The 71,412-nt window shown below is 36.7% G+C and overlaps 7 protein-coding genes across 7 annotated transcripts; 3 read left to right on the forward strand and 4 right to left on the reverse strand.

The window, feature by feature from the left end:
• Positions 1-2,042: 2,042 nt before the first annotated feature.
• Positions 2,043-3,830, reverse strand: LOC116199650 (probable calcium-binding protein CML25). Its single transcript, XM_031530105.1, has 2 exons — positions 3,457-3,830; positions 2,043-2,659 (listed from the first exon to the last, which is right to left on the reverse strand). Exons 1-2 carry the CDS (start codon positions 3,620-3,622, stop codon positions 2,241-2,243), a joined length of 585 nt encoding a protein of 194 aa, XP_031385965.1. The 5' UTR covers positions 3,623-3,830; the 3' UTR covers positions 2,043-2,240.
• Positions 3,831-6,352: 2,522 nt separating this feature from the next.
• On the forward strand, positions 6,353-11,187 carry LOC116201456 (actin-histidine N-methyltransferase). Its single transcript, XM_031532703.1, has 5 exons — positions 6,353-6,771; positions 7,924-8,090; positions 8,729-9,031; positions 9,828-10,091; positions 10,453-11,187. The coding sequence occupies exons 1-5, from the start codon at positions 6,432-6,434 to the stop codon at positions 10,822-10,824; spliced, it is 1,446 nt and encodes a 481-aa protein (XP_031388563.1). The 5' UTR covers positions 6,353-6,431; the 3' UTR covers positions 10,825-11,187.
• A 2,666-nt stretch (positions 11,188-13,853) lies between these two features.
• LOC116198470 (zinc finger protein VAR3, chloroplastic-like) lies at positions 13,854-17,176 on the forward strand. The gene is made up of 6 exons (XM_031528623.1): positions 13,854-14,318; positions 15,201-15,318; positions 15,473-15,807; positions 15,896-16,027; positions 16,373-16,471; positions 16,565-17,176. Exons 1-6 carry the CDS (start codon positions 13,942-13,944, stop codon positions 17,055-17,057), a joined length of 1,554 nt encoding a protein of 517 aa, XP_031384483.1. The 5' UTR covers positions 13,854-13,941; the 3' UTR covers positions 17,058-17,176.
• Positions 17,177-29,243: 12,067 nt separating this feature from the next.
• On the reverse strand, positions 29,244-29,756 carry LOC116200480 (secreted RxLR effector protein 161-like). Its single transcript, XM_031531330.1, has one exon. The coding sequence runs from the start codon at positions 29,754-29,756 to the stop codon at positions 29,244-29,246; it is 513 nt and encodes a 170-aa protein (XP_031387190.1).
• A 4,745-nt stretch (positions 29,757-34,501) lies between these two features.
• On the reverse strand, positions 34,502-40,075 carry LOC116201350 (1-aminocyclopropane-1-carboxylate oxidase homolog 4-like). Its single transcript, XM_031532563.1, has 3 exons — positions 39,499-40,075; positions 38,380-38,767; positions 34,502-34,900 (listed from the first exon to the last, which is right to left on the reverse strand). Exons 1-3 carry the CDS (start codon positions 39,936-39,938, stop codon positions 34,652-34,654), a joined length of 1,077 nt encoding a protein of 358 aa, XP_031388423.1. The 5' UTR covers positions 39,939-40,075; the 3' UTR covers positions 34,502-34,651.
• Positions 40,076-60,083: 20,008 nt separating this feature from the next.
• Positions 60,084-62,255, forward strand: LOC116198685 (WRKY transcription factor WRKY24-like). The gene is made up of 5 exons (XM_031528909.1): positions 60,084-60,358; positions 60,459-60,617; positions 60,700-61,277; positions 61,375-61,536; positions 61,653-62,255. The coding sequence occupies exons 1-5, from the start codon at positions 60,182-60,184 to the stop codon at positions 62,014-62,016; spliced, it is 1,440 nt and encodes a 479-aa protein (XP_031384769.1). The 5' UTR covers positions 60,084-60,181; the 3' UTR covers positions 62,017-62,255.
• Positions 62,256-62,970: 715 nt separating this feature from the next.
• LOC116198686 (CASP-like protein 4B1) lies at positions 62,971-69,693 on the reverse strand. Its single transcript, XM_031528910.1, has 3 exons — positions 69,309-69,693; positions 69,024-69,159; positions 62,971-63,201 (listed from the first exon to the last, which is right to left on the reverse strand). Exons 1-3 carry the CDS (start codon positions 69,587-69,589, stop codon positions 63,010-63,012), a joined length of 609 nt encoding a protein of 202 aa, XP_031384770.1. The 5' UTR covers positions 69,590-69,693; the 3' UTR covers positions 62,971-63,009.
• Positions 69,694-71,412: the final 1,719 nt, after the last annotated feature.

The following is a 71,412-nucleotide window of genomic DNA, read 5'->3' on the forward strand; positions in this document are numbered from 1 at the left end:
TAGGGACACTATCAAGCATTTTGAATTCGAAATACTCCATCATTAAAAATTTATCGGTACCTTGTTGCTCGGTGTTGTATTTCTCCTCAAGAGCTTTCTATATCTCCATCGAGGACTGCATCGACATGTAAAGATCGTACAGTCGATCGGACAAAGTGTTGAGGATGTGTCAACGACATGTGAATTTGTCTTCCTCGTGCTTCTTCTTGAGTTCGGCCACCTTTGCGATTTCCTCGGGGGTTGCATCAGGGGTGGGATCCTTCAAGGGTTGCAGGTTCGAGTCCAGAACGTACGCCACATTTAAGACGGTAAGGAGGAACAATATCTTGTCCTTCCAACGGTTGAAGTTTGTGCCGTCAAATCAATCGAGTTTCACGAACTCTTGGTTCATCACTTTGAACGTGGTGGTAGCCTCCGTCGCCATCTCAAAATAGTTCTCTTTGATTGTTGCGGATATGGGTGGAGACGATTGATCTAGAGGCGATGTGGGGTTAACACGATAGGATTCGAGGCGCGAATGACGCTTTCCAAAGAGAACTATTTGCCCCCACACCAAGTTGCCAGAGGGTTAAGGCAAAGGTCCTCCCGGGATACAACGAAGCCTTATGAATTCCTTCAACTAGCAAAATCGAGGAATTCCCTAACTCTCATTCTGATTTCTGGAATTTTCTTAATCTCATTTGAGCACTATAGCGTCTCTATTTATATGCACTCAATGGACACTATCGAAGAGTCAGAACCCTTCGTATTGGACGTAACTCTTAGATGGAACATCACCCATGGATAAGCAATTAATGATCTTACATGAACACTTAGTTAATGTAGACACTTCCATATACATTACTTGTCTTACACTCAAATGTATCCATTAAATGAATGAACCTTCACTTCGCAACCCGAATTCGTCCAAGTACTCATGTATCACACTAAGTGACCTATTAATAAAATTCAATGAATTTGCAATCTATAATTTCCAACATCTTGTCCTATATTGATTGTATAGACAATTGATATGGGGTTTATAGACTAAATGGGCTCTCCCGCCTAATAGACTAGTCTTTTGGATCGGAGTCTCTCATTTAATCTATAACAATTGGTATTAGAGCTGAACCTCGGAATGGTGGCCCAGGTGTGCTGTAGTTAACGTAGCCGTGACCAACATTTCTGTGGCCAACAAGGACGTTGGTCCGTATGAGGGGCGATTGTTATGGGCTGAACTAATTGAAGGTATGAGACTTGTCCCATATTGATTGTATATGCAATTGATGTGGGGTTTAAGATTAAATGGGCTCTTCGACCTAATACACCAGTCTTTTGGGTCGGGCTGTTGACTTTAGTCTTTTGCAGAGGCTGGCATTCTGGTCTCTCCCCAAGTGCGACAATAGGATTCTGATAACCGTATACTAATTGCCTTCATTATACTTGAGTTAATATGAGCAGCTATATTACAAGTATATACTCCGGGTGTTGTGCACCTTATCATGGAATATTTGTATTAGCTTATCAATCTTGGGAAGGGCTAGGCTTGGGTAGCCTCGATACACGGTTCCCTAGGTACCCGTACGGGTATCAAACTCTGTGCCTGTGACATCTTTTTAATGAATACCGTGAAACATATATATGAGATAATAGAGTTATCCAATTTTGGGATATAAGAAAGGTTTATGAGCCTAGTAAATATAGAATAAGGGGAAATAAAGAGAGATGGATTTGTTGCAATACTATTTGTCATCGACCTGGAATTAAGAGATTTTTTGGTTCAATTCTCATAAGTAAAATTTTTCATTCCCTTTCCTTTCCGATTTTTCTGTTCTTGACCTTTCTTCGTAACCGAAGAAAGAGTGTATAAATCCCTGTCGGTTGAAACCAGACGTTCAAATCTAGTATGTGGGCTAATATATTTGAATTCCACTTTTCTGTTTACTTATTCCTCCCAGTTATGCAGCAAGACGAAATACAATATGTATATATACACAATCAACTGCTATTCCTCCATTGAACATAAAATCAGAATCCATATTAAAGAAAAATATCACCCCCAACAAACAACGATGTATGTATAAATGTAGGAAATGCACTGATAATCTTTAGGTTAGTCCCGTCGGACGAATCGAGTCTAGAAAGCGTACAGATTTTCACCAAATAAGACATACTTCGCGCCTCATGAAAAAGAGAGGCAACGAGTGAGACACTAAGAAGATAATAATCAGAAAGTGAACGAGTAGTTTCACTGAAGCTGGTCAATTAGTCGGGGATAGTGCTTCAGCGGCGCCAATGAACGAGCGAGAGCCCACCATCATCATGACCTTAAACTCGTCAAAGCTGATCATGCCATCACCATCACTGTCGACGCCGCTGATCATCTTGCGGCATTCCCCAATGGAGCACTCCTCGCCGAGGCTCTGCAGAACCTCCTGTAGCTCCTCCGCTGTTATCGAGCCGTTCCCATCGATATCATAGACTGAGAAGGCCTCCCTCAAGTTCTCCATAATCTCGTCTGAGTCCACCCCTTTGGTGTTCAGCTCCACAAATTCATTGAAGTCAATGTGTCCATCCCCGTCCGCATCCACTTCCCGGATCATCTTCTCGAGCTCCTCCTCAGTCTCCGAGTGCCCTAGAGAGCTCAAGATCGCCCCTAGTTCCGAAGCTGAGATCTTACCTAATGGTATTTAAATGAGAAGGTTTTAGTATATACTAGACAACTGACATTATATCATGGTGACTCTTAGAATTCTGGTTCAATTTTAATCTCCCTCCCGTGTACTTCCGATCTTAGCATTCCATGAATGTCCCACATATTGCTCAATTGAATTCCTCGCATGAAAGACTTTTCAATTGCTCATGAAATGCAGCAAGAACAGCCAAAGAAAAACAAAAAAGCGAAAATGAGAAGAAAATTAAGATAGAGAGACAACCGAACTATTGGATATCTAGGGTTAGCTAGTTCCAAGTTTAGCTTAATGCCGGAAATCTGTATATAACGCGTATTGATGAGATTATGAATGAATTAGCATGTCTAGACCTCAATAACGCCACTCTGAAGCGGGCTTATGCACCGTTTAATCTAGATTTATGCTTGCAACCCAGTCCCAGGATTGGCCACTAATATGCAATGGCTTCCTACATCAATATAGGACAAGTAATGACAATATTAGGGCTGGGTTGAGCTGCACTTTCCTTCTTTGTTCCAATTCCATGATCATATAAACTAGGGTTTTTCTATGGTCCCAAGACGGGTCTGGTACCCATTTTAGGATCTGGAACGTAGCATTTTCCTAGATATATATTGCTACAGGAAATTTTGATGGTGAGACCAATGGCCGATCTAGATTTGGTGTATATCAAACAATTTGAGTAATCACCACCATAAACTCAGGGTAGAGGACTAAAATTGAATCTAAATTCTATATTAACGAAGTGCTTAGAAAGATATTAGGGTTGCTCTTATGACATTACCATCTCCATTGGCGTCGAATCTCTTGAAGACTTGCTCAAGCTCTTCGATTTGGTACGCTTTGCTGATCGAGGAAGACCTTGATCCAAAGGGTGTTGCCAATCTTGAAGCCGCTGCGCTTGATGTTGAGGTGGGTTTCTTCTTCTTGAAAAAGGATTCGAAGCCCATGTTCTGAATTTGAATATCAGCCCAATGGTCAGGTTGAGACGAGATGAAATCAGAACTCGCGAAATCGAACCAAGACCAGTGATGAAAATCTGGGATCGATCAAGAATGAACAGCCAATTTGGCTTAGATATTAAGAAGATAATTGAGGGGTTAATCTCTGCAATTAATGTTTCAACATTTTTTTTCCCGTATAATTTATCGCTTTTCTGTTGAGTAACAGAATATGAGGAAGGTTACGAAGATTAAGAATCCCATGTGGAGTGGAAGCTTTTCGTTAGGGTCCTCAAAAATACTATTTTTGGATCGTTGGATACTGTTGGTGGTTAATTACGCTAACAGATTAGAGAGGTGTTTTCCTTTATTCTTGAAAATTTCAATTGTACATTTAACGCAATCGCACTTCGGCCCCTATTTCACCCCAAGGAAAAAAGAAAAAAGAATTCAATTGTACCAACAGTGAATACCTCTGCATATTATGAGAAAGGGGCGTAATACAGTAGGGTATAATGCAATAGCACAGTCAATATCTCTACAGATTATAAGTCTTAGTTTCGATTCTCGTCAATGGGACTAAATTTATTGTTTTATTTAGATTTCATTTTCATTTTCTTATACTAGAATTATAGACATATTTTGTAACTGAAAAAAGAATATATCTCTATCCTATTATAAAATTTGAAAACCTACTTTCCTCTCAAGTTCACGTTCCCAAAATATCCATGCTATCCATAACCTATCTATCATATAGTAAAAATCACTTGCAATAGAAGTACTTCAAGTAATTCAATTAATTTTTTTTTTAAAAAGTAAAGGTTATTTTTCAAAATTATAAAAACAATATAATATGAAAACAATAAAACATTATTTGAAAAGTAAAATATAATTTTAATCAGAACTAAGAAAATAAAACATCATCCCATTTTTTAGACATATATAGTCATCCGAGAATCCAATTACAAAGAGCAACACATGATGATCGATAGATTATTAAATATAATTGTATAATTGTCTTAAAACAAATTGCTTTTTCAAAAGATTACAAACTTTTTAAATAATTTACGGAAATTTTGAAATTCCATGTGTTAATAATAAGTACATCTAGAAATTATTAAAAGTAATTTTATGTTTATGCGGGGATTAATAAAAGTATCGCTAGGAAAATAATGGTTTTGAAAATATTTTATACTTATATATATTATATATATATATCGATATAAGATATACCGCCTTTTAATTAGAATCTTGGAGCAAAGTAATAAATATCAATAGAAATTAAAAAGAAATATCTTAAAGCAAAGTAAATAATTTTTGAAAAATTAAAATATTGGATTGTAACTAAATTCTTCGATTGAACTTCTAAATAGTAGGTAGTGCACAATGAAAAGAGCATAACAAGTAAATTAAGTTTGATTAATCTTGAAATTAATTCTACGAGTATATCCTGTCAATTCTTGCTGAAGAAGAATTTATTTCACGAGTCTAAACTACATATAAAATATGATTTACACAAATACATTAATTAAAATTTTAAATGATTAATATACTATCAATAACTTATAAGTTTTTCACTAATTAATCAAAGCTATTTTGAAGAAAAACTTTTACTTAAAGAAAATTGAGTAAAAATATTAGCAAATGAAAAAAAGATAAAAATATTGCGAAAGAATTTATAAATAAAAATATAAATGGAGGTTTCAAAACAAAATGTATTAATGAAAATATTAAGTAATCGTGCAGTACATGAGATAAATTTATATTAATAATTTATATTAATTACCTTAATTTTGAATTTGAAATTATTTTATTCATTTGATTTTACTAATCTTATGAATAAAGTATTATTTTTATGTAAATAAAGTATTTAATGCAACTAATTCTCAACACGATGTGTTTAATTTCTTTTATCCATCATCAGCTTGAAAATTATTAGAGACTTAAATATACAATCATAAGTTAATTAATATTAATCCAATCAGATACTAGAATATATAAATTTCTGTTTTGAATAATAATGCATGCACCCCACGGGTGGAATAGCTAGTTTATAAAATTGATTTAATTAAGTGCAGGGTCTTTAGGTCTTTTTGGCATCTAGAAATAACAGGATAAGAAGACATTCCTACTAGGGGTGTGCATGGGTACCGGGTATACCCGGAACCGGTTGGAACCTACCCTAACGGGTAGGGTCCGGGTAGCTTGTATTGAAAATAGGGTAGGTTCCGGGTATTAAAATTAGGAACCTGTGAAAATCGGTTCTGGTTCCGGTTCCTGCCTACAAGGTACTCGGAACCGGTTATTTAAAAAAAAAAAGGAAAGAGTAAAGTTACTATCTCTTCTAATGAATCAGAACATAGACACTTTGTCTTGTGAGATCGTATTATGGATGTTCAATTTTGTCGATGGATTGATGAGACATATTATTATTTCATTGCTGTGGATTAATCTAAATTTTGTTGATATTCTATTTGGCGTAATTACTGATTATGTATATGATATTTTCGATTTTATTTAGCGAGAAAAAAAATTTACAGGTTCCAATAGGGTACCCGGAACCTGTGGTATAATACAGGTTCCAGATAGGTTTAAGTTCCAAAATCTTGGAACCTATCCCTTATAAGGTAAGATTCGGGTATTATAAAAAATATAGGGTACCCGAAACCGATCACCCCTAATTCCTACCACTTTTCCCATTTCCATTGGTAAATCATACAAGAACACGTTTAGACTATGCCCGCAATCAGTCCAAAAGTTCCCAAAAGTCCAAAACCTCCTCAAACTGGAACTGAGAAGTTCTACCGAAGCTGTGGCCATGGCGGCCTCCAAGATTGTAATGGCTTCTCTGACCCATTACCGACCGCTAACATGCAGCGCCTCCGCTGCCTCCTCGGCCTCCGGCTCAGCTCGTCTGGTCTCGCACGCGCCTTACTTGATCAAGTGGGTGCGAAGAGAGGGCGGGTTCGTTCACCCCGCGGTGAAGCTGTCACTGGATCCATTCTACGGTCTAGGGTTGGCGGCGTCTGAGAGGATTCCCAAAGGGTCGGACTTAATTGCTTTGCCCCATCACTTGCCGCTGAGGTTCGAGTCCGGTGTCGGAGACGAGGCTGCTGCAGCAGACCCTGTTCTAGTCAAATTGGCCGACCAAGTTCCAGGTACCATTCTAGTTCTTCCTCCTTGTTCAGTTGAGCTGATCAAATGAAACTGAAATGCTTCTTGTTATGATATTGAGCTTATGTATTGGTGAGTTCCTTCACATATTGAGTTCATGAAGATCATTCCTTCTCAATTTGGAGCACTCAATGCCATCACAGTTTCATGACTCTCCTCCCCACTTGCACTGCATTGGCCGCTGGTACTAATATTTCACGTTAAATGTCTTCAGAATATGTCAGAATCCAACACTGGTAAAAATTGAATAGAGCTAAGTATAAATCAGATCCCGAATGGGACCTCTCGTTCATGCATTGTTCGTTTCATAGCCACTTTAATTGGATGGTCTCTGTGAGTAAGGGAAAATTTTATGGACTGAACCGGTTGCAAGGTACTGGAGTTGTCCCAGGTTGATTACATTGGCAATTGGTGTGGGGTTTATAGACTTAGTGGGCTCTCCGACCTGATGGGCTAGTTGGGCCCTCCTGTTTAGTCTGAAACAATTGGCATTAGACCAATGTCGGAGTAGTGGCCCACGGAGTGGTGGCTTGAAGTGTCTAGCGTAACCGACATGGACATTGGTCCTTGTGTGAGACTTGTCCCATATTGGTTATGTCCGTAACTAGTGTCTTTTGGGCTGGGCGCTCTTGTTCGGTCTGTAAGAGAGAGGGTGAAATGCCATGAGCTTGCAGTGTGAGCGTTGCCTGTCATAAGCTGTGTTATTTTTCTTTTGTTATACAGTCTTTTTGTGATGAGTGTTAGTATGTATTTCTATAGAGACTGGAAGCTAATCTTTAAGGGACTGCACTTTCTTGGGTACTAGCTCTGGTGCATCATTATCCATGTTATTGTCTTTTTCAAGACCATATTATCCAAGTATTTTTCCAGTCGAGATGACTGAGCTTTGGTTTAACAGTGCCCTGATTTGGAGTTTGATGTACTGGGTGTTCATTCTATAAGCATTGCTGGATTGTTTTTACTCTTAACGCATTGAAATAGAAAATGTTATGGATGAGAAGTTAGCATTTCCCACTTCTGTGATCTTGCTCTTAGGTGATCTCGCTCTTAGGTTCTCTTTCTCAGCATAGACTGGTAACAAGTACTTTTTGAAAGTAGGCTGTACTGAGTTTCGACATTGTGGGAGCATTTGGCAGAGGAACTGTGGGCAATGAAGTTGGGTTTAAAGCTTCTTCAAGAAAGAGCAAAGGTCGGGTCTTTCTGGTGGCCATACATCAGCAACCTCCCTGAAACTTACAGCGTACCGATCTTTTTCCAGGGAGAGGACATTAAGAACTTGCAGTATGCTCCACTTTTGTATCAGGTATAATTCCATACACAACCAGTAAAGTGCAGAAGGCCAGAGCATGCTGTGGAACCGCAGTAGGCTTATATCCATGTCGAATGTAAAATAGGATGATATATTTGTCCATTGAATATGGAGCATGCACTAAATTGGTGCATTGCTAGATGATCAAAAGGTAACCAGCTCAGAACCATATATTACTGCTTCTTTTCCCCTTTTCGGCGAATCAAAAGTTGTATTTGACTGAAGAGCTGAAAATGAAAAGGTTGATGATGGAGATGGACACAGGATAGATACGTGTTGAGGGATGTTGAGTGACCAATTAGGTCATAAAGCGCTTAATGTCTGCTTGGTAGTTTGAGCGCATTTTGGCTTTACTGATTCAATCAATTGCATGTCTGACCCTCTCCTACTTCTTCCCTAACTTAATTTATGTCATATTCTTTTAGGTTTTATTTTACTTCCAAGACCTATGCTAGATTGTCGATTATTGTTTTGCTGTCCTTAGTTTTATCAGATAAAAGAAAAGGTTGATCTAATAGTTTTAAGAGAAAGACCACATCAAAATAGTGGTTTTTCTTTTCAAGTTTGAATGACCTAGAGAGCCCCTTATTATTGGCAATATATGTTGGAATGATGGTCATTATCCTTTCCAGGTAAACAAGAGGTGCCGATTCCTTCTTGATTTCGAGCAGGAAGTCAAGCAAACCTTGAAAGATGTTAGTTTGAAAGATCACCCTTTTAAAGGCCTAGATGTGGATGCATCTTCTCTTGGCTGGGCCATGTCAGCAGTGTCTTCTCGGGCCTTTCGGTCACACGGCAAGAATAAGTTCCCAGATGGGTCATCATCTTATGTCCCTATGATGCTCCCTTTGGTTGATATGTGCAATCACAGCTTCGAGCCCAATGCTCAAATTGTTCAGGAGCAAGAGGAACAGCCTCAGAAAATGCTACTCAAGGCATGCTTTCTCCTTGAAATCTAATGTTCCTATTTGGCCATTTAAAGTGAATCATTTCCAGAGAAATCTTGCTATCGTTTTTTTCTTTCAGATTTTTTCAGCCAAAAAAAAAATGCTAGTTCAATTAAAATCACTTGCTGTCAGCTAGGAAAACCCAATTTAATGTTCATTATTGTAGTCCTTTTCCAGAGATCTTGACCTGCAGGGCTCAACTCAGGCTTATTCAGCCTGGGTAAATTGATCATATGTATAGAATCAACTGGGGCATTGGTCAAGGTCTAAAAGATGTATTAGAGGCTTATAAAGGTCCATGTACAGGCCAGGGCCATAAAGGCCCATACGAGATCCTAATAATGTCATGGCATGCTCAATTATCTCTTAACCTAGCTATGTTAGGCTCTTTAACCATTGTTGTAGCTCACCATATGTATTCCATGCCCCCTTATCCATATCTAGCTGCTGACTATGGTACCCAACTGTCATGTGGATTGGTGGATTTCTCATAGTTGGTGCTAGTGTGCAATTTTCAATGTGGCAGCTGTGGCCAAGGCTGTCCTGCTGGGTGGGATGGTCATAGACTTGAATTTAAGAAAGATTTCTTCATTAGTATCAATCTGAATATATCTATCTGCTAATACAAATATTCACCAAATCATGAAAAGAGAACCCATTTTCTGATAAATTATTTTGCTCGAAATGTATTTGCCTCAGCAGAAATTTGTTTTCATGTCAAATGAGCGCTTCTTTTTCCCTTTTGACCAATTGTATTATTCTGACTCCACTAAAAAATAATCAGGTTACTGCAGAAAGAGAAATCAATCAAAATGATCCCTTGCTTCTGAACTACGGTTGTCTGAGCAATGATCTGTTTCTCCTTGACTACGGCTTTGTGATACCGTCCAACCGATATGACTGTATTGAGTTGAAGTATGATGGAGCTCTTCTAGATGCTGCAAGCATGGCCGCTGGAGTCTCTTCACCAAACTTCTCTTCTCCAACTCCTTGGCAGAAAGAGATCTTATCCCAATTAAATCTAGATGGAGAGGCTTCTCTTCTGAAGGTTTTCTTCCTCCTTTTTGTTTCTAACACATCTCATTACTATGAATTGAATGATTAAAACTTTTCCGATTTTTCTGATACATGTGCTGTAAATTGTGGAAAGTTCTTGCTGTTTCTCCTCAGTTCTATACCATATTTTAGCTCGCCATGGCTTCCCCTTTATGAATTTTACATTAAGACAGATATCTGATATTCTTTAATTAAAATTTGCTTAAATGAAGATAATGGTGATAATTTTTTTTCCTTCTATTGATGGACCTGCTTAAATGAAACAATTTGACTGAAGAAAGAAGAAATAAAGGCTTAGAACAAATTGTGTGCTGATCCTTTTTTCTTCTTCTATACTTTTTATTCTCAAGTAGGTTACTATTGGAGGTCCGGAGTTGGTTGAGGGCCGCTTACTCGCTGCCCTGAGGGTACTTCTCACGAGCGACAAGGATGCCGTGCTGAAACATGATCTGAACATGCTCAAGTCTCTGCCAGTGGAAGCCCCCTGTGGTATTGCCAATGAGGTGGCAGCTTTTCGGACTGTTATAGCCCTCTGTGCAATCGCACTGGAACACTTCCCGACAAAAGTAATGGAGGATGAATCACTTCTAGAGAACGGTGTTTCTGCTGCTTCTGAGCTAGCCATCCGTTTCAGAATCCAAAAGAAATTGCTGATTGTAGATGTGATGAGGGAGCTCTCGAGGAGGGTAAAGCAATTGTCGTCTAAGGAAACAGTTGGTTATTGAGGATTCGTGTAATGTGAGAATCTCTTTATTTCTCGGGTTTTGATCCAATTTTTTTGAAAAAGTTCGCTTTGGTCCTTTAGTCACTTGCTCCATTAGTTCGAAGCTGAAGCGGTCTCCTTGATGGGAATATATAGCCAATGGGCTGATGTACGTGGTTACTGACCATCCCAAAAGCTAAATTAGAAGTTGTTCCAGACAATTTAAGTTGTATGGTGAAATTCACCGAGCACTGTGAATTGATTTTGTTCTCTGTAATTTAGTCATTTCAATTCCGCTGAGGCAATTTTCTTAGGAGGCATGAACAATAGTTGAAATTGTATTCCTTCTTTCACTGAAAGAACAAAAGTCCCCCTTCTTGTTTTTCGCTTTCTTTTCTTTCTTCGGTTTTGTGCAATGCCCTATATTCTTTAAAATTTTTCTATACGTTCGGATTCTGTAACAGAAAAGAAAGACTTCGAATAGCACAAAGCAACTGTGCGGGGAAGTCCTACGGATCTTGATTGAGACGGGAGTGGCTTCGTAGAAAGCTCCGAAGAAAGCAACTGCGCTAGAGAGCAACTGCGCCAGGTAAAAAATGCAAAATTATTATTATTATTATTATTATTATTAAAAAATGAAAGCATGTCCATCCAGCCCACAATGAGAGTCGGGTGGGTTTTCCCACCAGCGGCGACCCACCCTGCCCTTTTTTTCCTTATATTTTTTAATATTTTTTAATTCATAATTTAATTATGTAAGTTCTTTTTTTTTTTCGTGTACATCACCTAATATTTGGAAGTTTAATGAACCTGATTAATTTATGTTCGGGTTAAGTTGGCCTAGCTTATCATATGATATTTGGAATTTAACGAGTTCAATTAATCTATACTTGAGTGATGTCAGCCTACTAAGGAATAAATTTCTCTCGATCGTGGATTTTCTTCGAAGCCCACTAAAGATAAAACTTTCCCGGTGGTGAATTTTCTTCGAAACCGGTGGACCTCCACCTTCATTTTAATTTTTTTTTCAAAAACATTCTTAATATTTTTTTAAGTTTTAATTTAACTATATAAGCTGTTTTTTTAATGTTCGTCGTCTGATATTCGAAAGTTCAACCGGTACGACTAAAATAGGTTCGAGCAAGGTCAGCCCCCCAAAAATAAAGCTCTCTCGATTCTGAATTTTCTTCAATCACGAGACTCGCACTCAAGATTTTATATTAGAGGAACAATCATTGAATAATCTAAAACAAATTCACGTTGATAAGAGGTCAAATTTATCGACTTAAATAGTATTTTTTATTTGTGACGTTAAAAGTGTCTTTACTTTTCGATGCAACTCAAGGTTACACTAGTATGTTGATTGAAGTTAATTCTTGACTGGGTATTAACTTCGTTGTCACTTTGAGATGTTAAAATACTGCAAGTAAATTTCGTCCACTCAAAATTAGCATGTCACTTATCACAATTCTCTAATTATTAGAAAGGTTGATAATTTAAGTTAAAATTAGCATGGTATATGTTAACTTTTATACTGTATGAAATATTGATTGGTACAGTCATTTGAAAATTTGAATCATTTACTATCAATCTTTTTTTTAGGTCATTTACTATCAATCAAGAGTTCATAAGTTTTGCATATAAATAGTTTTATTATTACTTTCAATTATATTCTATATTAGTTATTTCACAAATTACTATGGTAAACCAATAAATTGATGAAATTTTTTTTCAACTATATTTAAACTATAGTACTATTAATGAAGGCAGGATTTGGTATCCGCAGTCGTAAAAATTTACCATCACACCTTAATAAAAATAAGTTAAAGAATATCAAAGAGGGTGTAGCATAATCTTCACTTGGTAATCAAGAGGTTCCAAGTTCGATATTATTGGGACCATTCATATTCTTTTATTAACTATTAAGAGTTATCTTTTATTATACCAGGTGTTTAGGTCTCTTTATTTTACTGAAAAAAATAGTCATAGATTGATTAAGGATGAAAATAATGTATATTTTTAAATCTATCCTCTCACTTGCGAAACCTCTGGCTCTTTTCCACTCACTTTTGCTGCCACCTTCTGCACTTTTTCACTTCTCTCTCTATCTCCAACCGTTTCTTTTCCTTTTCATTTCCTTTAAAACTAATTTCCTTATAAAAATTACTCCATTCATTACTCTGAGCGTAGGGCAGATGCAACACTATCTAGTCTATGAAAGCTAAAAGAGCTAATTTCCTCCCAAGGTGCATTTGTTTTTTTTTTTTTAAATAATATAGTACAGTATTTTGCACCTTCCTAATCACATTTAATTGTGTGTGCACCATTCCACACCTAAAATTCCAATAGGCTCCGATTAGTCCAAATTTGAGCCGGACAAGATTAGAGTATAAAACTCTTTAAATCGTAAGTTCTTTCTATTCATAAGATTTAAATTCAAAATTTTATCTAAGAAGAAAATGTACTAAACTACCTGAACAACTCATGTTAATCCCCTTTAATCACTTCGCCCACTAGCTATCTACCACTATTATAAAGCAAGAGATCTCTTATGGTCTCACATTTTCCTTCCAAAAACCACAATGATTTTTTTCACAAATTATAAAAGGCGCAGAATTAAGAATCCTACGGTAAATTTGATATAAAATAATTACCCACCCACGCACTCTACTTTTTTTTTTTTTTTTTTTCTTTTCCCCTTTATTCTCCATCTTCCTCATGCAAATTGGCAGTTTAATTTGGCCCCTCTCTTTCTCTATTTCCTCAATTTCGTCATAAATTTTTATTTTATTCAATTTACACCCTTTTTTATAGTGTTATTTTTTTCGGATGTGTATCATGATTTCCAAAAGTTTAACGAGCCCCGACTAATCTCTTCAAGTATGGTCGATCCATAGGGGCAAAGCTCTCCCAATCAATTTACACTTTCTTTAATTTACGCTTTATTCGTTTCATATTTTAATAATCTCTAATCTCCCGCGTATATGCACATTAAAAATTAATAATTATGGTTGCAATTGCAATTTGCAGCCATGTAAATATAATAAATTCATTTGTAGCGGTCGACTAATACCAAAGAGTCCCGCCAATAGTTGACAAATCAAATGCAGGAAGGGGAAAACGGTCACGAACTCCTCCGATGCTCAGACGTTTCCCCGCCAGACATGCCCATCTTCTGCTAGCAAGAGACGTCCCCTTTCTCTTACCTGTCTCCCTTCTCCACAACCACACCAGAGTCTTTGTCCCCACAAATCCCCCCAAACCTGCAGATGAGCTCGAGGAGCTTCCATGTTCGAAGCCCACCACCAATACAGCACCTGCATCATCATCGACCGCGAAGGTCTCGCATCCGTGGCCCGAGTGGGTGAATTTGATGGATGTTCTGTCGAGGGAAGGCTACTTCGATGGAGATGGAGACCCTTTTCATGTTAACGGTGGAGCGTTGGGTCCCAAGGAGTCCAACTCTATTAGGACCGCCTGCCTCAATTTTGCCCGTGACCGGAATCATATTATGGGGTAAAGTCGTCTGCTTTTCCTTTCTGGTAGTTGTTGTGACTTGCAAGTGATGAAATCGCCATTAGGAGGCTGGGTAATTGTTGCGTGGAATATTAGGGAGTGCAGGCAACCTATTTGATGTTTTGATTACGAGGGAAAGATGGCTTATCTGTTTGTTCTTGAGTGCCTTACCAGCGAAATTCCTTGATCCATTCTTTCTCATGTAGTCATTATTAGGTGCAATCTTTCGGATGGTAAAGGACGGACATCGTCGTCGATATATTCATCTATAATGTAAAAGAATATGGATTCACTCTGTATATAAGGAACGACCAAGAATTAATTTGTGAATTTTGTTGGAAACTCCTAATTTGTATGCTAGGAAGGGCTTGGATTGAAGTCGGACGTACTTGAATTTGGCTTTAGGCTCTCATGCACGACACTGGTCATATATTCTGCTCCCTTATCTGCTTGTTGTGATGTCCTGACTTCTTGTTTTTCTCTGTCCTTTTGTAATAGCACCACTCCATTCTCTTAAGTTGTTATCGATGAATGCTGGAATAAATCCGTTATTCTAACATAGAGTGTTGAAATTTTTGGATTTGTTTGTCTTATATTTTGCAGTGAAAGGAACTGCTAGTCCCTGCAACATTCTAGTACTTCTAGAACACGTTATCTGGCACTTTGTGCCGATCATTGTAGTTTAGGTGTGACCAGTGTGGCCTCACATGTTTCTTGGAATGCGATAGATTGCGAGCGTTAATTGCTCGTAGAGTACGCGATGGTTTTCTTATAGAGGAGTCACGCATAAGTACAAATTTTATTTGTTAGTGCCTTTTGGAACTCCGATACGAGGAGGCGTATGTGATTTACCGCTCAAATTTCTATGCCATTTGGTGACAGGTGTTTGTCAAGTAAACACATCCGAGTCATTGTAGAATGTGGTTGCCCAAGCACGGATAGAAAAGTCGTCAACTCCAGCAAACGCCTGAGGGCGTATCTTGGCCTTGATGAAAGCAATGTATGTGGTCCTCTTCATCGTTCTTTCTCTTTTGATTACTGAGTAGAGCCTCTCTTTAGTCCTTTTTTTCTGTATCTGATCATTACAGTTTATCTTGCCAATCACTTTTCTTTTAGTTGTTTATTGTAGTTAATAGAAACATCAATTATCTTAGGTTTGCAGCTCCTGCAACCTGCGAGGAAACTGTGAGAGGGCATTTGTGGAGGCACAGGAAGGTGAATGTGGGAGAACCGTCGATGTAATGCGTATCTTGTTGACCTACGGTCTTGATCCCGTTTTCAGCACTGTTGAGAACAAACCTTGTCTCAACATAACAGTTAAAGAATCAGTGAGAAACCTGCTGAAGCAAATGGTGGAGTATAGTACCAATTTACCAATATCTCACTCTTTAAAGCCAACAAGAGTAGAAGATCCATCAACCAATCCAAACTCACAAGGGAAAGACCATACTGACAATCCTCTGAGGCAAGGGGATTGGCATTGCCCCAAGTAATTTCACAACGGGAGATTACGATATTTTATTTTATATTATTTCTCAGGAGAATGGTGTTTGTTTACTGTTTTTGATTTTGTGTAGGTGCAACTTTATGAATTTCTCTAGGAATATCAAGTGCTTGCGCTGTGATGAAGTTAATGAAGAGAAATTGAGGCAAATACGAGAAGAGCAGGAGCATCTTCCATTAAAGAGAGGAGACTGGATTTGTGACAAGTAATCTTCCTGTATTACTTCTCTAAATCAAGCTTTCTTGGACGGCTTTTTGAACTGGGTTGGCTGACTGGGTGTCAAACCTAATTAAGTTGGATCACTAATGAAACAATTGAGTTGGCAGGTTCTCTCCACCAATGGTTAATGCCAATTATTTGCTTTGATTTGAGCTGGCCATTGGGTCCATTGCGTTGATGACATCTTCAAAGGATTTTCAGTATTATTTTATAAATATGGCTGAATCTGTGAAGCTGTATCCTGTCGGTTCAATGTTCGTCAGTTTCATACAACTGTGATTTTTTGGGATGGCTCCAGTTTTATTAATCTTTGTGTTGTTATCTGTTACAGATGTAGTTTCTTGAATTTTGCAAAGAACACGAGATGTTTTCAGTGCAAGGCAAAGCCTCCTAAAAGGCAGCTCAATCCTGGGGAGTGGGAATGTGAATCGTGAGTCTTTATTGCCATTCTCTCTTTACAATTCAAGAGTTAGGTGATGTATGGTAGTTGCAAACAATGACCTGCCTTGCTGTATTATGTCAGGTGCAACTACTTAAACTTTAGAAGAAATGCAATTTGCTTGAAATGTGACCATAGACGTCCAAAGGCTTTAAATGTTTCAAACATTTCCTTGCGACCTGGAGATGGGAAAGAGAGAAAGTACGAGGCAGGGGATGGTGCTAATTCTCCACCCTCTTTGAGAAGACAGGGGCTGCATAGAGGTGCAAATGATTGGAGATTCGTGGATGGGGAAGAAGAAAATGAAGGTCGTGAGCAGTTAAACTCAGTGGATGAATTATCAAGATTTATAGATTTCCCAATTGCTGGGGGTAAGAGCGATTTGTCTCGTGATCCCCAGAAAAGGGAAGAGTGGAAGTCAAAGATGGTGGAGAGGAAGGAAATAGGTGCTGGAGGAGAAACAAAGAGCAGGGATGTATTGCAGGCTTGTAGGATTCCTGCAAGGCCGGAAAGATCCGAATGTGTTCGCGAGGAAGATGATATGGTTGATTGGTTTGGCATACGTGATAAACTGTGAAACTCGGCGTCAGTTCATCCTGTTTGCTGGTGACTATGCTCTATTATACTCATTTAATTTGAATTAAATTATCCTTTGGGAATGAAGTTAAATTAAATGATTTTATTTATTTCTGATCATCTTGGACTCCTATAAATGCGAAAAGAAATGATCATCTTACAATTAAAGCTATCAATGATCAAATCTATTTGAAAAGGACATACCTGATCAGTTTCCATGAGCATTTGAAAGGGGTCCTAAGCTACTCCTTTCGAAGTAGTTGAGGGCTTCTTGCATTGTTCTCCTTCCTCTCAGGGGAAATGTGTGGAGGGGGCTGTTGAACATGTAAAAAAGGGTCAATTCCTCGATTGCCACATTAAAACTAAATATAAGTCAACTAAATAAATACATGCAGTAGGTTCTTCAGAAACCTCAACCTCTCTAACAGCACCCAAGGGGTGAGTCATGAACAGGTTCCTCATGGGCATACTCTAGCTTAGGAATAACGCCTCCTTTAGGTTTTGAGTGCTGAAGGTCTGAGGGCATTGGCCTTGACTCTACATCAGTAGATTCAGTCTCTATGAGAGCAACCTCTTACCCAAAATCAGACCTTTTTGCAGGTCTATTTTGATCATTCGAGCTTTGAGGGGTCGAGGAGTTACTATTAGAGTCAATTGGTGAGTTACCACCAGTAGTAGCCTTGCCTACAAATAAAGTAGAAGGTTAAGATTCTGCATGTAAAAGGGACCATGAAGATCATATCAAAAGCCTTTATTACTTGAGTCACGAGGCAGATAAAAGTCTTCTCCTTTTCAGAGGAGTCTCTTCCTCCTCTTTACTTCTTCTCCTTCATCTTTTGAGATGACCAATTTTCTCATAGTATTCCTAGAGGGACCCCCATCTGACTTCTTTCTTCCCTTAGAAAATGGCCTCTTAGCAGCCTTCCCATTCTCTGAAGCTTCAGGGACGTTTTTAGAAGTCTGTGGGGACCTCTCTGAAGATTCTCCTAGATTGATGAACATTTTTCAGCGATAGCTGGCTCTGGTACAATCAAGCTTACTCCAATATAAGGAATACCATTATGAGAATCGTTTGCAAGCTCGAGCTGCGTAAAGCCCTGCTGAAAAGAACTCTATGGGCTCTCCAATGGAAGTGGCCTTGGCTGTACATTGATGCAGGACATTCAAAGTCAGTTCAACTTTCTTCGACCAATAGCTGTTGTCAATATGAACGAAGAGGATTGGAAAGCCCTACAACATCCCAAATTGTCTGGCAAACAATTGGGCAGGTATTGTTCCACCCTCTTAGAAGGGAGCCAAACAGGTAAATCTTGGAAAGCCAAGATCCTACGCCAGTACTTGTAGGAACTCTCCTCACTCCATAAAGCTTCATTCTGAAACTACTTAGGCCCATAATTCCTATCCTTGAATGGGGTCCAAAATTCAGAAGGCTTGGGGCTGAGCAGAGCCTTTAAACACTTTAAGAAATCCTTTGGCTTGGGATTCTTTCCCCCAGACTTTTGATGCCATAGATAATCACCATGGCTGGTGTAACTCTTTGATAAAGAAGTAGAAATGACATCCATACTCAAGTGGGGAAAGTATAAATGAGTCCAAAGCTGTACCAACCAAAGGGGTCCACCTATCTTATAGTAAAAAGGGTACCTTTCCCTCTTCTAGGTCAGATTGCCCTGACAATGGTATACAAATCCCAGTAGTAGTGGGCCTATTGCAAGAGGACTGTTAGCTCTGTACCATTGCTCTTCCATAACACCAAAATGTGTTTGAATCTGGATAGAGTGGTCGCAGATCAAGAACTTGTTGATGAATAACATGTAGAAATCAATTTCCTTATGAACCCAATCCTCGTCCTCTTTAAGGTGTTAGGCAAACTTCCCATAACCTACAAGCTTGGAGAAGGGATGCTAGTACGTCCCACAACGAGAGGCCTCAGCCTTAGAAACATTTCCATCTAGGTCCAACTTGACCCCCATCTCATTGGCATCTTAGCTGAGAGGCGAATATTTGGGGATACATACTTGTAATTGGACACTAGAGTGGCCTCTTTTCCGTACGAGAAGTATTTTACTAAAGCTCCTAAATCATCCATTGTGATTCACATAATCCACTGGGAAGTAAAAATGAGTTTAAGGTCACATCTCAAAAGCTCACTAATGTTGTCATTAAAGAGTTATCGAAATGAAATCTCTTTGAGGCTACACTAATAAGCTTATAAATCCCTAGAATGTGCTATTTTTTTTGCTATTTCTGGCCTTGCCAGTAGGGAACGCAACACTTCTTCATAGTAGGAGTAAAGGGAAGATCAAACATGTATTGGGAATCTGTTGGTGCTACCCCATCTCTGAAACCTTTGAATTCTTGTTAGGTCAGGGAAGATTGGCCTATTCGAGTTTCTTGGAAACCTCGAAGTCAACTCCTTGATGTAACCTAACTGTTGATTTATCAAATTAGTCGGCATTTCAGCGGGAGATGGATGCAAGGTCCTATCATTTTCACTTTATAGCCCTCTTCGTCATTCGAAACAAGGGTTCTGAATTGGGGATGCCAGTCTACTAGGTGATCGTCAATGAACTGCTGGTCCTCTGACATTGTTCTAGAACTCTTTTAAGCCTTCTTCTGCTAACAACGAGACATTGCTGCTACTTATTTGGAGATTATCCCTCCTGAAAAAACGGAGTGCAGTAGGAAGGTCGTGGAATCGTGGGCTTAGTGGTTTGAGAGTAAAGAAAGAAATGGTGGTAAAGTGTCCCATATCTCTGCGTGAAAATGCTTTGATTTTCCCGCTTGTGGGGGGCATCTGTTACGAGAATAAAATAATTTTCAGAGACTCGCCTTGTGGCCCAATTAGGTCATTAGAAGTGTCGGGGGCATTTCTATAAATTATAAAAGTCTAGGGGTATCAGCATAATATTAGTAGAACGCAAGAAGAACGACGTTGCTTTTGACACAATAATTAAACTCATATTCTGAGCTTGTGAATAGACAGACTCCGGACATAACTATGCATTGCGCTACATGATTCAGATTCTATGACTGACTAGTTTCTACAATTTGGACAGTGACGACGTCGTATCTAAATCATAGCTGTCTCAGAATTTGAGTAGTTACGACATCGTCTCTGAATCACAATTACTAGGTAGTTACAAATCGAGAAGATAAATCTTATCCGAGGTGGACTCGGTCAAAGTTTTGGATAATTGTCACGTGGGGATAAGACGAGCTTTTATTCTTAGGAGTATGAGTAATTTATATATCCCGAGCTTGTAGCGGTATGCTGATCCCATCAATGATTCAAGTTTACAATTTTGTGGTGGCAGGATCATATCCTCAACGACACAGCTACGACTCTATCGACTTGTTGACAAAAGGTTTCGCCCTCATCCCACAGCCATTCGCTCAGAGCGTCTCAATGTGGTTGCATTCCTTCTACTTCGTCTACAGGTGACCTCACACTTGAGTTCAGAGCCTAAACTACCTGCATCGATGGAAAACAGAGTAGGCCATCTTCTCTAAATTTGGTTTGAGTTGCTATATCTCTTTCTCTTTGATTTGTAATTCTATCATTGTATGTATCTTCTTTGTTTAATGAAGTATCTTTCCTCATTGATTATCTGTTTCATTGAGTGAATCTCTTTAATACACATAGTCCTTCTACGGAAGGCATTATCAAAAGAATCCACTTAGGATTTGAAAGGAAAAGATGTTATCTAGTTTTCTCTCCTTACAGAAGGATTGAAACCGCCTTACTCCCTTTACCAAAATCCGACAACAACTATCAAGTTGTAATTAGTATTTTTGAATTATATTTTGCATGACATTGTTATTTTGTAATTTAGTTTATAGTCTTTTTTTTTTAGCCTAAACAAGCCCGAACTCAAGCCTCTGATCGAGCCGAGCTCGAGCTCGAGCCTGACTTTTCTACTGAACTTGGTCCATTGGTCGAGCTTAAACCAGCTGAGCCCGAGCTTTTGATTTGTCTGACGAGCCAAGCTTAAGTTTGGGCTTTCAAGCTTGATCAAGCTCAAGCCCAAGCTCGAGCCTAGAAGAAGATTGATGAGTCCAAGCTTGAACCTTGTATATTCGGGTTCGGCTCAGCTCATTTACACCCCTAAAGTGGTTTAGATTATATTTCCATGAGCTTAATTAGGGTTAGACTTGCCAGGGTTTAATTTTATTAGCTTGTCTAGGTCTTGGGGTTCCTAGGTTCGAATGTGAAATTTGCTTAAAAATGGTCAATTAGCTTTCGGGTCTTTAGAAATTTGGCTCGAAATTGATGAACAACAGTTCCATTCGGCTAGAAGTGAAAAATCCCGTTCTGTGATGTTGATTAGGTCTCGGCCACTTAGGATTAGAAGCCTAATTTGATCAATTCAAGGCAAATTGACTAAGAAATGAAATGCACGAGTCTGTGAACGTGTATATATATGCATGTATGGCCGAGTAGGACTTTTGTGTTTTAACATCAATTTCATGTTTAATTGGTCAATTGGAGTCCGAGTTGGTTAATTCACTTACGCTTGACTGTTAATTCACGGGATTGGGGTTAATCGACACATTTAGCTAAGTGTCCTAGGTTAATCAATAAGGTTCATGAAACCTTGAGGGTTTAGGACTCTTCGAGTCGGGGATCAACTCATCGCTTGATTAAAATTGAAATTGATTGATTGTGTGTCTAAGTTGTGTAAAAATGGTTTAATTCATTCCAAAATCGGTTGAGCATGTAAACTCGACACTCAATTTCATGGTTCTGGGAATAATCCACTAACTTAATAGTCCTAGGAATAAATTGAATAAGATCCTTATGGTGTTGAGGGACTTAGGACATTTTTTTAGATTTTTGGAATTAAAGAATTAATCACTTAAATTTGGGCTTGATAAAATTGATAAGAATCATGAAAGGTATAGATGTCGTGAATAAAATACGTAGACTTAGGAAATTGAGTCTAGATTTTCCTAAGATGGCCTTATACCAATTTTTATTGTTTTTGGGCCCTAAGTTCAATTTCTAGGCCCATTTGGCCCAACTGAAATTTCTTGGGCCTGACAAGGCCCATGATGAATGAAACTGATGTATATGCACACTGATGGTGGAATGAATGTGTGTATGTATCTAATGGATGGATGCATGGGTACGTGTGTGGCGTACATGTTGTAATTGTAATCTATATCTTGTATATATACACGAATAAGACCCTTGACTCATAGGATAAAACAATTTGACGGAAATTAAAACAAGTGTGTTAGGTAGAGAAACCGAGAAGATACTATTTCGTGTAGTGCCCTCGCTTGCAGGCATTGGTGTTGTAATAGAACCCCTGAGTCTAGATTTTTGGTTTGAAGATTGAGTCAAAATAAAAGTTCACAGGTGATTAGTATCTTGACCCAATTAGAGGCTTAGGTGGCTTATCGGCAAATTATAAAAAGGTATAGTGACAACTCCAAACCATTCCAAGGCTCCACAGAGTAATTTAACTTTCTTGAGTTGTTAGAGCAGCTAGAAAGTGCCTATCGACATGGTAGATATTATGTATACCAAAGACAAGAGGGCTTAACTATATTACTTCAATAGGTTCTCGGGAAGGAGTGAGAGGATGTGACTTGCTTTGGAGAGAGGGCTTAATTATATCACTTCTTGGAGGACGTGTTTTACTGTCCATAATATAAAATATTATGTTTTTTTTCCTAATAATAGCGTTTTATTGAAAGTAGCAAACATAATTTACATTAGGTTTTCGAATAGAATATTGGCTAGTACAGCAAGATGATGATTAAAGAGGCATTTTGTATTGAATGAAACAACAAAACAAGTCACCACAGTATACCCAGTCCATGACCACACTTTCCATTCCCTTTTCCCTGCTGTCCTAACCCAATCCGAGAGCACATCCTTATCAGCCATCCCCACTGACCTTGAAATCCAAAAGACCGTTTATGCTCTGGGGGCCCTCAAATCCCCGGGCCCAGATGGTCTTCTTGCTCTTTTCGATCATAGATACTGGAAGATTATCGGGAGGGATACAATCAACACAGTGCAAAGCTTCTTTGGAGGTAAACATATTGCCCTCATCACAAAAGGTGTAACATAGCTACTGTTCATAACTTTAGGCCGATCACTTTGAGCAACGTCTTTTACAAAATAATTTCAAAGATTTTCGCTACTTGTTTAAAGCTGTTTTTACCCCAAATTGTCTCTCTGTGTCAGTCAGCCTTTGTCTCAGATAAAAACATTTCGGAAAATTCGATCATTGCCCATGAAATTATGCATTTTCTCAATCATCATGAGGGCAATGAACACTTTGTTGCTATTAAAATAGACATGAAAAAAGCTTTTGATCAGCTCGAGTAGTCAATTCTTCATGAAATCTTCTGGGACTTGGGCTTTGATCAAACTTGGATCTAATGGATATCCAAGTGCATTTCAACTGTTTCTTACTCTATACTCATAAATGAGAGACCCCATGGATATTTCAAACCATCTCGTGGATAAGGTAAGGCGACCCTCTCTCACCCTTTCTATTCTTTTTAGCCACAAAAGTACTCTCTCTACTCCTTGCTCGGGACGAGGCCCTGGGCAACATACAAGGAATAAAGGTGGTGAGAGGGTGTCCAACCTTTACCCATCTCTTATTTGCAGATGATTTATTTCTTTTCGCTAAGGCCACCGATTCTAATCTTCAAAATTTTTCCAACATCCTTCATTCCTATCAACTGTGGTCTGGCTAGAAAATCAATCTCCAAAAATCATCCATGTTCGTTAGTAAAAATGTCACCCCACACCTCCCCTCAGAAGGAACCACTTCTCCCAACTTTAAAGAATAAAACAAGGTACCTCGGATTCTAAATACTTTGGTCTTCCCCTACACATCCAAAAAGCCAAAACCATTGCTTTCCAACCCATCATCGATAGAATTTCCAAAAGGATTGATATGTGGAAAGCAAAAACACTTTCACAAGCAGCCCGTGTAGTCTTGATCAAATTAGTTGCCTCTTCTATCCCATCCTACACCATGAGTACCTTCCTTCTATCTAAGTAGATTTGCACCAAACTCGACTCAATGTGTGCCAACTTTTGGTGGGGTTTCAATTCTTTGGGTAAACCAAATGCATCTCAAAGCTTGGGACTCCCTTTGTGCCCCTAAAGAACATGGTGTTTTGGGCTTCGGTCGTGCGTACGACCACAACCGAGCTCTTCTTTCCAAACAAACATGGGTTGTCCATTCACTCCAAGCCAAACCTCATGTCGACCTTTTGAAAGCCAAGTACCTAAAACACCGCCACCTTCTCACCCATACTCCGAACTCTCGATCATCTTAATTTTGGAAAGGTCTCTGTCACACTAGGGATCTCATTAGTAAAGGCTCATGTTACAAAGTCAACAATGGTCTTTCTATTAACATTTGGAAAGACCTTTGGCTTCCCTCACTTCCCTCACTCAACCTGTCCATCCTCTCCACGCTAACTCTCATGAGTGGGTCTCCATCTCTTCATTCCGAGAACCTAAATATGGAATTCTCCTCTCATTCATTTCCTCTTCCATCCAGACACAGCACACGGTATTCGTTCTCTGCAACCACACCCATCTACCACCTTCGATCCTCTGACTTGGCTGGCCAATAATACTAGCATCTTCTCCACAGCTTCACCTTACAATCTTGACCAATCACATAGATTTCACACATTTATCCTTAGCCAAAAAGATTGGAAAGCTTTGTGGAGACTTAAAGTCCACGAAAGGCACAAACTCCTCCTATGGAAAATCATTTGCAACTGTCTCCTAACCAAATCAGTTTTAGCATTTAGATTCCACATTGATGATCCACAATGTCCCTTTTACAATGCAGCACCTGAGCACATTGATCACATCTTTCTTCATTGCCCTTTTACTACAATAGTCTGGTCTTAATTGGATCTTCCCATTTGATTAGCTGTTTTAGCCCACATCTCCATAGTGGACTAGATTAAGTTATTCACGGGAATTGGTAATGCCTTGAATGTGCCCAAGGACTTACAACACAGATTTTTGCTATAATTGATGGTGTGCTTGAATTGTCTTTGGTAGCTGCACAACAACCTGCGAATCTCGCAAGGCACGACTGATCCCATCCAAGCTGCGAAGGACATCCAAAACAAAACAAAGACTTATGAATAAGCCTGGTTGTGCAAATCAGCAAATCAGGCCCTTTCTCAGAGATTTGGTCTCCAGCAAATCTCATTTTCTTTTGATGTTGCGATAAAAAACTCCATGTCTTCTCTAACAGTGGCATGCACTGATTCTAGAGGTAATGTTATTTTTGTTTGGGCCTTTCACTCGAGCTCCAACGGCCCTACTATAAGAGAAGTAGTAGCTGCTCTTAAGGCGGTTGGATGTGCGCATTTCTTACAACTCAACAATATGCTTCTTTTAGGGAATGCAAAGGACATTATTGACTGCATCAATACGCCTTGCAGCGTTACTCCCCCAGGAACTCAAGCCATATTTAGTGATTTAGGTGCAGATCTTTCATTTTTCACTTCTTGGACAGCATTGTATATTCAAAGGGCAGAAAAATTTAATGCCCATAACATTGCCAAATGGGCCTCTTTTAGTAACCTCGATGGACCTATCCCCATCTCCTCTATCCCACCCTCTCTTTTTGTAAGGGAAGACGAGATGTAAGCGGGTGCATCAAGCTTTTGTTAATCCATCCATAATATCCTTCCAAGCAAAAAGAAAAAGAAAAAAAGTCACTAATCAAATATAACTAAATGACACACAGATGACCCCAAACCTATCTTACCTGACTCAATACAATCTAGGGCTAACCAATAATAAATTAACCGGATCGAGGAACCCTTAATACGGATACCATAGTGAACAACAAAATAGATGCAAAAGGGGCATTGGGCTACGTTGGTAAGGCGTCTATGATGAAGGCCCAAGTAACCAACGATTTTTGTCTTTGGGAGTAAGGGAGGTGACCATAAAAGTTTCCAAAACGAGTTTTGATCAATTCATATTAAAGAGCCACCGACTTGTTCCGAGTCAAGGTAGTCAACAAGGTAATCCAACGGAGAGCAAAAGTTGCCACTACAGAAGGAGAAACAACAAACAAACACCATGAGGAGCACCAAAAGCAGTCGAATCTTAAGGCATATAAGCAAACAGAACTTAGGATGGAGAAGCGGCGGTGATGCACGGTAGAAGTGGAATGGCAACCACCGTCGAACAGCACTAGAAGCCAACAAGCAGCGGTAGCGACAATCAACCACGAGCAGAAACAATGGTCACTGAGGAGCAATAGCAATGGACACAAGAGATGCGTGGACAGAGAAAGAGAAAGAGAGGAGGAGGTGGAGTTGGACTTGTGTCGATTTTGGGGGGTGAGGGGGAGGGTGTGGAGGGACGAATTCGGACACGCTAGCAGCAGTGGAGGAGAGCTAGGGTTTGGGTTTCTGTGGATAAGGCTGAGACATTGAGAAAATGCATCATGTAATCAGTTACCTCTATGAGAAGATTTACCCTTTCTCCTCTCGATTAAACATTATTTACATATAACTATATAAACATAACATATATATAATTAACTAATGTGTACAATAATATATATTAATTAGAAATAACTCGTTAAACTTGATTTGACTGAAAAATATGGTGAAATTCGTTATTGTGGAGCTAAGAATTTGCTACTCAAGTTTAGATAACATGTCCACGTCGCATGTTTCGGGTTTTTATATATTATTATATTGATGTTAAATTTTTTCATAATCACCATTGTCTCTACAAAGAGCTATGCTATCCTTCCAACTTGGAAGACTCGAATGAATTGTTTTGCCCCGGGGGGAGGGGGTGACATTTTCATAACTATCATAAAATGCAAGGGCACTTTAATTACCAAAGGGGTTGGAAGATATCTTTCCAAACTTTTTGGAGGAAATATAATTTCTCCTTTGAAAATATTAAACAAGGTTTTATTTGTAAGAGTGATAATACTTTATAGGGAAAAAAAGCTTATGGTCTTCAACATTTGACAGTTTTGCCATTTTCGTGCGAAATCTTTTTTTTTTTTTTTGCTATTGTTATCCTTAAGACAAATACTCCACTCAAATAGAAAACAACTTGTAGTCATGATAGAATCAACGGCTGAAAATAATATATATATTCTCAGCTTATCAAAGTATATATATATATATATAATAAATATAATTATATAAATAATAAATAATAAATAAAAAAATATAATAAATATAAGAGATGGCATCTTGAAAGTTTTCCACACTTGCAATTTTTTATATTGATGTAATTTTAATAATTTAATTTATTAGATTATATATCTCATTTAATTTTTAGCGAATATGGTTCGGTTAGATATTGCCCTTAGCACATCAATTCGTGCTACTCAACTCATTCCTAAGCTATTTTCTGTTTCATACTTCATGTATGCTGATTATATGGTAGCATAACCCTCGGTTCCAGTGCTCTAACATCTTATGATGTTGATCTACAATAAAGCAAGTGAGCTAGATATTCAGTGTGGTGCTTGTGAGATAAATACTGGAATTCTCACTGAATTTAAAGCACACGATTAATAGCAGAAGTAAGAATTTAGAATTACCTTCGGCCATTGATTTTAACTATGGTATATGAGAGATCGTATGATAACTCGTACGTAGTAATTAAATAATCCAGGAGCCTAGCGAATAATCACGAGTAGTATTTTGAATGGAAAATTACAAAAAAAAAAATCTCAGTTTTGTCATAAATTTTGTTTTGTAATAGAAAAATATCATAACTTTTCTAAATTGTCTCAAACATGACCTCCTTTATAAATTCCATCAATTTTGCATACGTGGACTGTTAAATTCATACCCATTTTTTACAAATCACCATCTCCCACCCTCTCCCCCTTATGCCACGCCTCTCCATCTCAGAGAACAACTTCCCCCAAATTGGAAAACCTTAACTCCCTCTTTGATTCGTGAAGTTCTTTCGATCAGCATACTTTCGAGATTGTTTGACGAGCTGAGATTTTTGTCGCTTGGGGGAGGTAGGGTTCACGAGATGCTGATATCGTTGACGGGCATTACACAGGTGGCATTTTAAACGTTCATAAACAACACTCATAAAACCTTCATTAATAAACAAATAAGATATGTTAAATAAAAAAATTCAAATTTTCAAAAAAGTCTCAATTTCATCGTAAATTTGGTATGTGATGAAAAAAAAATCATATGTTTTATAAATTGTCTTGGAAATAACCTCTCTCCTCATCTAGGTCTCCTTGTAGTGCTCCTAAAGTCGGCCCCGGCTAGCATCTCCCCTCATTTTTTATAAAATTTTAAAATATGTATTTTTAAAAAATTACAAGTAAAAATTTGGAACAAAACTGAGAGTTTTCTGAAAAATTAAGTTATTTTTATAAAGAAAAGAGAAGATGATCAAATGATGTGTAAACTTTGTGGGTCCCGTAAAGTCCAGGTAGGCAAATAGACAAAAAAACTTAACAAAATAGTAACGAGATGTCAATTATGAGACGATTCTCAAAACATATAGATTTTTTTGTTACAAAACAAAATTTCGGACAAAACTGATACGTTTTACAAAACTTAGATTTTTTATAGTAATTTGCCATATTCTGAATTCACTTGAAACTCTTGCAACTCTTATAGCGATCGGAAATCTTCCAAGCTCTCGGTAATCTCACATGGGTGGTGTGTGTGACCTCATGCATCACCGAGCTTAGGGATCTCTGATCAATGTATATATATAACTCAGACATCTCCCATCATAATAGCAACGTAATCATGGAATGAGGGATAACAAATGGAATAATCATGGGATTCCTCTTAGAATGAGTATTATCTTCCATGTATCACGGTGCGTCTCATTCCTTCAACCTTAAACAAAAAATTTATGAATAAACCCTATGTTTATTCTAAGTCCAACTTTAATACTTGCAAATCATATCTGCACATCTATATGAGAAATAAACTGAATAAGAGTGCCAATATAAACATAACGTTAGTACAACTATTACTGCATAGTGGAACCAAGTCCCATGCAATCCACATGATCCTTGAATCCCATAGTTGGCATGCCTTTCGTCAAAGGATTGGTGATCATCAATTCAGTGCCAATGTGCTCAATGACTACTTTATTCTCTTTCACATGTTCCCTAATGGCTAAGTACTTTATGTCGACATGCTTACTTCAACTTCCACTTCTGTAGTTCTTAGCCAATTGTACGGCAGCCGAATTATCATAGTATATCTTTAATGGCCTAGCAATAGAATCAACAATTCTAAGCCCTGAGATGAAACTCTTCAACCACACACCATGTGAGGTAGCCTTAAAGCAAGCAACGAACTCAACCTTAGTGGTAGATGTAGCAGTCAAAGTCTGCTTCGAGCTTCTCCATGAAATAGCTCCGCTGGCCATCATAAAGATGTATCTTGAGGTCGATTTCCGAGAGTCGACACAACTAGCGAAGTCAGAGTCAGAGTTGCCTACCACCTCAAGAACATCCATCTGTCCATACATGAGCATGTAATCCTTGGTCCCTTTCAGATACCTCATGACTTTCTTTGCCGCCTTCCAGCGGTCCATTCCTGGAGTACTCTGATATCTTCCTAACATTCCCATAACAAATGCAATATTAGGCCTCGTACAAACTTGAGCATACAAAAGGTTACTAATAGACGAAGCATATGGGTTGTTTGCCATTTGTTCCCGTTCTAGATCATTTTTAGGGCACTAGTTTAGATTGAACCTGTCACCCTTCACAATGGGTGCTGCACTCGGCTAACAATCCTTCATCCGAAATCTCTCCAAAACCTTATTGATATAAGTTTCCTGTGACAGACCTAAGATGCCGCGAGGTCTGTCCCTATGGATCTTAATCCCAATGACATAAGATGCCTCACCGATATCCTTCATATCAAATTCTAAGAAAGAAATTATTTCATCTCATGTAGCAAGCCCTAATCATTGGTTGCAAGTAGAATGTTGTCCACATACAAAATCAGGAAACAAATCTTGCTCTCACTAATCTTATGGTATATACTTTGATCCATCGTGTTCTCTTCGAAACCAAAAGAAGAAATAACATCATGGAACTTCAACTACGATTAACAGCAAGCTTGTTTCAAGCCGTAAATGGATTTCCTGAGCTTGCAAACCAACTGGTCACCTTTACTAGAGGAGAACCCTTTAGGTTGTTTCATGTATATCTCTTCCTCTAGTTCTCCCTTGAGGAAAGCTGTTTTCACATCCATCTGATGCCATTCTAAGTCAAAATGGGTTACTAATGCCATAATAATACGGAAGGAATTTTTCTTTGATATAGGAGAGAAAGTTTTCGTGTAATCGATCCCTTCCTTCTGAGTGAATTCTTTAGTTACGAGTCTCGCTTGTATATCTTTCAATGTTTCGTAATGAATCCCTCTTGGTTTTGAAGACCCATTTGCACCCTATAGCCTTCAAACCTTTAGGCAACTCGACAATATCCCAAACTCCAATTGATTCCATTGAATTCATCTATTCCTTCATGGCATTGTACCATAATTATGACTCAATACTAGACATGGCCTGTGAAAACGATTTGGGGTCATTTTCGGCTCCAATGTTGTAATTAGACTCTTGTAAATACATAACATAATCACTGGGAGTTGTTGACTTCCTCATCCTTGTGATCTCCTTAATGTTGTGTCCTCATGCTCCAAAGGAGCTTCTTCCACAACAAGTTGCTCAACAGATTCTGGCAATTGCCGAGTAACTGGATCAATAGGCTCATCAACAATTGCTTTTGGATTCTGAATGATTGGTTAAAGTACACCGTTCGGAGGTGCACTATGAATGACAACCAATCTCTCTCTTGAAATAAGAGTTTCTATACTCAAATGATCATTCCTAGAATTCTGAGTCTGCCCCTCCCACTAATCAAGTCATCTTTAAGGAATTTGACATTCCCTGATTTCACAAATCTGGTGGTGTGAGATGGACAGTAGAATCTATGACCCTTAGACTTATTGGCATATCCAATGAAATACCACTAATAGTCCTTGGGTCTGGTTTCTTTTCTTGTGGATTATAAATTCATATCTGAGACGAACATCCCTAAATGCGCATATGTTACGAACTCGGTTTCCAACCTTTCCATACCTCAAATGGTGTTTTAGAAACAACCTTGGTTAGAACTCGGTTTAATATATACACAGCCGTCTTGAGACCTTCAATCCACAAGAAATTTGGAAGTTTGGAGCTGCTAAGCATGCCCCACGGCATATCCAAATATGTTCGATTCCTCTTCTTTGTTACACCGTTTTGATCCGGAGATCTAGGCATGGTGTATTGGACAACTATCTCATGCCCTTGGATAAACTAGCAAATGGACTAGGTGCCTGTCCATTCTCAGTGTTATCTATCATAATATTCACCTCCTCTATTTGACCTCATGATCCTTATTTGCCTTCCGCATTGTTTCTGTACTTCTCCCTTGAAAACCTTAAAGGCATCTAATGCTTCATTCTTATTATGAAGCAAGTATAGATACATATATCGTGAATAGTAATGCCCGTTTGATGTCCGTGTGGCCACGGTTGAATCACGCATCTCTTTATCCATAATCAAGACTAATCTCAATTTTGACCATTATTGACTAATGTTGATCAATTGCAACTAGCCTTGTCCATAATCAATTTTGATCGCCTTGATTGTGCTCAAAGCCGTGTCTTTCGAGAAAACAACTATCACTACTGGTCATAGGTTGCTCGATCGAGTGCGGTTGTCAACTTCTTCATTGACAAGTGTTGACTTTGACTTCGACTTTGACCAAGTTACCTCTTTGATTAGCACCATTCCCTTGCGCAACCTATCCCAGTTAGCTTTTACCCAACCTTCCTAGGTTAATCACCGTTGACCAATCATATCCGCTTTAACTAAGACCGAACGCCAATTTGGGTCGAATCCTGATTTTCACCCCGCGCCGGAATCAAAAGGCTTACAATATATATATATATATATATATATATATATATACCACTTTCTAGAAGTTGACTTTTGTCATGCGGTGACAAAAGTTCGAATCCAATTGCATTCAAACTTTTGGACAATTTGAATCCAACCAAAGGATCTAATTTCCCTCTTTTGACAAACTCTAAACCAGTGGTCCAGATTATGATATTGTAAAACAGCTTCCCTCTCTTCCTCCTGCCCTCTGCATCTTCGATCTCTCCTCACCTCCTTCGCCCCTATCCCCACTTATTGGTTCATTCTTTCTCCCTTTCAAGTTCATTTTCAACCTCTGATCGGAGTAAGACACCAACATAAATGAACAAGCAATTGAAGCTCCGCAATGTTCTATGATTCCTTGGAGAATCATAAATACAACACAAGCATGGTAATGATCAAGGTTGTCAGAATCGTGATTCTACCTACAATCGGTCGAGAGTCATAAAATCGTGAATCGTAGAATCGAATCGTGAATCGTAAGATTTTACTGTAATTAAAAAAACAACATATATATATATATATACACATACACCAAATCCCATGTCAGAGATAGTAGAAATAAATATCAAATGATAAATCTTCTGCTTCCTACTTCGTTCGTCAAAATTAGATGGTGCATAGTCTTCACAAGAGAGTGCTCCCACTATAACAACTTCCAATAAAAATTGATATAGTACCGCAGTCATGGATCTTGTAAGCGAAGCTGCTTTTCCTCCCTAACTTCTTGGTTTGTCCTTTCTTTGAATCATCTTTCTCGGCACTTGTCAAAAAAAATTCCAACTAAAATCATCTCAAACCAGACGGCAATCAAGAATCAGTTGGAACCTAATTCGAAGTAGTTCCATAAACTTTCCAGATCCCTATCACTTACAATTAGGAAACAAGTTTCAAACTTTTCATAAAATAAAAGAACCAATGAGCAATACTGTCCCACAATGAGAGAGGTGAGGAGGGAGAGAGAGAGGAGGGGGGCATACGACTTTGGGGTTGAAATCAGAGTCGTAGAATCAAACTGATTCTACGATTCTGCGATTCGAATTGCGATTCAGTCACGATTCTGCCTTCCCAATTCATACTATGGAATCGGAATCGCTAGCCACCCCTTGAATCGTAGAATTGTAAGATTCTACGATTCGAATCATGATTGTAACGACCATGGTAATGATGGATTTGTGACATGTAGAGCAATTTTTTTCCCAGAGATGGTTTTGTGACTATTTTTTTTTTCATTTTTTTTTGTTCTACTTGTATTGAGATTGTGAGTGTCTGTTCTTTTCTTTTCTTGTGAGAATAGAGTTTTTTTTTCTTTTTTTCCGGTGAAGGGAAAAAAAAACAAAGAGAGGAAATAATAGTACTTTGTTCTTTACTACTTGGTGGCAATGAATCTATAGACTACATTTGATTCTGGAAAAAAAGGAACCTGTATTAAAGTTGTGGATTTACAATATATGAGCATACGTGTATGAACTGATGCAGGCTTCATTGTATGGATTGAAAAGATTCTTCACCATTTTATGGGTGATAATCGTAATCAGTAAATATGATAATCATTCCTATTATGCGTATTTCAATTATAATCAGAACTTCTTCCGGAGTATTTACCACTTGAGTCACTGAGGGATTACCAGATGTCTTCCCTCTATAATTGCATTGGTACGAGATAACACATTTCATACATAAAAGAATCTAGCTTAATCAATTTTAAGTCAAATGATTTATAGATCTAAAAAGATGAACAAGTGCCCATGATGAGAGGGAAAAAAACAATAATAATGATGCAGCTGTAACCGAAAAAAGTAAAATGAAGACTTAGCTAACATGTGTGAACAAGATCAAGACACGGTGAACAGTATAAAGGCAAGATGAACAATAGAAAGTACTATAAAACCTTATCACATAAAAAACGATTTCTTTGGATGAGAACCTTAGTTGCAGATCAGGCAAATCTACTTTGGCCTCTCCATTTTGATCATGGATTGTAGTCATTATATGTTAACAAGAGAATGACAGAAGACACTCAAGAACATAATTGTTTTCATATTCTCACAATTCATTATAGTTTCATCGTCGTTTATTGTGATTAAATTGATGTACTTTTTCAAATGATAATGTAATGATCAAAAAATGAAAATTTAAAATTATATATACATTTTAAGTAAGAAATTTTCCACGTGCAAGGTGCAACGCCGGTGGATTCAACACTAGTATAGCATAATAAATATAAGAAATACGTGTAAAAATGGAGAAGAGTGTAACAGTGCAACGGAGGTTGAGGTGTTAGAAATTGAAAACAAAGAGAAAATTGAAAATCATTGGAAAATTGAAAACCAGAGTTTATAGCAAATTACTTAAGTAAATTATAAATATTTTAAATAAATTACATATATTTTTTAAAAAATATATAGTTATAGCAAATTACTTATATCGCTAGTAAAAACTTTCAATTAAAGCAGATCACACAACATGAATTTCATGGGTTACTTTCTTGATCGTACCATAAAATTTTCCATTTTCACGTTAAGAGTTCCGACATTTAACTGTTCTTATTTCATATTTAACCCACAAAAAAGAGAGAAGCAATCAAGTCTTCTGATTTTGGCACCTGCTGTTTAAACCCTGTAGTAGTTCACTAAGGATTTGCCATCTAATTCCTTTGTGAAGAATCTCCTCATGTAGTCAGCGAATGTGAATTGCCGAAATTGAGCAGGGTTCTGAGGGGAGAGTAGTTCTGGCAATGGCCCAAATGAATTCTCTCGATTGCTTGGGTTGCAAAATACCGCAATTGAAACTCTTGGATCCTTTGATGGGTTTGCTAACACCCGATGCTCCACACTTTTGTATTGGTCGTTGGATATAATCTGAGAAAATTGAAAACAACTACAGTTAGAAAAGTCATTAAAGCGGATACCTTGCTTGTATATTTCAATTCGACCTTATATATGAGAACTTTTTAACTATTGTAATGGGGCCTCCCATATTCTATTTTGGTCCTTGCTGGACCCGTAACTTGTAAGATCCCATGTGCCCCATACTACTCGATTATGAAACTTTTAAAGGGTTTTTTTTTCCATCGTAATTTCTTTTTAGTTAAATTCTGTTTTTAGTGTTGTAAAAAATTGCTGACATGACATTTTTGAAATAAAAAATATTGAAATTGAAAAACTGCAAAAAGAAACGAGGAAGATCGTAAACCTAATGAAGAAGAAGAGAGGGGGAGATGGGCCTTCACTTTGTTTATATATTACTTTACACGGGAAAGGGAGAGGAGGGAATGTGAGGTAAAGGGCGGGGAGCTAAATGGAGGGATCAAGTTTTCATTATTTGAATAGATTAATAAAATTGGGAAAGGAAGGGGAAGGAAAATTTACTTGGATCAATTGACTAATATGTCACGTTTTATAATTTAGTCTTTAAATGTGGGTAAAATAGTCCTTTCGAGTTTATAAAGCTTTTTTTGTGTACTCTAGAATTCAAAAACCAAATGGATCCCGACTAATACAATTCGAATCGGATCAGCTCATTAAAGTATAAAGATCTCCCAGCATAATTTTTCTCCATTCAAAATACTCGAATCCAATACCTTAATTAAATGAATAAATATCGAAACGCTTGAACCAATTAATGTTGATAGTTTATAATGTTTTAGTTGTTCCCTTTCCCCCCAAATCCTCCCGATTTGGAGAAATTAAAAATTTAATAAGGAAAGGGAATTGAGAGGATTATGTCTCCATCCATCACGCTCCCCTTTCTTAAAATTAGCCTATCCAAACAAGAGAAACTGCTCCCCCCCCCGCCCACCTTTTTTTTTTTTTTTTGTGCAACCCAGGCATAGTGTTAATGACCGCCACCGTCGGCCCAGACAAACCCTGAATACCTTGCGTAGAGTCTCATCCATTCGGGAGCAAATCGGGTAGATGGGGGCTTGATGTTGGCCAGCCATCAACTACACGAAGATGTTGTTATCAACTTTGCTTGGCGTGGTGGCTGATTGATCCCTACTCTCACTCTTCAAGAGGGAAAGGTCCAAAAGCCGCCGGCGGCCTCATTGTGGAGGCCAGCCTTGGAACCCATAGTTAGTATTAGGATCTCAATTGCTCGAGGATGGGGGCCTCGCCAACAACCACTACCCTTCGGCAGAGGTCACCAATCATTTTCAGAGGCACCAGTGACCATTGCCCCAGGGATGGTGGCCACCACTGAAGCCCCACATGTATATTTTTTTTATTTGAATCTTTGAATTTTCTTTTTATTAGCTTTTAATTTATTATTTTAAATTTTTTAAAGTTCTTAGGGTTTTAGATGTCAAATTAAAGTGAAATTTTGTGATTCTATTGTTAAAAATACTAGTTGATGATAAATAAACTGATATAAAACCAAAAGATCATCATATGTAATTTACCCCAATCCTATTATATTTGTTTGTAATATTGCTCATCTCAATCTCAATTTCCATAATCTCTCGTCCTCCATTTTTAGCCATTTCAGTCCTAATCTTTTTAGATCTCTCACAAGTTTCATCCATAACTTATTTGATCATCATTGAGTGCTTATACATAATATTACAAATAGGAGACAGTCTTATTAGATCAGTAAATCTCTTTTACCAAATCAATTTCAACAAACAGTTTTCTCTAGGAAATTCAGGTTTGTTTGGTTTTTGAATAAAAATTTTACTCTATTCAACTCACCTATATTTTTTTACAAATTCAACATTTCAATCTTTACTATTTTATCTTTTTCTTTCTTTTAATAATAATATCTCACTTATATTTTTTAACTATTTTTATAATCAAATTTTTAATAATAAATTTTTCATCTACTTCATGTATATATATATATATATATGTATGTATTCGCACACATCCATATATTTATGAACACTTGTAACAAATTTTTTTGTCTTTTCTTATTCCCTAAAATTGAGTTGAGTTAGAATTAAAATCTCAACTAAAAAACAAACACAAGCGCAATTTCTCACATTTTTCTTGTTCGATCTCACTTTTTAATATCGGCGCTTGTTTCTTAAGTAAGGTCTCAGATTCGAATTTTGTGAATGGAGAAAATTCGAATTTTGTGAATGGAGAAAATTCACGCTAGACGAATTTTACCTCTTAGTGGACCGATTCGATTAAACTGGACTAATCGGAGCATATTTTGCTTTCGAATATCAGAGTACACATCCAAAAAAGAACTCACTTTTTAACTTGCGTAATCAGCCTCCTTTGTTTAATTCCCGTTCTAACTTCATATATTTAACCGGTTTTAATTTCAAACTTTAATTTTTATATTTCCACCGACTAGAGTATGGGTTTTTCTATCCTATGCTCTAAGTAATCATTACTTACCCAAACCAAACTTATAACTCATTAATACAAATGCTATAATTTTTCAATGGCTAATATACCCCTATTCTATCTTACCAAATTAATCGTCAATCCCCTCTTAGACTCTTACCAAATGAAATTCATAATATTAAATTCATACAACTCATTCTCATTGGAAGATCTTGCCTTTGGAAGATCTTGCCCTTTTTCTTTTGGGGAGAAGAATTGGCTGAATTTTGCATTGGCAAATGACAAATCCTTCTTTAAGGAGGAAAAGGATCAGCCAAGAAAAAGAAAGGGAAAAAGGAATTAAGGGGAAAATTGAAAATATAAAGATTGAAAAATACGATGACATCAGCTCTTTAACAAGGAAAATGATCTGCAAAGAAAATATTGGAAGGGAAAAAGTAGAAAATTTGAAAAAAGTGACTCCAAAACCTCTTAAAAATGGAGAGGGATTTTCATTTGCCAATAAAAAAAAATTCAGCCAATTCTTTAAAAAAAAAAAAGGAAGAAGAAGAAGAAGCAAGAAGTTCTAATGAGAATGGGTATTATAGATTTATTTGGTAAGAGGGAATTGGAAATTAATTTGGTAAGATAGAATAGGAATATAATAGCAATTGGAAAATTATAGTTGTTTTATTAATGAGTCATAAATTTAGTTATGGTAAGTAATGATTTCTTGTCCTATGCCCTAAGGGCATTAGAAAGAAAAACCCCTAGAGTACTGGTAAAGATTGATAAAAGAAGTTACAGCTCAATAAAAAATCTTCAATGAGAGATTTATTTAGTAAATTATGTACGTTGCTCATGATTTCTCATAAAACTTTATGTGATGCGTTGAATCTATATAAATTTTAAAAAGTATTAAATAAAGAGAGATTTTGACATCCTGTCAGTGCCAGCAATATGATAGCTTAAAGTAAAATGCAGTTGAAACAACTAACATGCGTGGCACATGACTTTTTAAAAAGAAAAAGAAAAGAAAATATTGGATTAGATAACAAATTTACCTGAAAGATGTCCCCGACGTTGATAACCAATGCTCCGGGGACAGGCTTGACGTCCAACCACTCCTCTTCGTACTTGACCTGAAGCCCTCCGATCTGGTCCTGCAAGAGCACCGTAACCACTCCTGGGTCCGTATGAGATGCAATTCCGACCGTTAGATCGGGTTGGGGACAGTGGGGGTAGAAGTGGCCCACCATGACCCTAGTCCCCAAGCACGTGAGCTCTTCTAACCTGCCCGCATCCAATCCCAGCCCTTGGCTCAGCAGCCCCATCAAGAGCGATCCAAGCTGCCGAATATGCCGGTCCCACTCGACCACCTCGCTCCGGCACACCTGCGGGATTTGTTCCATGACAGCGGGCGTGGGGCCAAGCCTTATCTGTAGTGTGTCCCTGCAGTTGCTCCCTCAAGACGTACGTCACGTATTTGAATTTGAAAAGGCGTACATAGGAAAATAATTCGAATTCGATTTAACGTGAAACCGTGGAGGTGAACATTTTCTATTGACCACCCACACCCACTAATGATAATTATATGTCACGTGAGCTTACATGTGGTCCGCGGGGATGAATCCAATAATACACAGTACCCCTTTTAACAGAAAACATGATTCCTTTTTTATTATTATTTTTATAATTATGAAAGATTCATAGGTCTAAGTAAAGAAGGCATGGACCAAGAAACTTCATAAAATTTTTTATGCTTAAAAAAATTTAATTATGATGCTTAAATTTTCTATGAAACTAGTGTTGTTCAGCTTCATGACGCTGCGGAAAATTTATGTTCCTATATTTCCTCTGATGATGCCAATACCTCATTACAAAGAGAAATAAAAATCTAAATAAAAAATGGTACAAAAGTCCGATAAAATGAACGACACGTGCCGTTGCACTGCACTTTTATTATTAAAAAATAAATTAATAATTAAAAAAATTTCAAAATTTTCACATTTTAATAATTTCAGCCTGAACTGTTTTTTAATCTAAAAATACACAAACTTTCAGTTTAAAAAATTCGTATTATAATTATTAAAATGTGAAAAGTATATACTTTTTAATAAAAAAAAAGTATGATATAATATTTTTTGTAAAATTGAAGATGTAAATTTAGTTGGGTGCCTCACCTCCAGCTGGCCGCCTTGGATTGAAACAAGTCAACATTGGAGAAGAACGAAACTCCCGTTTCCATCTCCCTTCTGTAAACCCGCGCCTTCTCCTCCATCGGTTGCTCGTGGAACGCCTTGACCGCACCGATCGTACGGTCCAGGATCTCGACGGGCACCCCATGGTTGACTATCCGATAGAAGCCCAGCTCCCGGCAGGCGAGTGATATCTGTTCAACGATATCCGGGCGCCGGTCGGAATCAACTCCGGACAGGTCGATGGTCGGGATCAGATCCGGTCCTGGCCGCCCTGGTCGTAGGTCGGACAGGGTGTCCTGCGAGTGGATGAAGAAGCGAGGGATTGAGTCGAGGCCTGAGTCGACCAGACCCTTTACCCCGAGCTTCGAGTCTTCGAACCGCTTGACCTCCGCCGCTCGATCGTAATGCTCTTGATGATTCATGGAAATCGCTTGATCAAAGTCGGAGTGGGAGTTGAGAGCTTGAAATGGGAATTGAGCGAATGTTCTGGTCGTCTGATTGTTTTGGTTTTTCGTTGCCCTGATTTGCCATTTGGGCTTAATTGTCTGTATATATATATATTATTACTATACATATAAATGAATAAAATATCGCGGTCTAGAACTTTTTTTCTTTTTATCGGGAGGTGTTCAGATTTGGTATAATTAATTCTCCAGTTCCATGCCCCGCAACACACGAAACGATGAATGTGGCAAGTCGCAAGTGCCTTCAAGGAGATACAAATGTGTGATCTGATAAATACTTTGCGCTCTTTCTTACCATTAGACTAATTCTGTTACACCCCATGTGGAATCAATTCTCACAAGAAATGACTTTAATTCAATTTATTTCAGTTCAATTCAATTCGATTAAATTCAATTGTAAATGAGTTATATTGTTTGAAAAATTAAGGAATTTGACTGATATGAATTAAAATAATTTCGTTTGCAATGCAATTTATGAATATAATGTCATTTAAAATTAAGGTTATTAGTTCTAAATGAATTGAATTCTAGTTAATCTTGTTGATTTTGACCCGATTTGAAATCTAACTTAAATCTTGCATTTTTTAAAGAAACTTTATGACATTTGTAATCCAAATAATATAATTCAATTGAATTCTTGTGAAATGAATTGAATTCTTGCATTTTAGAGGGTTTGTTACGAGACTTGAGGAGAACTTTGACAAAATGATAAGCGGGGGCAAGTTTGGACCCCCTTGTTTGGTTTTCTTGAAGAGGGGTTTGAAAATTTTTACTTATAAATGAAGGTACAAAAATTTACCCCTAGAGATTAGATGAAGCATAACCTTTAGAGCAATCTATATATAATGTAAATCAGCTACTCCCACGAAATTATTCCATTTAAGCATTTTTTTAACCCCCAATTCTGGTAAAGTCTCCTTTCACAATCTTACATCAAAACATATACATGAATCTCAAGTAATTATATATATATATATATATATTTTTTTTTATCACAACTCTTTTTTGTCACATGTTTTAATGAACGTAAATTTTATTCGTTTTTTCCCTACTAGGCCCACGCAACAAGCAGGCAAACAAGACTTTTTTTTTCATTATAAGGGCACGTAATACCACAAAAAGTGAAAATTTTATTTTCTTTGTTAAACAATATATAAATATATATGACTTTTTGACTTTTATAATTAAATAAACCTTTGATATTCAAAGTGATGTTATCCAATAGCACATAATTTGTCGTGTTATGATTGGTGGGAAATCTAAAAGTCATTTAACCAAGGATTACATACATCCTACATGTCATTGTCGACTGGTTTTTTTTTTTTTTGGTAGAAAGATGGGGTAGACGCCTGAGAAAAATTAAGAAGTACAAAGAAGGGTTGTGGTAGTCCCTGCAATATCTCCTAATAGTAAGAGCCTAAACCATTAGGAACTAAATCAAGAACATGAACGCCAAGAGGATAAATGATGGAGTATCGTGCAAGCCAATTTGGACATGAGTTTCTTTCCCGAAACAACATGTTGAATATGAACCTCCCAATTCTTCATAAGTAAGATCTTGATATCATTAACCAACGAACGACGAAATTGACCGCAAGCCACCGTTTCCGTAATCCAATCTCTAACAAGAAGAGAATCGACTTCAAGAATAATCCGTCTATAACCCAGAGACCAAGCAAGATCAAGTCCCCAGATGACACCCCAGAGTTCAGCTGTCACTGAAGTTGCATTACCGATTTTGTGCATATAACCACCAAGCCAATTCCCCGCATTATCTCGAATAATGCCGCCCTCTCCAGTAGGACCAGGATTACCACGTCCAGTATCATCCAAATTTAATTTGACCCAGCCAATCGTTGGATGAGACCAGCTAATAAAATGCCAAGATTTTCCTGAGAAAGGATCAGCTTGAACCTGACAACCTCGAGCCTGAGAGAAACTCTCAGAGATGTCCATGATACGGGTTGCCCCATCAAATGGTCTATGAATATCCTCCTGAAACAATTCCTTATTTCTCCAATCCCACAAGAGCTAATAGCCAACCCCAAAGATGATTGACCAACTCAACGAGTTTGCAGCACGCAGCGTGGACCGAAGGTTTGAAAGGAGCCAGCCATGGAGGGAAAGGGAGAAGAAGACTGAGCTAGTAGCCTTATCCAAGCAGTCTTGGCAAAAGAACACTCACGTAAAACGTGGATAACCGATTCACTAGCGTCATTACAACGGTGACAAGTGGAAGAGTCGGTAAGAAGACATCGTCCCCCGAAACTCCTTGCCTCTAGTCTATGGTCAGATGAATGAACCTCCCGGAGCTCATATGAGAGTTGGTTTGACTGCCCTAACTATGGCGGAATATTTCCGAGATGTTAATGAACAAGACGTACTTATCCTGTCGAGGTAAGGAACCATGGCATATATGTTTGGAATAGATTCCGTTTTGAGAGAGTTAAGGGTCGATTGTGAGCAGCCAGCCATAGAAACTGGCGTATCAGTTGGGGTCCCTCCCAATGCCATATATATTTCCACAACATATCAATTCCTTGAGGTGGTTGGCTTGAAATAAAATCGTAAGCCGACGCTACCGTATAAGTTCCAGAGGTACTAACACGCCTTATTAGATCATGCTGCCCTGCCAAAAGAGAAGGAGGGTGCGTGGCAGCAATTCGAATACGGGCAGAATGATTAACGATGTGGGCAAAACAAGACCAATCCCAAGGGCCATTTGTTGTAGTGAAAAATCGAACTGACTGACCGACATAAGAAGCTGGGATCTCTCGCACTATACTATTCAATAAAGGCCCACGATCTTGAACCCATTTATCTTCCCAGAAAAAATACAGAGCTGAAAAAAGAAGGATTGAAATAAAAAAAAAAAGAAGACATCGTTGTCAATTTGATCCAAATTTTGTACCTCAGACCATTCTAAAGTTGTTATTTCCTTTATTGCTGATCCACATTAATTATGTTCCCATAATTACATAATATCCTTTCTTCCATATTCTTTTCCCTATATAATCCTTCATATCTTTTCATCCATATAACATTCTGATATACTTCATCCTGGTTGCCTTTTCTCTTGTTTCTTTTCTTCCTGAAATTTTTTTTAGTTGTCGGGTCTCGTCATTCTTGGCGGGAATCGCATCATTTGGTATCAAAGCATTAGGCTCCAAATCGAGTTTATCCTATCCTTTTTTGTTTCAATTTGCTAAGTTTCGCTTCATCGAGTTTGTTCTTTGTGGATTGTTAGCAGCAAAAAAAAAAGAGCTAAAAAAAAAATTCGGCCAAAAAAAAATACAGAGCTGAAAAAAAAAGGGTCGAAAGAAAAGAAAGAAGACATTGTTGTCAATTTGATCCAAATTTTGTACCTCAGACCATTCTAAAGTTGTTATTTCCTTTATTGCTGATCCACATTGATTTTTTTCTCATAATTACATAATATCCTTTCTTCCATATTCTTTTTCGAACCCTCAACCCGTTGTTTACAACATAAACAAGAACCATGGTATAACTGACCTCAACCCATTATTTATTGCGAAACAAGAACCTCGGTATATAGGAAGACGCCACAAACGGTGATGGAAAGCCGTTTGATAAGTCGATGAAGACGCCACAAACGGTGGTGAAAAGTCGTTTGATAAGTCAATGATGAACACCACGGAAACTTCCGATAAGTTCGAATTAGTTCTTCAAGAACCAAAGAGAATACTCTCACAATTTTCTGAATGTTCATTTTTTATTAAAATTCACTAAGATGAATATATATAGACATAAAGTAATCCTAATCTGGCCATATCTCCTCCTAAAGATAAAGAAAATAAAACCTAAAATATCGATAGAGATATGACGTAATCTATAAAGATATGAAATATAAATATCTCTAGAATATCTCTTTGAGATTTAAACTTTAAACAAATCTGATGATATCTTCTCTTAATCATTAAATATTCTAGAAGTTTCCTCAAACACTTGTTGAATTTAGCCTTGTCCGGAATCTTCTATCACTTGAATCATGTTGATGGATCTTTGTGGATCACGTGATTCGTGTCCAATGGGCCTCCACGAATTTGCTTGAGCCCAAACCTCTTGAATCAGGCCGTTGAGTTCATCTTTAAACTTCTTTGCTCGTGCTCGCGTAATCGGTCCAATTGAAACTTGAACTGGATCCTTAATTGGAACTTGAACTAGATCCCTAATTGGAATTTGAATTGGATTCCTTGTAGTCGAGCTACGATTTGCATCATTCCCCTCCTCTTGAAAAGGATTTGTCCTCAAATCATCACCTACATCAAAATGAAGCAAATCAGTGACATTAATAGTAGCGCTTATATTGTACTCACCAGGTAAGTCTAGTTTGTAAGCGTTGTCATTGATGCGCTCTAGGAATTGAGAAGGACCATCCCCTCTTGAAAGTAATTTGGAACGTCTTTGCACCGGAAATCTCTCTTTCCTCATATGCAACCAAACCCAATCTCCGGGGTTCAAAAATCATCTTATGACGCCCCTTGTTGGCGTGTTTTGCATATTGCTTCTTATCATAAGTTGGATAGTTTAGGATTGCCCCACTTAGTTTTTCGCTGAAGTAAGCAATTGGTTGTCCTTCCTGTGTGAGAATTGCACTTATACCAACACTTAAAGCATTATATTCAATCTCAAAAGTTTTAGAAAAGTTAGGTAAAGATAGTAAAAGAGCGTTGGTCAACTTCTCTTTGATTAGCTGAAACGCCTTCTCTTGTTCTTCTCCCCATCTAAATCCAACGTTCTTCTTGATCACTTCAGTAAGTGGTGCGGCTATGCTACTAAAGTCTTTTACAAACCGTCGGTAAAAACTAGCAAGTCCATGAAAACTACAAACATTACCTACACTTGTGGGACTCGGCCACTCTTGGATTGCACGTACATTCTCCTCATCAACCTGTATATCTTGTGCACTAACAACAAATCCCAAAAATACAAGCTTATCGATGCAAAACGTACACTTCTTCATATTAGCAAATAACTTTTCCTTCCTAAGCATATCTAAAACAGATTTCAAATGTACCTTATGATCATCCAAGTTTTTACTATAAACAAGTATATCATCAAAGTAGACAACAACAAATCTACCTATAAATGCACACAAAACATGATTCAGAAGTCTCATAAAAGTGCTCGGAGCATTAGTTAAACCAAAAGGCATAACTAACCATTCATACAAACCATATTTTGTTTTAAAAGCAGTTTTCCATTCATCTCCTTCTTTCTTTCTAATATGATGATAGCAACTCTTTAAATCAATTTTAGAAAATACACAAGAACCATACAGCTCATTTAACATATCATCTAAGCGATGAATATGATGGCGATACTTTACCGTTATGTTGTTGATTGCTTGGCAATCAACGCACATTCTCCACGTCCCATCCTTCTTAGGTACAAGTATTACTGGAACAGCGCATGGACTCAAGCTCTCCCTCACGTACCCTTTCTCTAACAACTCACTTACCTGCCGTTGAAGCTCCTTTGTCTCCTCAGGATTGCTCCTATAGGCTGGTCGGTTTGGAATTGTCACATCGGGAACAAAATCAATTTGATGTTCAATTCCTCGGATCGGAGGTAACCCATGTGGTGTTTACTCGGGAAAGACATCCTCATACTCTTGTAAAAGAGAAACAACAGAACTAGGCAGAACGAGATCAAGTTCGTTAGTATTGAAAAATGCCTCTTTGTACAAAAGTACAATAATCGGCTGATTTGAAAACATTGCTTGCCTAATTTCTCCTATTTTTGAATAAAAATTCTTTTGTTTTCTCTCCGATTTTCTCTCAATGGCCGAATTTTGATTTTTTTTCTCTCTCATTTTTCTCGGCCTCTCTCTAATTTTCACTCTTTTTCTTTTAATCACTCTCCTTTTCCAATCTCACTTTATCCTCATATACTTGATGCGGTGTCAATGGTACAAGAGTGATTGATCGTTGATTAAGTACAAAAGAGTATTTGTTCGTAAAGCCATCATGCTTCACACGCCTATCAAATTGCCATGGACGCCCTAGTAACAAGTGTCCTGCTTGCATCGGTACTACATCACACAACACTTCATCTTCATAGTTACCGATTCGAAATGCAACTAACACCTGCTTGTTCACCCTTATCTCACTACTATCATTTAACCATTGCAACTTGTACGGCCTAGGGTGCTTCAACATGGATAGTCCTAATTTTTCCACCATGGTTGTGCTTGCGACATTAGTACAACTACCACCATCAATAATCACACTACATACCTTGTCTTTAACATAACACCTAGTGTGAAAGACGTTCTCCCGCTGCACTTCTTCAACTCTCTTTGTTTGCAAGCTCAATGCTCTCATTGCCACCAATGTCAATGCATCTGGAGCTAAATATTCCTCCTCAGGAACGTCCTCCAATGGGGGCATGTCATCGGGATCACTCTTTCTTTGGAACGATAGGATTTTCATCTTAATACTACCCAAGTTATTGTATTCCCGATTCCTAACTTCTCTAAACCGTCCTCCATGTCTCCTATTACTAACAACCAAATCCCGATCCTCTTCTTCATCAAAACAAGCCCCATAATTCTCTTTATCTTCAACCTTTACTTCACTCGGTCAAACTCTTTCCCTCCGATGCACATTAGGAGCGTTTCGTGGCTGCTCCACACGTGTATTCTTCATCTGATCTATTCGTTCATGAACCTGCTCTAACTCCAACCTCATCACACACCTCATCTCACTCATCATGACCTCCATAAGTACTTTCGAATCAGCCAATTCCGTAGCACCTTCGGGAATACTCTTAGCACTGGTGTGAGACATGATTGCTGCAAAATAAAGTTAGAAAGAATGGACCTCACAATTCTCTCCCTTACGTGTTTGCACTCAAGAATGTGAATTACTCTACACTCGTGTTTTCACTCAAAAAAAATATGTGGCTTTTAATCCTCTAATGTTCTCACCACTCTTGCCTTTTTCCACTCGACAATTCTCTTTCAGTTCTTTTGGAACTAAACAAACAACTCCAAATTTTCCAGCAACAATTCACCAAAAACTCATCAAGGAAAATTAATAGTCAAAGGAAATTTCAGGAAGAAAAGAAACAAGAGAAAATGCAACCATAATGAAGTATATCAAAATGTTATATGGATGAAAAGATATGAAGGATTATATAGGGAAAAAATATGGAAGAAAGGATATTATGTAATTATGGGAACAGAATCAATATGGATCAGCAATAAAGGAAATAACAACTTTAGAATGGTCTGAGGTACAAAATTTGGATCAAATTGACAACGATGTCTTCTTTCTTTTCTTTCGATCCTTTTTTTTTTCAGCTTTGTATTTTTTTTTGCTGAATTTTTTTTTACTGCTAACAATCAACAAAGAGCAAACTCGATGAAGCGAAACTCAGCAAATTGAAATAAAAAAGGATAGGATAAACCCGATTTGGAGCCTGATGCTCTGATACCAAATGATGCGATTCCTGCCAAGAATGACGAGACCCGAAAACTAAAGGAACCCAAGATCGTTCCACGATCAGATTTGATTGACGAACCCTCAACCCGTTGTTTACAACATAAACAAGAACCTTGGTATAACTGACCTCAACCCGTTATTTATTACGAAATAAGAACCTCGGTATATAGGAAGACGTTACAAACGGTGATGGAAAGCCGTTTGATAAGTCAATGAAGACACCACAAACGGTAGTGGAAAGCTGTTTGATAAGTCAATGATGAACGCCATGAAAACTTCCGATAAGTTCGAATTAGTTCTTCAAGAACCAAAGAGAATACTCTTATATTTTTCTGAATGTTCCTTTTTTATTAAAATTCACTAAGATGAATATATATAGACATAAAGTAATCCTAATATGGTCATATCTCCTCCTAAAGATAAAGAAAATAAAATCTAAAATATCAATAGAGATATGACATACTCTATATAGATATGAAATATAAATATTCCTAGAATATCTCCTTGAGATTTAAACTTTAAACAAATATGATGATATCTTCTCTTGATCATCAAATATTCTAGAAGTTTCCTCAAACACTTGTTGAATTTAGCCTTGTCCGGAATCTTTTATCACTTGAATCATGTTGATGGATCTTTATGGATCACGTGATTCATGTCCAATGGGCCTCCACGAATTTGCTTGAGCCCAAACCTCTTGAATCAAGTTGTTGAGTTCATCTTTAAACTTCTTTGCTCGTGCTCACATAATCGGTCCAATTGGAACTTAAACTGGATCCTTAATTGGAACTTGAACTGGACCCCTAATTGGAACTTGAACTGGATCCCTTGTAGTCGAGTTATGATTTGCCTCAATCACCAATCAACCATCCTACTCCGTGACAGACTGCATTCCAAGCTTGAGAAATTGCTCTCCAAAGCCATGAATCATTAGCCCGAATTGACAAAGAAAAATCGTCATTATCCCAACTATGGTATTTTCCTCGAAGTACACGTAACCAAAGATCAGAGGGACGAGTGTGGAGGCCCCAACCTATCTTGCTCAGAAGAGCAGTATTGAAGTCATAAACTCGACGGAGATCTTGTCCCTCGCAAGACTTAGACTGACATCCCACCGAACAAGATGATTCAGCTTTTGTATTGTATATATAGATGCTATATATGTTTGACTACTTATGGTTGTGTTTTCTCTCTATGAATGTTAATAGTAACGTATGGATTTTTTCTAACCCATCTTGAAAATTTAATTTTGATACTTAATTTGTATTATCAATCACGTGTTAAGTCAATTTATTTGTGTTTACACTAAATTTCCTCACCTAGCGATAATTGAGGAGCTCATGGGGCACATAATGAATAAGATGGATTTTATGGTGTAATTGGGCTCACAAGGCAGCCCGTTATTGATTGGATTGGATAAGTAAAGCCCATGCAAGGAGAATGGCCTGTGACCGAAACCTAAGATGAGACTCAATCCAAGCCCATGACATCATCAAATTTTGGACAGCTGTGTGGAGATTGGGTGGCACAATGATGGATGTTGTGGGTTATTTCCAAATTTAGGTGGAATGAACATGGACCCGTCTCAAGATGGCAAGAAAGGATATATCATTGGTGCTCAATTGAAAATAGATTATTATGCACATCTTGTCCAAGACATTTCTTGAACGAGGGAGAAGATTATATAGATGGTTGACTTCTATATAAAGGAGATATGCATGAAAGATAATGCTGGATATGGATAGATGAGCATAGATTGTGAATTTCCTATCCTTGTCTTATCTTTATAATTAGGAATAATAGAGATTTATCTCCAAGTTTGCTAAATTATTTCTTCATTTTCTTAGTCTTAGATATTTAGGGAATAAGTGGAGAGAATATCTCCAAATGGGCAAGTAATTTCTAGGATAGTCTTTATTTAATTTCTTCCTATTAGATGTTTCCTGATTACGGTATCTTGGCCTCTATCCTAGGTCAAGCCTATATATACCGATTCGGTATCCATTTGTACTCCCCTTCGACACAACTACACAATATGCATCTTTAATATATCTTTTCGTTCCTTTATCCTTTACTTTGGTCGTATCTTTACGTTTCTTGCACTTCATCTTATATATTTACCTTTCTTACACTTCAATACCACGCACCTCTAATTCATGTACAACGCCGATCATTCGGCACTTATCCCTTCTACCCCCTTTCAAGCTTTCGGGTAAGGAACGGGCATCCACCCAAGTTTAGGTTTCCAAACCTAAGTGTGACTTTTATCGGCTTTGCGAGGCCGAGATCCATGCGTTACAAATCTTCCGAGATTCGTGGTTGCATTACTCTCAGAATAAGCTTTTGGGTCGTCTATTTCATCGAGTTGAGGGTTCCGGCCTAAGGCTCATACCTTTTGGCTTGCTTAATAACCGAGACCCACATCCAGCCTCTTTATTAGAGTTAAGGCTTTCAGGCTGAGGCTAGTTTTTGTCACCGGCTAGCTCAGGTTGAGGCCAATGTTTATCACAGGCTAAGGCTCAGCTTTTCCAGCTAAGGTCGTGACCATTATCCTTGACGCAACGCGGATCACGATTTCTCACGCCTAAATCCGAATTTAGACTCGAAGGGAATAACGCACGTCTAAACCCTAGCGATATCCTGAAAACCAAGAGTTGTGCAAACTCAAAATATCATTAAACATTAAGAGTTTCTGAGATATATGGTTCTCCCTTATAGTACATTGAAATGGACTATATATAGGCCTAAGAAAACTAAGAAACTAAAATAGGAAATTAGAATATAGGCCCTTACTATGTAACTTCCTAAAACAAAATAAGGAATTATCCCAAAATTGGAAACTTTAGACTCTTGACTCAAACTAGAATTGCAAATAATATATAATTCTAATTATATTTCTATCTAAATTAAATATACTACCCAATTAAGATAATAATATTCACAATCTATGGATCAAGACATATCATCTTCCCCTTCCACATCACGAGAATATTTCCTTAATATATTCAAGATATACTTCTTTGGGCTTGGGCTTGTTGATATAGATATGGGCTAAAAATTCTCTGCGTCATTTTCCCTCACTTGTGAAAAGCTCGTCCTCGAGCTTTCGATGTGCTTCGAATATTGTAGTCACCATGAAGTTGAATCGCTTGTATGGATGGATCTTCATTCACCAAAGTTTCAAATTCCATAAGTGGAAATGTTAATACCGATGACACCTTTGGGAACTTCTCTTCAAAATATAAATTCTTCACAATCAACATAGGCAACTCATGTGATTCTAGAGTTAACTCGTTCTTCACCTCGATATCATCTTCCTTTTGAGGACTCTCAACAATCTTGGAAACTTCCTTAATCTTCTTATCCTTGCAGTCAATTGGCGTTGGTCTCTCATCTTCCTTTTCGCTTCCATGGTTGCTGCTCAGAATTTCCTCTTCCATCGCTGGGTGAATATTCACCTTATCTCTAAGGTTTACCTTAGCCCTTTCATGAAGACGTTTGGCAAAATTAGCAAAATTTTCTTGAGTTTTTGTCCTAATTTGTTCCTTGAATTGCAATTCGGCCTTAAAAGCTAAGCTGCAAGCTTCAGATAAAGTCAAAATCACATTGTTCCTCGTTCTTTCTTGTATGTCAGGATTTAGGCCTTTTAGATAACGCTTGATTTTGATATTTTTCACTTTCCACTAGTAGAACGTATTCAACCAAGTGAAGGAATTCCATGGTATACTCTTCAACCGTCATAACTCCTTGAGAACTTTGCTGGTACAATTGAAATAAGTACTCTTCATATTCCAAGGAAAGAAATCTTGCATTTAAAAATCTCTTCATACGCCTTCATATAAAAACTGGATCTTTGCCATCTCGAACGTGATCTTGTTGCAATCTTTCCCACCAAGTAGAAGCTTTACCTCTTAAGTGATAAACCACCCGATCTACTCGGCTTCTGTTATCAGGAATATCATAGTAATCAAAGAAACAATCCACATCAAAAATCCACTCTAGAAAATCTTTGTCACTTACTCTTCCATCAAAAATAGGAATTCTTCTGGGATGGTTATCTCCAGGATCTCATTGAAATCTTCCACTGTCGCAATAATTTACAACTTGATCGTATCCTCCATCTTGATATGGTCCAGCATCAACTTGGAGTGTATGATTAGTCGAAACGTGTCGAACAACAGGCTCCTCACAAGGAACAACTCGATATACCCGACGTCTGTCTTCCGCGTTTTGACCAGCACGCAAGCCTAGAGCACCAAGCATGACACGCAGCTCCTCGAACCTCTGGTCTAGCCTCCGCTCCAATCTCTGTTGGAGTGTTTGTTCCATCCTTTCGATCCTCTGCTCTCGTGCTTGAATCGCTTCCACCTCCTGCTCTTCGGCATTAGGGTGGTTGTGAATTGCCTCGTCCACCATGATCAGATTTAGGCAACTCCTTCTTTGATACCAACTGACGCAGCACGGATCACGATTTCTTGCGCCTAAATCCGAATTTAGACTCGAAGGGAATAGCGCACGTTTAAACCCTAACGATATGCTGAAAACCAAGAGTTGTGCAAACTCAAAATATCATTAAACATTAAGAGTTTCTGAGATATATAGTTCTCCCTTCTGCTACATTGAGATGGACTAAATATAGGCCTAAGAAAATTAAGAAACTAGAATAGAAAATTAGAATCTAGGCCCTTACTATGTAACTTCCTAAAACAAAACAAGGAATTATTCAAAAATTGGAAACTTTAGACTCTTGATTCGAACTAAAATTGCAAGTAATATATAATTATAAATATATTTCTATCTAAATTAAATATACTACTTAATTAAGATAATAATATTCTCAATCTATGGATCAAGACATCTCATCTTTCCCTTCCACATCACGAGAATATTTCCTTGATATATCCAAGATATGCTTCTTTGGGCTTGGGCTTATTGATACAGATATGGGCTGAAAATTCTCCGCGTCATTCCTCTAGGCTGACCTTTAAGCTGCCTTATTACAAGTATTGGGCCACTTAATCACACGCACGCTTTGTAGGATTAAAGTGGCCTTACCCTCGTGGTCATGACATCGTTAGAAGCTCATCATCATCAATACCCGATCAACATCACCATCACTATCTCGAAAGCCTAGCTGCCAACTAGGCTTGCATACCTCAAGGGCCGTGGCACTCTACGCTTTAACACGGTGACCGGTGGTGGGGCCACCCCCTAAATGGGGTCATTGGTGACCATATAGAGCTGGTGCTTGCCTAAGGCAAGGCCCCTATCGCTCGAATTAGAAAGAAAATCGAAAAGGGAGCTGGTGGTGAGGTCTCGTCAGCATGGACCCCAACCACCCACCTTTCCTCTACTCCCTCAATGCTCCCATACCACCCCCTCCCCCCATGCGAAGGTTTTTCGATTCCAATTGGTGAGGCCTGGCTCCCTTACCCCTACCCCTCTCCCCTAGATGACTGTGGTCCCTAGTAATCTCTGTACTCTTCAGCGGCCTCAATTAAGGGGTAGTGAGAGGTGGCAAGGCCCCCACCACTAGCCACCTCTCTTTTTCCTTGAAACTTAAGGCTTTTTTTTTTCATTTTTGTTATTTATTCGAAATTTGAACAACTTTTATTTTAAACACTTTGGGACCTATTTGGCCAATCAGCTAAAGCCACCCACCACCTCAAAGTACACATCAGTAACTTCGGTTAAATTAACGGAAATATTGACACCAAACTGACATTGTTATCAAGTAAATAGTTGATGTTTTTTTGTGCAAAGAAAAAAGTTCTTGCTAAAATAGTTAAAATGTAAAATGTTTGGGATTTTTTTAGTTATTAACCCAAAATACAAGTCATATATCTATACTATATAGGGAGACTAACTACATATTGCACTAAGAAAGGGTATATTAAATGGGGGTAAAGTAGTCAATTTGCACATAAATAAGAAAACACAAAAAAAATATTATTGCAATTAATTATTTTGATGAATAACGAAATTAACGAAATTGTTGAAAGATTAGCAATACACTATATAAGAAAATGACATTCTAATTTTCAAACTAACATATATATAAATATAAATTAAATTAATACTATCTTATTAAAATATATCAAATAAGTATTTAAGTCAATCTTAATATAATTTCTAGAGTAAATTACATTCTCCTCCCTTGAGATATTGCTAAATGGCACTCCACCCTCTTTTTAACAAGAAAATGATACTCCAACCCATTCTTGGCAAAAAATTGACACTCCACCCATCGGCTGTATTGATTCAATATAAAAAAGTTCTTTTGGTCCTCATTCCATAGTCAATTTTTCAATGTCATCCTATTTCATTCTTTTGTTCAACACTATCCTCAACAAGTCACAGTTAGTCTACTTTGATCATCGTGTTTGAGTTTCCATTAAATCTATTGAAATACTCCAATATTCAAAAGTAGAACCTCCACTTCTTCAAGATAGGAGTCACTCGCAACCACACTACCACCCGAGGTTATCATTTGCCAAAGTATTGCGTGCAACTTCCATGAGGCGATAGCGGCTACTTGGAACCAAAAGTTTTCTATATAATTCGCTAATATGGAATTTTTTTTCCTAAATAATGTAATAAGTTTTAAAAATTAATAAATAAATAAATAAAGAATGACCAAGGAGCAGATGATGCCGGCCACCACATCGGCAAAGTGATGGGATATCACGAGCCAGCAATGATCACTTGGAATGAGAATGCGAAGGGGTACAAGCACTCGCTAGTTGAATAGCCTCCTATCTAGATCATCGAGGTCACAGTGAATAGTTTTATCGTCGATTTTGGACAAATTCTTTACATTTATTAGATTTTTCATGATCACAAAAGTTTTCTATTGCATTATTACAGTGCATCTCTCGAGATCAAGATATCAAAAGTAGCAGATTAAGATATCGTAGAAAGCATCAATTATTGTTAGGGAGTTTTTTTTTATTTTCAAAAAATATTTTATTTTTAACAATATTGCACATCAATAGATCAAATGAAAATTTAAGCAATAAATTAAAGTGGACAAACCATATAATATCAAGATAAGATCAAGCAAGACTTAGGATGAAGCTTAATAGCATTTAAAAGTTGAGAACAAAAAAGAATTTTTTTTATAAGTCAAAACGTTCAATAAGATGGAGTGTCAATTTTTATCAAGAATGGGGTTGGATGTTATTGAGTAAAACCTCAATGGAGGGGAATCTATTTTTTCCGAATTTCTATATAATATGAATTGTTATAGTTATTCTACGAAATTATGGTAATATAAACTTAAAATATTTGAAAAAAGGATTTAATGAAACATTAATTTTAAAAAAACATGTAATTAAATTTGTCAAAGTATCTATATCAAAGTATACCTAATATATAGATTATCAAATAAATATGTCATTTATACTATTTAATGGAGTTGGTTACAAAATTGTTATTGAAAAATTTCATCAATTTGTTAGCATATCATTGATTATAATAGAATTAATCAATCAAGATATTTTATTATAGGTAAAAAAAAATATGTTTCCAAGTAAACAAAATGTAATTATTATAAGAAATAATATATAAATGCATTAAAAATACAACACAATGGATAGCAACACTTTTAAAATAATTTGTTGATCATATATAAAATTTTTATGAAAAATACTAGAAGCTACGAATTTTAGGCTTGGTTTGGAAGTATTGTTGCTGAAAAAAAAATGCTATAATATAATTGTTAAAAAATGAGTGTTGATCTTAGAATAACCAAACGTGTTTGAGATGTAATAATTTGAAAGTGTTGAATTTAAAATTAATGCTCAAAATAGAGAATACTTATTAACTCACTGGAGAAAATTACGTTTTTAGCCGTCAAAATCAACCAAACTATGGGTTTGAAATTGTTCATCAAACAGCGCCTTCTGCTCAAAATGCAATAAGGAGATCATTTACACAATCGTCACCGCACTCCCACATGAAGCAGTATTGTAAACTTTATGGTCATAATGATAAAAACTTATGCACTATATATATACTTATGCTCATCAATAATAAATTACCAAAAAGAAAAAAAAAGGCAGTTGAAGACATATATGTAGCAATTATCTTATTATTGAACTATTTAACTTGCTCTTTATTTAACTCCAAGGGTTTGGCCTAGTGGTTAAGGAGGAGCTCTAGTATCCACTCGATCCCGGGTTCGAAACCCCTTGGAGCCACCGGAGCGCCATGGGCATGATTACCCGCTCCGTGTGTCGCCGGGGGTTTACGGAGCCCCGGGGATTAGTCAGGCGAAACCTGGACACCTCGGGTTAGCCAAAAAAGTACTTGCTCTTTATTTTAATAAAGAATTATGGAATATTATTGTTTGAATCTTGAAATCAATAATAATTGGAAAATGTTATTGATATTAAAAAATTAGTCTCTTGGAATAAGACTAATTACAATATGAGAAAGAATATACAAAATATATGAAAATGAACTCGTGCAATGCTTGGGTAATAAACTAGTGTATTTGTGTATATTTGCATATATACGAAGTGTTTAGATATCACGTAGGGGTTATGATGTCAAAACTATATTGAATTGAAAAATAATGCATAAAATGAAGTTTTCAAATCTTCTATCTATAGGATATTTAATGGATTAAACTTGAAAAAATTACAAATATTAAGGAGTTCTACTCAATTATGAGAAAATTGTTTTTCAAAAATTTCTTTAATTATATGTTGATATTACGTACAAATAACATGGACACATACAAAATTCATCGAATATGGTCCACATAAAATAGGGTAAATTGCACTGGTGGTCCAAAAAATTTTACAAATATTTCAATATGGTACATAAAGTTTTTTTTGCTACTTGATTGTACAAAATGTTTCAAAAATGTTTCAGTATAGTACAAACTGTCATCTCGTCATTGACGCCGTCAAGCCCTCCTTTACAAGATCTTTAAATTTTGCACCATTATGTAATTTACGTAAAACATATTGTACTATTAAATTACAACTTCAAAACAGTTTGCATCATCATGTAACGTCCCACAAAAACCGGTTTTGCACAATCAGTGTCGGCTTGATGGCGTCAATGGCGAAATGATAGTTTGTACTATACTGGAACAATTTTGAAATATTTTGTACCATCAAGTAGCAAAAAAAACTTTTTGTACTATATTGAAACATTTGTAAAACTTTTTAAACCACTAGTGCAATTTATCCTATAAAATATCATGAAGGAAATTAATCGAAATAGAAATTTCAATCCACATGGACGTTACTAATGGCGTAATATCCCAAATTATCACAGTAAAATACAATAAATAAGATAAAACTCATATATATAATTTTCGATTATGCAAAATTTTTATACAAATTTGAAATATGTGATAAACACAAGTTTCACCAAATATGTAAAATCCGAATAAAATCTCAAGCTTCCATTGTTATTTTGGCCTGTAAAATTAACTTAGAGAGTATGTTTCAGGAGTAAGTTTGACGCCCAGTGAATAATCATAATCTAACATAGAAGGATCGGACACATATTTAATAACATCATAATCAATCGTATAAAATTTATCCAGGATCCGTAACACTGACATAGCCATGACAATGCAATTTTAAAAGTAATAACATATTGATAATAAAAATACTAGTTTATAAAATAAAATTACTCACAGTAGGAAGCCACTTAACCCCGAAAACGTCAAAATGGATCATTTTCCAATTTTCTTCTCAAATTCTTTTCTCAGATATGGGCTTAAATAAAGCTCTTTCTCTATGTGTGAAAATTTGGCCGAATTGCTTGAAAACGTCCCATTTATACTCAATACGGTAAGGCGGTGGAATGAAGAAAGTTAGGAGGTGCGGGGAATGGATTGAAGGAGAGAAATACACATGGAAAGCAAACTTGACACCCGCAAAACTCAGTCAATTTTAATCTTATCTATTTCAAACAAAAATTACAATAATTAGGCAGTAAAAGAATGTAGGGAATATTCGTAAATAGGACAACATACGTGTACAAGCACATGTAAAATCCGGATATTACAAATGGAGCGTCTACATTTCGTATTTCGGCTCATGTGGAGTTGAGGATTATTAAATAGAACTTCCACTTTCACAATTTAGCTTTTATATATTATTAAATGTGGACCGATACTATGCACAGTGATCAAAATTTAAATAATTGAGTTACAAATTAAAATAATTAAAATATATTTCTAATAAAAAAGTTGAAATCGACTAGCTAAATTCGAGAAACTTTCCGGTGATACTAATTTTTTAATTGAGGTCATTAGGAGATATAGTAAAAAATAGAAGAAAAAATTAAATTAAATAGGATGAGTGAACGATTGGGAGTGAATTAGTGGATGAGTGGGAGAGAGAGAAAGTAGAGCCAATTGGGTGATTATTAAAGTAAAATAACATTTTAACCTTAATTAAGGATTGTTATTAATTAGAATCATTTCATTAAGAGTAGACCAAGCCTTCTCTTCTCACTATTATAATAATATAGATGACGGTTGTATAATCTATTATAATATATAAAAACGAACTAGTGTCTATAAGAAGTTATGTAAAACTCTCTGTCGATTGTCTTCTCGACTTGTTGGAGCATTTAATTCTTCGTAATAGATTCGTGTATTTGTCCATTCTTTCTCCTTGATGCTTTGTGAATAGATTATCTCTTTAAAGATTTTTTAAAAATATATTTTAAATTAAAAGAAAACCCATAACTTAGAATATTTTTCCATTAATATTTTTTTCGTGAGATATGGGATCGAAGATCAATAAATAAATATTTTTACGTACTCGCGCAATGAGCGTGCTTGCACCTTGTATATATTATGTAATTCGGATTACTCTCATGAGAGCTTTCAGTTCGTGCGAGGAGGAACTGACACATACGTTTTTTCATCCGAGGAGAGACTGCCACGTAAATTACCTATTATATTAAATTTATTTTCTATGCTGTTAAATCATCTTTGACTCTCTTCTTCGTTGGGCTCCTCTCCCGCTAATTCTTTTTTATTTTCGAAAATTCTTATTCACATTCCTTTCCCATTTCTTCCCTGTCATTATTTCATATGATTTTTTAGATTTTTTTGTTATTTAAATAATTTATTTTTAGAAAAAAATTAAATATATAATTTATTTTGTATAGAATGTGAAGTTTATTGATAAATTCTTATCTAGAACAAGTTGACTATATTTCAATAAAATTGATGCGTGGGCAATGTGACCTTTTTTGTTTCGATAGGAAAACCTTCTATTAATATATATACATTTATCAATTATATTAAAATTATAAAATAATTATATTTTTGTAAACATTTTAAATAACAGTGAAAATTCACCTGGGCTTCCGCATCGCACGGTTAGTCCATGAATAAAGCAAAAATAAAGTAATAAAATCAGTGGGCCGGGACTATGTCACGATTCCCAGGAACACATAAGAGGGAAGATGGAGATACAAAGCGGCCCACTGGAATTACAACACGCAGCCCAAGAAGCTGGATTTTGGCCCATGAAGTTTTCAGTTGCGGGTACATACATAATATCACAATGAACAAAATGTAAGGTACATTTATGAACAAAATGTAGGAACAAACATCAACAAAAGCTTGAACAGATAAAATCTCAATGACTAGTAGAGAGGAAGCAACAGATAGAATTGCCTCAATAGCATCCATGGAGTCACCGATAAGAAGCATCGTGCTAGGTCAGACGTCTCGAGCACATTTGGCACTAGGAAGGGCAGCCCATGCTTCCCCTACTGAGAGGGTCTTGGACAAGAAATTGGGAGGCTCATGCATGTTGAAGGGAGCCTAGACCATGGGTGCATGCTCTTTTTTTTTTTTTCCAAGTGAATAAATATGCCGAAGCCTAGAAAGAAGAAAATAAAATTGTAGTGAGCAATAGTGAGGTATGAAAACTCCAATAATATTGTTGGAAAGAAGATTACTCTAGTGGAGAATGAAGAAGGTGTGGACCCAAAGAGAACTCCAATAATTTTTTGACAAGCCAGTCAATATACATATTACCTTCTCTATAGGTGCGTGATAAATCCAAGCTGCAGTTTGAATGCTTTTTGTGCCTCGAGGTCATTCTCATTTTCATCCCTTTAACTAAGTCTTTCGATTCTAGAAAGTTAATTTATCACCCCGATAGAAATTATTTAGCTTTGGCCGGGTACGTGTATAATAGATGAGGAAACATTATTCTTACTCAAGAAATCTCAAATCTCATTTGTCTAGTCTGTAAAGTTGTAGCTAGCTTATGTAGTGGTTCATGTTGCAAGGCGATCCCGAGGTGTGCCTAGTGACTTACTCACAAGCCGATTCCTCGAATCAAGATCCTACCCATACATACCTAATGTAACATCATATGCAAGTAATTATACATCAAAGCACACGTACTAGCAAAAAGAAATCGATTTTGACCAATTCTAGCCCAAGACGAGAAGACCTCTTCCACATGTCTGACTGGGCCAGTCAAATCCACAACCTTTGACCCAGACTTTTTTCCACGGTCAACACTTTGGCTCCTCCTACCCTCTTTCTTACTAGACGAAGCTTTGACTTTCAAGACCCCAAGGACACATACATATTTGATATCCCCCCCAACCATACCATAAAGCATTTAACCACGCCACCCCCCTTAAATAGTTTCACCGATTCTTCCGGAAAATCAAATCTCGCACCTTCTCAATCATCTTTTCTTCTTTTAATCGAATATAATCCTCAAAATGGAAAGGAAGATACCAAATGTCAGTTGGGGATTCCTGGGTCCCGAGTCCCGAACTTCTTCGCGCGCTCTGTCTCCTCCTCCGATTTCTCCATCTTCTTACTTCACCGTCCCGCCTGGCCTAGTCAGCCCGGTTGATTTCATGGACTCCGCCATGCTGTTTCCCACTTCCAACGATGTAAGTCTCTTATAGTTCTGTGCCTAGATGAAATGATTCAATTTTTGACACTTGAAAGACTTACTTCCCGCTCCTTCCATCGTTTGTTGGATCCATGCAGGCTTCATCTCCTAGTTTTGGAGATTTCGCGGGTGAGGGCTTCAACTGGAGGAGCAATTACAGTGGGAACCTGCAGCAGAGTGTCAAAGGGGAGGACCGGAACTTCGGAGAGCTTTCATGTCAAGTCCAGGCAAGACCTTCTTCAAGCATGATCTCAGTGGTATGTCGATTCATCATATGTCGAATAGCACTTTAGACATCTGAATTAAGTTCGGCGATATTGACGTAAAACAATTCAACAGGAGGTATCATCATCATCTTCTAAAGCCCCTGAACCGTGGAACTACCCCAAGTCTTCATCACAATTTGACTTCTCGTCAGAGAAGAAGGCAGAAACATCGGGAATCAATCCGGTTCAGGGCCAAGCAAATCCTCAATCAAGAGCCCCTCAACCATTTCACAGTTACTACACCCGCGATCCGAAGAAAACAGATGATGGTTACAACTGGCGGAAGTACGGGCAAAAGCAGGTCAAAGGTAGTGAGAACCCGCGTAGCTACTACAAGTGCACATTCCCGAATTGCCAGACCAAGAAGAAGGTTGAGACATCGTTGGACGGGCATGTGACCGAGATCGTGTACAAAGGGACTCACAGCCATCCCAAGCCACAGTCTAACAGGAGAAATGCATTTCAGTCAATTCAGCCGAACAGTTTGGAGAAAGTTTTGGATCAGTCTGTTCAGATGAGAGCAGACTCGGATTATAACATTGCGCATCAAGATTCGTCGGATTCAATCGGGGATGGAGAGTTTGAGCCTGACTCTCGTGTGGTTAATGCTGGTGGAGGTGACGAGGAAGGTGAAAGCGACTCCAAAAGAAGGTGTGTGAATACAATGAGTAGCTACAAGTAAAATTAAACATTGTTATGATAGTGTTCGGAAATTAAAATTTTCTATTCCTTTGGGTGCTATTTTTAGGAAGGGTGAGACCGAGTATGAGAGCTTTTCGGCCCACGGGAACAGCATGGTGAGAGAACCGAAAGTCATAGTTCAAACAATGAGTGAAATCGACATTCTTGACGATGGTTATCGGTGGAGAAAGTACGGCCAAAAAGTAGTGAAGGGAAACCACAACCCAAGGTATTGTGACTTACTTATACAGCGCTCATCTGGAATCAGTTATTCGGAAATTATTCTTCAACTTTTTTCCTCATGGAAAATGTGGTAATAAATTATATTAATAATTCCGATTGCAGAAGCTACTACAAATGTACATCCACAGGATGCCCTGTTCGTAAGCATGTGGAGCGAGCATCTCATGATATGCGGGCCGTGATCACCACATATGAAGGGAAGCATAACCACGACGTTCCAGCAGCACGGGGCAGTGGCAGCCATATGTTGAATAGACCCCAACCGTCTAGTTTCAATACCATTGCTCCATCCCCACTTAGACCGTCAACGGTCGCGGGCAGTGCGAATCATAAAGCTAACTACATAGGTTCAGTCAGCAATCTGAGGCCACAGGGATCTGCAAGTAGCACGCAGTCCGTGTTAGAAATGTTGCAGAATCCAAACACTTTTGCATTTACTTCTGGAATGCCAACTGACTTCATATAAACGGCAAACACCAAATTAGTTCTGTTCTAGACAGAGTTAGGGATTATAGTTGTCGACATATGACAGTTTCTCCTATCCACATAGATTAACACTCCAAAGTTTGATTTGTTCGTTTGTTAGAGGCTTCTCTCTGATGAAATAATAATGTCCAATAGGAATTCATTGTTAGTGTCTGCAATAAGATTGTGTAAAAATGATAGATTTAGACCTTGAATTCAATACTTTACAATTTTAAATTAGCGTAAAAATATATTGTAGAAAAAGCCCCGAGTAGCTCGTTCTCCTTGTTCTGCTTCACGGTGGTTGTATTCATGAAGATATTCAACAGATTGTTGTGACTCTCTCAATTTTAAAAAGCCCAAATCAATATACATGGAATGGATGCTTAGACTTGAAGTAACTGGCTCAATCCATCATGTTAACCGATGTAGTCAAGAATCTACAATCGATGTTGTAGGTCCATGAGATGTATCTTCAAAATTTCCGGACATATTAGTACTATCTGCACTTCTTTGCTTCAAAAAAAGGACATGGACATTTAACAACAATTTCTTTCATCGGATACAAAGGAGGCCCGTTGTTTAGTATAAAGAAATAGAAATCTAAATAAGATGCACATGTTGTTCCATTAACGAAAATGAAACCTGAAACCTTGTGGTTCCTAAATGAGGAAACGCGTGCCACTGCATTTCGCTCTCTTTCCTGTCAAACAATTGTATGACATAAATGCAAATGGAATGAAAAAGAGAGTTGGATAAATTAGTTTTGTTCTCTCTCTACTGTCTCCTTCCACGATGCTGTCTTCTGTCCTATCAAATTCAAATAATGTGATAAAACGGAAGACGTAGAACCCTCCCTTGTTTCCAAGAAACAATGACTTGCATTTACATAGATTTTATGTGTCCTGCCATGTACATGGAGCCGAAACTTGATGAAGAATTATAAGAATAAAAATAGGAACAAGAACATAGATTTTGATTGTGTATAGCACAACTAGATATAGGATTGTGTTGAAAGTTTGTAGCCGGAGATAATTGCCGATATGGCGAGAGAGACAAATGCAAAGAATGACATGCTGATGGCCGCAGCCGAGGAGTCAGAGAATATGTTGTCGGCTCCTTCCCTGATTCTGTTTGTCATTGGAATAGCAGCTGATGTCGACGATATCAAAAAATAAGCCATGACCTGCAGGCCCATCATAACTAGTTAGATCAGATTGTCACAAGTTCGACGATACGTTCTTAAAAGGAACAGAGCGGACTTTTCAATTGGTTTAACGGGGCCCATCGTAGATGGTCTTTCTAGTTATAGTCGCACGGAGTTGACACTTTAAGGTCAAAAGAATCATTATCATGGCAATATATAAGAAGCCATAATATATCATAGAACAATTGGAACATAATGACGCTAAAAAATCATAGCTATAAAGAGTAAGCGAAGACGACATAGACCTTGTTATAACGATCAAGATGACATACAAATTACAAATAACTGTAATGCAAAAGCATATAAAACTGTATAGTTTGAAATTCAAGATATACCGACTCGTGTATATCGGCACTTGACATGTCAGCATACTACATACTGAGATGAGCTATAGGCAACTTGCTCTTTGAAATTATATATGACGACAAATTAGAAGACACTATTGAGAAAAAATTTCTAGCTTCGACAAATTTTCTTCCGTTGAAATTATCAACAGAGACTCCTTTGGGAGAAAAGTCTAACTTGCCTGAGAACTTTTCCATAGGAAACTTTAAAAAATAAAAAGTTTCCACGGAATCTTCCATGAAAATTTTGTCTTGGATTTCATTTTAAATAGAACGATTCAGTTCTACCCAAAAAAAAAAGAAAAAGAAAGACAATACAGTTAATTTGCTATGAAATCTTCGGGATGTTTTAAACAAAGTCATTTTTGAAGGTTTTTTTTGTCAGAAATAACTTTTAGAAAATAGAAAAACTCGAAAAAGAATCCTAAATTAAGAAACTATAGATTAAAAATTAAACAAATACAAATAAATAAAATGAACTCGTGGAAGAGTGTGATGTACATGTACTGCCTAATCAGATAGGTTGCCTATTCCCACGGATCTGACGGATTTTGTCGGAAATCAGTGGAGATTTCCGGCAGCAATTCCATATGGAATTTGTCCAACGGATTTTTCTGTTGAAAATGTTTTACCCTGACTTTTCTGTGGCAAAAATCTTTCCGACGAGCACTTTTCTGTCCCTAAGTGAGGAATTCCGGCGGAACTTTTCAGCAAATTCCCTCGGAAAATTTCATTGAGTACGGCTAGATTTCTCTTTCAGCAAAAGAGACCTGTAATTGGCCTTCCTTAATATATAGGTTGACGTACTACCATGTGTGCCAGATAATATCCAGCGAAAATTCTTCCTAGCATAATCAAGGAATGATTAGGATGTGAAAATAAGTATCGACCCTAGAGGAAGTCAATTTCCTGTCGGTTTTTGTATAACTAAGATTCAACATCTATATTATTATATACTATATTTTCATACTCGTACAAAATGCACGGGATTTTATTAACAAAAAAATATCCATAAAGAATTGAAATTTACATTCACAACATAATTAAGAATCTAAATTCAATAATAGTTTGTTAGTATGGATTTTATAAGGTTGGGGCGCCCCTGCCAACAACCAGTGCAACCCCTGATTGGAGGGTGGACTGGCAGGCAAGGGCTCCCTCACTCCTGATTGGAGATCTCACTCAAGAGATCTCTCTCACCTATTTTTAATTTTTCTTTTTCATTTATTTTAATTTCAAAATAATTTTTATTTTTAGTTTTAAAATTAAATTAAGTTATTTTTTCAATTTATTATTATTATTTTATTTTAAATTTAAATTTTATATTTGAAATTTTATAAGATTTTTATTTATGTTTATTTATCTATTTTAAATTTAGAAATGTCTCACAGTCCACCACATAAGCGCCATGTCCTTAGAATGTCACACGCCAATGGCCACCTCAGCCAAAAACAACTAATCCAAATTTGACAAAATGTACAACATTGTTACGAAATGAAATCAATTTGTACTTGATTGCTACATTTTTTTAGCTTTGCCCCAAAGTGTTACATTTGCAATAAAATTTGTACCACTAATGTAATTTACCCATATATATGTAGTGTAAAACGTTTGTTTTGTACCACATAAAAACAAATAATTATTAGAGAGATCATTAGATAATGTTTAATAAATTGATTCAATTATCAACTTAATTTCTAATAGAGTAATTTCAAAATAGTACTTATTAATAATCTTCTTATCGATATAATTTTTTAAAATGAAATAACTAATATAACTTATCATTTAGATAGTAGTTATTGTCCTTAAGATTTTGCATTTATTTTCCTTGAAAATTCAATAAACTACTATATATTCATTCTCCTCCAAAATTCTATTGAACTTTTGCATTTAATTCATTCAAATTTATATAATTGTCGGGGTCGTTCACCATTGTACGCTATTTCTCCAAAATTTCGAAATGGAGGCTTCTCATTCACTGACTCTTCGTATGACTAATGTTTCCATAACTTCCACTAAAATGATCATCATCATTATCATGAAAGAATATCATCATCATCATCATCATCATTTTTATTACTATCAATGGGATAATCATTAGGGAAATTATTATTTTTAATTTACACATTAGTAAAAATGATTAATAAGTAAGAATAAACAAGTATTATAACGAGTTATCAATAGAAAATTTTCTTGATAATGACTAAGGACATATCCCCATGCAACGTGCAGACTTATCGGCTAGTATATGATAAAGATAGTACTTACTGTCCTTAAAACAATATTTTTTAATCATGAATATTGTTTGAGAATTTACCTTTATAACCTTATACAATTTAGAAAATTACTTTTCTAACTCTATTTCTTGGGTGAGAGTCAACTTTATATATATATATATATATATATCCTTCAAAATAAACTACTATTTATTTTCCTTCAAAATTCTATTAAACTTTTGTATTTAATTCATTCAAATATATCATTATTATAATGCTTATTGTCTTTAAAATAGTATTTTTTATTTTGAATATTATTTAGATATTTACCTTTATGACCTTATACTATTTAAAAATTTACCTTTCTAATCCTATTTGTTAGGTGAGAGTCAACTTTATATATATATATATATATATATAGATTTAGATATAACTTCACATTTTATTGTGCCATTCCTACTAATATCACATACATTAAGTATTGTGAATTTGAATTATTTTAGCTATATGACTGAATTACTTCCATGAGAGATTACTTACTTGAACTATTATAAGTTTAGCTATAATTTTAAAAACTTATTCAACAAATTGAAATTAATATAATTGTAAAGATTTTTTTTATTTTTCTAATCTTATGAATATTTATTTACTATTAAAATAACAATAATAGCTATAATTTTAAAAAAATTATTCAATAAGTTTATATTGGTTTAATTATAAATATTCTTAAATTTTCTAAAGTTATGAATAGTTATTTGCTATTAAAATGATAATATGTGATCTACTTTGCACATTTTCTTTATTTTCATATATGATTTTAGTAATTACAGTAATTTGTGTTATTATTTAATTTTTATTTATATAATTATAAATATTCGTAATCTTCGCAATTAAGTGATTTGAATTAGTAGTTTCTTCATTTTAATATTTTTTATTATTAAATAATATAATACGTATTTATTTAGTGTTTATGTAACATATTAACCTCTGTATTAGTCAGATATTTATTATTATACCCCTATTTATTATGTCCTAGTCAAGTTTATATGATATATAAATTACATATAGTAGTACATACATAAACTTATGAAGTTCTGAGAGTTCTACTTCGACAAGGGTCCATTCGGCCAATCACGATAATTTCTTTCGTTTTGTAAATTTACTTTTCAATTAATCTCCCTTATATTCTCACTCAAATATAAGTCTTTATAGCATAGCATAATCTCGTTACGACAAATTCTTAAAAAATATTTCAAAATGAGTTCATATAAAATTAGGATTATTGGAGTTATTTTGAATAAACTAATTTTGCATAATAATAATAATTGACTGAAACCCATTGCCAGCTATCATATCTGTAATGTTCCTAGCTTTCAACTATAATAAATTATTGGCTAGAAACTATGATCAACTATCCGTCTGTTTTTCCTAGGTGAGCTTGATGAATATAAAAATATAAATGCTAAGGGTTGCAGGTATTTTTTTCTTGTTTATTACCACTTTATTTTTTCGGTAATGAACCATGGTATCTGGAAGTTGAATAGGCCTCGACCAATGCAGTCAAGTCGGATCGGTCTAAATAGTATAACTCTCTTCCAACATGAATTTTCTCTATCTGCAAGACTCGAACCCGAAAATTTTATTTAAAAGAAACAAACGCCAAACCGCTTGGACCAATCCAACGTTGGTTGTTACGACTTTATCTACTCCAATGAAAGGTTACATGATTGGTGTATTCGATAATCCTATAACATGTTCAAGTATATGATAGGTAGATTTATCGTATGGGTACGGAAGTTACTTCATAAAAAATCTGTTCAAGAAGTATTATTCATTTTGGGCGATTTTTCTTTTCTTTTTTCGGTGGATTAACGAGATTTTTCTTTTGATTTATTTTAATAATGCTTTGTTTATACTTATGCTTATACTTTGGAAATTACTTTTTCTAGTTTCTTTTCTTTAATGCTAATGTTGCCTAGATGTATATCTTTTGGATTTAGGACTTTGCAATAAATTAACCTTACTTTATATAAAATTTAACTCCATATTTTCATTTATTGTCAATGAATTTTAGAAATTCCATGCATTTGTTCTTTTTCTTTTCACCACATGTTAAATGAGCCCAACTAATCCAAATTCGAAATGGGTCATTTTATTAAGGAGTAAACTCATCAAATGAAACTTTACTTGAGGAAAAATACGCTGAACCATCTGAAAAAACCCATTTGGTTTCATGCGTAGTATATAAATAAAAGTGACCTCAACCAGAAAGGTTGTAGTGCAGTGATGTGGTAACCAAAGATTTCATATTTAATACTCATTGTGGGGCTACCCCTATTCATTTATTACCAATTATGATTTATTTTTCATTATATGAGACTCTCAGTCTTTTGTAACTGAAGAAATAAAAGTGACGTTAATTCTCTTTTTATTTGGTAAAAGCCAGTGTTATCACAACCGGATTGGATGATGGACCGGAAGAGATACGGGTTCATGGGTTTATGGTTCCAATCGAGGGTTCAGTGGGTCGGACTGCACGTTTAATTAAAATAAAATAAATATTCATATTATTAAAAAATTATGATAATTAAGATAAAAGTATGATGATTTTAAATAAATATAACAATAGTATAAGAAAGTATCTATATTTAATATTTCTTACTTAAAAATAAATATTTGATTTTGATAAGTACTTAAAAGTAGAGTTAAAAAAATAAAAAAGTGATGGCGGTTTGGTTGGTAGCATGCTATTATGAAAAGCAAGAGGTCATGAGTTTCCTTGCACAACCAAGCAATTTTTACATTAAATAGGAAACTCATAGAACTGACCGGTTCAATGGAATTTTGCTTAAACCGACCGGTTCAATGGGTCCGGAGGTTCAAAGTTGCAATTTTGATTTTCAGGCGAACCGGACCGGACATGGTGCCGATTCCCGGTTCGACCTGCCTGTCCGGTCCGGTTCTGATAGCAATGGTAAAAGCATGAGTTTTTAGGAGATTATGTTGCCCCTTTCATAAGAAAATACAAATCGTTTATTACCAAAGAAACCGAGTGCTCAGAAACTTTCTTTCCTGGGCTTTCTATTAATTAGTGTTTCTTCACCATCCATTTTGAGAGTACTTTCGACCAATTAATTCCTATAAATCTGATCATCGCCAGACGTGAGTTCATCAAGGAGACAATCAATACATTCAATGGCACACAAATCAAAAAACATTTTGATGGGTAGACATTGCGAACCTGATCGCCACAAAAATCAATCAAGGCGGAGGTGCGATCTTGAAACATGGTTTTTCCTGTAGATAGCTGATGAACATGCCTCAATGCTTGGACCCCGGTGTACAAGGATGACAGGATTGCTATTGCCAACAGATACCTGTTTTAAATTCGGAGATTGCGAGCTAATTAATGAGAACAATTCAACTTCCAGATAGAGAACGACATCATTTCAAAGTTCACGTCGATTGCGTGCCTCTTGTGACAGGAAATAGGATGGATAAAAATTTGCATTCTGCATTGCCTTACCTGTATTCCTCGTACTCGTTAAAGTTCCTGCCTGGACCGTGCTGATTGCTCGCCATAACGATGAAGGCGAGCACGGAGAAGATGAAGGTCAATCCTATAAGCGCCAACGAGCCCTTCCTTATCAAATCTTCCCGTCTCCACCGCCTCAAGATGTTTGGGATCCCGAAACCTGTCTCCGGTACCGGCTGACTCTCCACATCAAATGTCGAACTCGGAGAAGGGTCGTTCCTTGATGTATGAGCTGGTTCGACATGATTTTGCGGCTCGTCTGAATTCGACATTTAACTTTCTTGGAATTTGACGTCGAAAAGAAACAAAGACGTTTGGGTACGAGGTGGAGATGGAGGAAGAAACCAACAAGTTTAGAGGGATTTTTTCTTTTTTGTTTTCCTTTTCCTTTTCCAGCAAAAAGTTTTGACCTTTTCCATGGCAATATATTCCATTTGGCCAGCTCAGCGCTCCTCTAGCATAGGGCAAAATTAGCTGTGATCAATATTACTACGTTTACAATGGTCAGCCAATAGTTTTCACGAATACAAACATCGAATTCTAGACGTTGATAGCTCGTTTGCCACGTGGCATATTATGAATGGCTGAATTTTTAAGATAAAAAGTAGTTCGTGATGGAGAAGTAAAACATATTCTCTATATGAACTATAGTCTAGTATAAGAATATGTAAAGCTAAATATAACGGTACAAATAGTTTGAGTAGTAAGAATCGAACTTAAAATATTTTGATTCCTACTCACCTCTTTATACACTTTTTCCCAGAACAAACTTCCTTTGATGAGATCTGAAAGGGCGATGACACTTTGATTGCGGGCCAAAAGGTCTCGGGGAAAATATTTTTGCATTGTCAAGTAGTTCGTTTTTCAAATTAGGGAGGCCCATTGCCACCCCGATAGTAACGGCTCTAATTGGTTATCTTACAGTAGCATACTGGTAGTGGGTCGTTCTACGTGAGAATAATTATGTCGAACAAAGTTGTTGGGCTTACAAGAAAATGACTCTACAACGACTAGATTTTCAGTAACAGCATGATGTTCCAATTGTGCATTTGGCAGCTAAATTTTTTGGTCGTCAAATCTTATTTTCTAGTAACAAAATATATATTTGGTCACTGAACCTTGGGTTATAGGAACTGAAAAGATTGTTTGCTCCTAAAAGTTATGATGGGCCTTCACTCTTAACTAAATATTGCAACTAGGTGTAACTTTAACCAGTAAAGACAATATTTTTCGACTAGGAATTGACTTAATCGCCGTAAATTAGCAACTATACATTAGCTGCTATAGATTGTTTTTACGACCAAAATACAATTGGTGGCCAAAGGGCTTCGGTTCTAGTTCCCTTGATTCTAGTTCCCTTGATAAAGTATTTATCTATTTGATAAATGATGAGCAAAGAATTACTTCCAACATATTAGGATTCATAACCATTTTCAGTCGCACCATCCAACATATGTCACATATAAGAATATAGTTGCCTTCTTGATATCACTATGTGAACTCGATAGAATGTACACTCCACTGATGCTATTCTTGTAATATATCATAAATCATTAGGGTAAATTACACTGGTGGTCCAAAAAGTTTTATAAATATTTCAATATGGTATAAAAAGTTTTTTTTTACTACTTGATGGTACAAAATGTTTCAAAATTATTTCAGTATAGTATAAACCGTCATCTCGCCATTGACGCCGTCAAGCCGACACTAATGGTGCAAAACCGGTTTTTGTGGGAAATTATATGACGGTGCAAAATGTTTTGAAATTGTAACTTAATAGTACAAAATGTTTTACGTAAGTTACATGATGGTGCAAAATTTATAAATTTTGTAAAAGACGGCTTGACGGCGTCAATGACGAGATGATGGTTTGTACTATACTGAAACAACTTTGAAACATTTTGTACCATCAAGTAGCCAAAAAAACTCTTTGTACCATATTGAAACATTTGTAAAACTTTTTAAACTACCGGTGCAATTTACCCTAAATCATTAGGATAAACTTGGACATTTAGCAAATTATGCATGTATAATAGTTAGCATAATTAGACAATTTATATTTTAAAAATTTATAAATTGAAATATAGCATTGATC

Source organism: Punica granatum, chromosome 3, assembly GCF_007655135.1.
Source record: "Punica granatum isolate Tunisia-2019 chromosome 3, ASM765513v2, whole genome shotgun sequence".
Classification (NCBI taxonomy): domain Eukaryota; kingdom Viridiplantae; phylum Streptophyta; class Magnoliopsida; order Myrtales; family Lythraceae; genus Punica; species Punica granatum.

Bases quoted from the DNA above. Each gene is read 5' to 3' on its own strand.
- LOC116199650 (XM_031530105.1), bottom strand. From the start codon at position 3,622: ATGGGCTTCGAATCCTTTTTCAAGAAGAAGAAACCCACCTCAACATCA. The intron at 2,660-3,456 runs GTAATGTCATAA...AAATACCATTAG, and splicing joins ATTCGACGCCAATGGAGATG to GTAAGATCTCAGCTTCGGAA.
- LOC116201456 (XM_031532703.1), top strand. From the start codon at position 6,432: ATGGCGGCCTCCAAGATTGTAATGGCTTCTCTGACCCATTACCGACCG. The intron at 8,091-8,728 runs GTATAATTCCAT...TATCCTTTCCAG, and splicing joins ATGCTCCACTTTTGTATCAG to GTAAACAAGAGGTGCCGATT. The intron at 10,092-10,452 runs GTTTTCTTCCTC...ATTCTCAAGTAG, and splicing joins GAGAGGCTTCTCTTCTGAAG to GTTACTATTGGAGGTCCGGA.
- LOC116198470 (XM_031528623.1), top strand. From the start codon at position 13,942: ATGCTCAGACGTTTCCCCGCCAGACATGCCCATCTTCTGCTAGCAAGA. The intron at 15,319-15,472 runs GTATGTGGTCCT...CAATTATCTTAG, and splicing joins TTGGCCTTGATGAAAGCAAT to GTTTGCAGCTCCTGCAACCT. The intron at 16,028-16,372 runs GTAATCTTCCTG...TATCTGTTACAG, and splicing joins GGAGACTGGATTTGTGACAA to ATGTAGTTTCTTGAATTTTG.
- LOC116200480 (XM_031531330.1), bottom strand. From the start codon at position 29,756: ATGGCAAACAACCCATATGCTTCGTCTATTAGTAACCTTTTGTATGCT.
- LOC116201350 (XM_031532563.1), bottom strand. From the start codon at position 39,938: ATGAATCATCAAGAGCATTACGATCGAGCGGCGGAGGTCAAGCGGTTC. The intron at 38,768-39,498 runs GTGAGGCACCCA...GAGCAACTGCAG, and splicing joins TCCAAGGCGGCCAGCTGGAG to GGACACACTACAGATAAGGC. The intron at 34,901-38,379 runs GTAAATTTGTTA...CAATTTTCTCAG, and splicing joins ACGTCGGGGACATCTTTCAG to ATTATATCCAACGACCAATA.
- LOC116198685 (XM_031528909.1), top strand. From the start codon at position 60,182: ATGGAAAGGAAGATACCAAATGTCAGTTGGGGATTCCTGGGTCCCGAG. The intron at 61,278-61,374 runs GTGTGTGAATAC...TGCTATTTTTAG, and splicing joins GAAAGCGACTCCAAAAGAAG to GAAGGGTGAGACCGAGTATG. The intron at 61,537-61,652 runs GTATTGTGACTT...TTCCGATTGCAG, and splicing joins AAGGGAAACCACAACCCAAG to AAGCTACTACAAATGTACAT.
- LOC116198686 (XM_031528910.1), bottom strand. From the start codon at position 69,589: ATGTCGAATTCAGACGAGCCGCAAAATCATGTCGAACCAGCTCATACA. The intron at 69,160-69,308 runs GTAAGGCAATGC...AATTTAAAACAG, and splicing joins AACGAGTACGAGGAATACAG to GTATCTGTTGGCAATAGCAA. The intron at 63,202-69,023 runs GTTCGCAATGTC...ATGGGCCTGCAG, and splicing joins TTGATTTTTGTGGCGATCAG to GTCATGGCTTATTTTTTGAT.